Source organism: Rhinoderma darwinii, chromosome 1 (assembly GCF_050947455.1).
Source record: "Rhinoderma darwinii isolate aRhiDar2 chromosome 1, aRhiDar2.hap1, whole genome shotgun sequence".
Classification (NCBI taxonomy): domain Eukaryota; kingdom Metazoa; phylum Chordata; class Amphibia; order Anura; family Rhinodermatidae; genus Rhinoderma; species Rhinoderma darwinii.
In genome coordinates this window covers 652245958-652318046 of record NC_134687.1, presented here as the reverse complement: position 1 = coordinate 652318046, position 72089 = coordinate 652245958, and the positions used below count along the sequence as shown (strand labels likewise).

General features: G+C 42.3%; 1 protein-coding gene and 1 long non-coding RNA gene across 2 annotated transcripts; both read left to right on the top strand.

Annotated features, from left to right (window-relative positions):
- The first annotated feature begins 13692 nt into the window (after positions 1 to 13692).
- LOC142678332 (uncharacterized) lies at positions 13693 to 21206 on the top strand. Its single transcript, XR_012852631.1, has 3 exons — positions 13693 to 13916; positions 14001 to 14128; positions 20593 to 21206. It is a non-coding gene; the product is annotated as an uncharacterized LOC142678332 (long non-coding RNA).
- A 2303-nt stretch (positions 21207 to 23509) lies between these two features.
- LOC142665109 (uncharacterized) lies at positions 23510 to 42607 on the top strand. The gene is made up of 3 exons (XM_075844659.1): positions 23510 to 23551; positions 23998 to 24112; positions 41444 to 42607. The coding sequence occupies exons 1-3, from the start codon at positions 23510 to 23512 to the stop codon at positions 42331 to 42333; spliced, it is 1047 nt and encodes a 348-aa protein (XP_075700774.1). The 3' UTR covers positions 42334 to 42607.
- The last annotated feature ends 29482 nt before the right edge of the window (positions 42608 to 72089 follow it).

The following is a 72089-nucleotide window of genomic DNA, read 5'->3' as shown; positions in this document are numbered from 1 at the left end:
TATAATTGCAGACCTTGTACATTGTTTACACAGACCTCTGGAATGCCAGAGGGTCTAATCTATTAACTCTGTGAGCCCCTGACGACTCACTTCAGAGTTATCTAAGAGTGAAGAAACGCGTAGGGCTAGTTGTTTGTAGATAGGCAGGGAGAGTGTTTTGTTAGCACGAGGGTTACTCAGATATAGCTGCAGCAGCTGCTGACACCACATTCAGTACCTAGTAATCGTGCTTTGAAGTAGCAGCAGCTTCAGTGTATGATACCAGATAAGAAACCTGAGTGCTAGTGTTTTGACAAAGGGGAGTTACCGGTCCCAACTTTGAAATAACAAAACTAAAATATAATAAAAATATCAAAATAATTAAGAGAAAAAAAAGACCTAAAACGCAAAATAAAAATGTTTTGAGTAAAATAAAACTAAAATAAAAATATTAAAGTGTGATCGTATTAACCATGAAAATTTTATAACGCATCCTTGCCCTATCCGAACCTATTACTTTCTTTTACATGTGTCAATGTAAAGTGCACAAGCACTAGTGAATTATCTGTATAGATACAATCGTATCATTATTACAAATTGCTAAGTAGTAAAACTTATAAATTCCCATTGGTCTCAAGATATTGTGTTGCCTTCCTTCTGTAAAAATCCTTCTAACCAGAGAGAGGCAGAGTTTCATTTCCTGGATGTACGGGGAGCGGTTTTAAGATACCTTGAGGCATCCAGTGAATGGAGACTAGATCAAAACTCAATTTCAAGGTCCAAATAAGGGAAAGAAAATATTAAGGAGTACTCTTTCTAATTGGATTAAAAAAGCTATATGTCAATCATACACCAGTCAAGGCTTATTTCCTACAAGCAAAGTTAAAGCTCACTCTACAAGAGCAGGCTCTGTCACTTGGGCTGAGAGGGCTAATGCAACAATCGAGCAGATCTGTAGAGCAGCGACCTAGCCTACACCTCACACTTTCTCCAAACACTACTGTTTGGACATTTTTTCATCTAAATATCTCTCCCTTGGGAGAAAAGTACTTCAAGCAGTGGTCCCTCCGTAAAGGTGATCACTTGGTATTCTCCTGGGGTACTGTCATGGAGGATGACTGGAGAAAATAGAATTAGTTCTTACTGGTAATTCGGTACGTTTCCAGCTATCGGCGTTCTAAACGTTGAACAGCGCATGCCCATAGGTAATTCACCAATCACCAATTGGGCCAAACCAAACGTGATCAATGGTCACCAAGACAACCCAAAACAACAAAGCCAAGAATACATCGCACGAGTCATCTATACAAATAGTCTCAGCAACGTGTGTGTGCGTTAACCATCTACGAATGTGCCATCTTGAAGAAGGGAATGCCTGTATGTTGGTAAGTGAAAATGTAAATTTAATGAATCTACTGTGGAGGATCATTGAATATAAGGACTAGATAGCCTAACCTTCGATAATTTGTGTACTGCCACAACTGAGGGCAAAGACAGTCTGTCCATCCAAAAAAAGCGAACAACGTCACACATGATGTTCACTCAGGGTACAGCTTTAGAGGCTTTCCGTTCCTAGGTACTAGTCATATCTCTCATTATCCATAAGAGAATATCTTGTGCCGAGCATCCACTTCATCACCAAATGGATATATCATCCACAGGAAGACCTATAGTGGATACCGTTCAAGGGATCAAGATTGGCCTTAAAGGACACCAAAGTCACTAATATATATTTTTTTATAAGGTCCGTACCATGTTTCAAGCAAGTGTAGATGTCACCGAGCCCTATTGTGAATGTAAACAGGATTGGATATAATTTAGTTGCAAACCGATCCCCCTCATAGATATAAATAGGTAAATTCAAAATGAAACAACATTTGCATTAATTTGGCATTATTATGTCATGAGTCAAAATGTCCTTTGAAACATCAAGCGTGGTTGAAGATTATCTAATGAAATAATCACCTAATGAAATAATCACCTAAAGAAATAATCAAAGGCTAACACACATAATATTCCATTAACCAATTCTCAACGATATTAGCAGAATTCAAGAGGGAGATCTCAGGCAAGGGGAATGAACTTAGATATACTGTACTGAGTAAAAGACCCAATAATATAATAGAGGAAGAGACAAGGATAGAGTTTAATTCTATTGGTTCTACCTATAGACATTGAGTGACAGTCCAGATTTAGGCCGTATGGGTGTAAGGAGTTGAGTTTGGTAATCCATTGTAATTCGCGTTGTTTTAAAACAAATTCCCTATTACCACCCCATTTCAATCGGGGAACCCCATCAATGATGGTAAATTTAAGGTGCTGGAGCTAATGTCCAGCATCAATGAAATGTCGTGCCACAGGTAGCTCCACTTTTTTCGTCCGTATAATAGATTTATGATTATTTAATCTTAAGCGACACTTTGTCGTTGTTTCGCCCACCTAAATCAAATTACACGGACACTGCATATATCATGTAGTCACTTTTACACGTGTAAAAGGAATTGACGTTAAAGGATATATGTGTCTTCGGATGTATATAAATATCACCTTTAATCATTAGAGGACAGTTGTCGCAGGAAAGGCAAGCAAAATACCCCTTGCGTGTCCTGCAAGACTGTCCACTGTTTACATTACCAACATCTGTTTTTACCAATTTATCTCTTAACACGTTAGTGATTGTCAATACGCCTTTTCACAGTGGCCACTAATGGGCTTTATTCTGATGCATAAGCCTTTTTAAGGCGCTGCATCAGAATGAATAAACAGAGCAGGGAGCCGTTAACTCTCCCTGCTCTAGGCTGCCAGAGGTAGCTGATGGCTGGGGGCATCCCTGCTCGAACGTGTGAGATCAATATCAGTAACGATCTTACACGTTTAACCCATCAGATGCGGCACTCAATAGCGAGCGCCGCATCTGAGTTGTTATGGAGAGAGGGAGGGAGTTCCCTCTCTCTCCCACCGACACCCTGCGTAAGATCGCCGAGTGTCTGGGTCTCCAATGGCAACCAGGGGGCCTAATAAAGTCCCCCAGGTCTGCCTGTAGTGAATGCCTGCTAGGTCATGCCGGACAGGCATTAATACGGACAGGCAGTAATACACTGCAATACAAGAGTATTGCAGTGTATTATAAAAGCGATCGGATGATCGCATATTAAAGTCCCCTAGTGGGACTATTAAAAAAGTTTAATAAAGTTAATTTAAAAAAAATGAAAAACCCTTTCCCCTTACAAACTGCTTTACTATTAAAAAAATAAAGTAAAAAGTTACACATATTTGGTATCGATTCGTCCGCAACGACCCCGACTATAAAGCTATTACATTATTTAACCCGCACGGTGAACGCCATATAAAATAAAAAACAAAGGAAAAATTGCTGTTTTCTGTGAATCCTGACTTAAAAAAATGTGATAAAAAGTGATCAAAAAGTCGCATCTTCTCCAAAATGGTACCAATAAAAACTACAAGTCGTCCAGCAACAGAAAAAAAAAGCCCCCATACAGCTGCATCAGCTGAACAATAAAAAAAAGTTATGGCTCTTCAAATATGGAGATGCAAGAACAGATAACTTGGAAAAAAAAAGCATTTTTACTATGTAAAAGTAGTAAAACATAAAAAATCTATACAAATTTGGTATTGTTGCAATCGTAACAACCCGCTGAATAAAGTTATGTTATTTATACCACACGGTAAACAGCGTAGATTAAGGATGCAAAAAAGGGTGGCGAAATGTCCGGTTTTTTTCTATTCCCCCCCCCCCCCCAAAAAAGTTAATAAAAGTTAATTAATAAGAATATGTACCTCAAAATGGTGCTATTAAAAAATACAACTTGTCCCGCAAAAAACAATACCTTATACAGCTATGTCGACGCAAAAATAAAAAAGTTATAGCTCTTGGAATGCGACGATGGAAAAACTTAAAAAATACCTTGGTCATTAACCCCTTCCCGCTCCTGGACGTACTATTAGGTCATGGTAACTGTGTCGTTCGCGCTCCATAACTTAATAGTACGTCATTTCGGCCGTCTTCCCGACACATACAGGGGCTGTGACAGCTGTTGTCTCGTACAGCAGTTGTCACAGCTCCTGTATCAGGGACCCATCACTGTGTCCCCGCTGATTAACCCCTTAAAAGCCGCGTTCAATAGCCATCGCAGATTTTTAGGGGTTAAACCACCATCGACGGCGAGCTACATGATAGCGGGCAGCGATAGTTGCTATGGCAACTGGACGCCTAATAATGGCGTCCGGCTATGCCATCTACGGATGCCTAGTGGGTCCTGACTTTGTCAGGACCCACTATGCTTGCTGTCAGTGAGTAGCTGACAGCTCTAATACACTGCACTACGCATGTAGTGCAGTGTATTAGAATTGTGATCGGGGCTCCTTGCCCTCAAGTCCCCTAGTGGGACAAAGTAATAAAGTAAAAAAAAAAGTTGTGTAAAAATAAGAAAATAAAAGTTTTGAAAGTAAGAAAAGTAAAAATCCCCCTTTTCCCCTTATCAGTCCTTTATTATTAATACAAATAAATAAACCATACATAATTGATATCGCCGCGTCCGTAACGGCCTGAACTACAAAATTATTTCATTATTTATCCCACGCAGTAAACGCCATGAAATAAAATAACAATAAACCATACCAGAATCACAATTATTTGGTCACTTCACCTTCCAAAAAATGAAATAAAAAGAGATCAAAAAGCCGCATGTACATACAAATGTTTCTGATCGAATATACAGTTCGTTACGCAAAAAACAAGTCCTCGCACGGCTTTCTTGATAGAAAATAAAAAAATTATGGCTCTTAGAATAAGGTAACACAAAAAGAAAATGATTTTTTACAAAAAGTATTTTATTGTGCAAACGCCATAAGACATAAAAAAACTATAAACATATGGTATCGCCGTAATCGTATCGCCCCGCAGAATAAAGTGAATGTCATTTATAGCGCATGGTGAATGCTGTAAAAAAAAATAGAATAAAAAACAATAGTAGAATTGCTGTATTTTAGTCACCACGCCAATTAAAAATAGAATAAAAACTGATAAAAAAGTCGCATGTACCCCATGAAAACTGCAATGAATTCCTTAAGGGGTCTAGTTTCCAAAATAGGGTCACTTTTGGGGGGTTTCAACTGTTTTTGCACCACAAGACCTCTTCAAACCGGACATGGTGCCTAATAAAAAGGAGGCCTCAAAATCCACTAGGTGCTCCTTTGCTTCGGAGGCCGGTGTTTCAGTCCATTACCGCACTAGGGCCACATGTGGGATAATTCTCAAACCTGCAGAATCTGGGAAATAAGTATTGAGTTGCGTTTCTCTGGTAAAACCTTCTGTTTTACAGGAAAAAAATGGAATAAAAAGGATTTTATGACAAAAAAAAATAGAAATATGTCAATTTCACGTCTACTTTGCTTTAAATTCCTGTGAAACACCTAAAGGATTAATAAACTTTCTAAATGCTGTTGTGAATACAGGGTCTAGTTTCTAAAATGGGGTGTTTGATAGGGGTTTCTAATATATAGGCGCTTCAAAGCAACTTCAGAAATGAACTGGAACCTACAAAAAAAAAATGTAGCCAATACTTTGCTTCTTGCATTATACTGTATTACTGATAATAAACAGTGCCCACCCCGAGATGACCCCAGTTTTGACAGTTTGTATAAACGGAGACCCCTATTAGACCATTTCAGTGCCCGGCTTTCCCAAATATACCCCCCTTGTATTGACAATAATACATTTGCCACACCAGTACCCATGTACCTGTACAAGGTACCAGTACAGAGAACCCCAAACCAGACTGCATCCTGGACTACAATAGGTACATGGGAGGGGTGGACTTGTCAGATCAAGTCCTGAATACAGCGCCATGCGGTGTGGTATAAGAAGCTGGCCGTGCACATCATACAGATGGCATTGTACAATGTGTATGTGCTACATCGATGTGCAGGCCAGACGGGAACTGTCCTGGAATTTCAAGTGGTGGTTATCAAGAACCTAATCTTTAGGGACCAAGAAAGGGGGGCATCCAATACTTCTGGAAGCGAGGCCACACGAATCGTACCAGGGCAACACTTTCTAGGAGAAGTTCCCCAAACTGGCAAGAAGGGAAAAGTCAAAAGAGGTGCAAAGTCTGCTCAAAGAGGGGGATAAGCGAGGACACAATATATCAATGTGACACGTGTCCTGAAAAACCAGGGCTCTGTATGAAAGAGTGTTTTAAAATTTATCATACATCCCTTAGATTTTTAATTACCCTGATGCACTCCGCACAGCTTATCCCCCTCATCTTTCCCTTCTGAGCCCTGCTGTGTGCCCAGGCAACTGAAAACAGACACTTGTAGGGTATTGCCGTACCCAGGAGAACCCATATTACAGTTTATGGGGTGTATATCTCCGGTGGCCCATGCTGGGCACAATATATTGGACACTGAAATGGCATAGATATATAGAAAATTGCAAATCTCACACTGCACCATCTGCTGTGCATTACCTTTCAGACAATACCTGTGGGGTCAAAATGCTCACTACACCTCTAGATTAATGCCTTAAGTGGTGTCGATTTTAAAACAGGGTCACTTCTTGCGGGTTTCAACTGTATTGGTACCTCAAGGGCTTCTGCATTCATGACTTAGCACCAGAGAAGCTCCAGTAGGCCAAATGGTGGTCCTTCACTTCTAAGCCCTGCCGTGTGCCCAGGCAGCAGATTGCCACATTTAGGGTATTGCCATACCCAGGAGAACCCACATTACAATTTATAGGGTCTATATCTCTGGTGGCGCATGCTGGGCACAATATATTGGATACTGAAATTGCATAAATATATAGAAAATTGCAAATCTCACACTGCACCATTTGCTGCGCATTACCTTTTAGACAATACCTGTGGGATCAAAATGCTCACTACACCTCTAGATGAATGCCTTAAGGGGTGTAAATTTTAAAATGGGGTCTCTTCTTGGGGGTTTCCAATGCTTGGATACCTCTGGTTTTCCGCAAATGCAACATGGCACCCGAAAACCAATCCAGCGAAATCTGGACTACCATGAACACATAGCGCTCCTTTCCTTCTGAGCTTTCCCATGTGCCCAAACGGCAGTTTATCACCAACAGTATTGCCGCACTCAGGACAAATTGGGCAACAAAATTAGGTATTTTATTACTTGTGAAAATAAGACCTTTTGAGCCAAAACGACATATTATTGGGAAAAATTTTATTTTTTTAATCCACAGCCCAATTCAAATAAGTTCTGTGAAAAACTGTGGGGTCTAAATGGTCACAACACCCATAAATTAATTCCTTTAGGGGTGTAGTTTCCAAAATGGGGTCACTTCTGCTGGGTTTCCATTGCTTTGATACCTCTGGGGCTCTGCAAATGCGACATGGCACCCGATAAGTAATCCAGAAAAATCTGGACTCCAAATAACACATGCTTGTAGCGCTTGTAATGCCAGAGTAGGGAGACAGACAGGTGAGTCCTAATCTACCCGCCACTCAGTTCCTGCCTACTTGCACGACCCGTCCTAGGCCACCGCGTAAAACTGGGCGACGGTCCCTACGCTCAATATGTGCACGACAGACAAATAGACAAGGGTACACAATAGCTATGGGAAATGGGGCAGTTGCCCACGGCAACACCGTGAGCAACAAGAGTAGTGAATGAGCCAAATCAAACCAGGAGTGTACGAGGTACCAAACGCAGAGCAGGAGCGTAGTCAGTAAAGCCAGGGTCGATATGAAGCAGAGGTCAATAGTACTAGCAGGAGCACCAGAGCCAGGAAACCAGACTGAATCACAGACAAAGGAGGAGCAGGAAATGAAGGTATAAATAGACAGAGGGCGGGAGCTAGCTCCGTCTGGCCAGGCTGTGATAGGTTCTCCCACTCCTCAGCCTCCCAGCCTGAGTGGTAGCAGATCGAGTCACTCTAACAGACCTAGGCACAGATGCAGGCTGATTAACCACGGGCGTCGACAAAGAAGCTGTGTCAGGCAAATCCATTACACACTATCAGAATTTGCATGCGTTTCCCTATGTCCCTTCTGGGATCCAGAGTCATCCTTCTGTAAACATATACATCCCCAAGTTGTCTGTAAACCTCCTGCAAATATGTGGATCGGTCCATAACGACCACACGTCCTTTATCATCAGGTCTAATAACTAGTTCATAGTTATGGACCAAATCGTCAAGGGCCCTTTTCTCACCAAGCGTTAAATTGTGTTGTGTCCGCATTCTTAAACCGGTTAGACATTAATTTATATATATTTCTCAACATTTACGGGTACAGGAACAGGAAACAGGGCACGGGTAACAACTGTAACGGGAAACACTAAGGGACCATTTGCAAGACAGACTGGGATATACGAACAATGCTCAGGCAAGGATCAGAAGGTCTGGGGCCTTCTTATAGGCCAGGAAATCATGGCAGTTGATGATGATGACGATTTCCTTTGTGCGATGATGACGATTTCCTTTTAAGACCGGGAACGAGCGTGCGCGCGCACCCTACGGGACACAGGAGAATGGAGCGGAAGTGAGCGCTGGCATCTCCTAGGAAGGAGATGGGGACCAGCGCTCACGGATCCATGGTTGCGGGCCTCGGGAGGTGAGTAAACCCGACAGCCCGCGGCCATGGATGCTACAGTAGTCCCCCTCTTCTTGGGGCCAGAGTGAGAGTGGAACTTTTTAATAAGAGCAGGAGCACTGAGGTTCTCTTCTGGCTCCCAGGACCTCTCCTCAGGACCAAACCCTCTCCAGTCCACCAAATAGAAAGTCCTTCCTCCTACCCTTTTGCAGTCCAGGATGTCCTTTATCTCGAATACATCAGAAGGACCGCTGGGAGCAACTGTGGAACTAGAAGTCTTGCTGTAGCGGTTCAGGACCACTGGTTTCAGGAGGGACACATGGAAGGAGTTGGGGATTCTGAGGGTAGGAGGCAGCCGCAGCTTATAGGAGAGAGGGTTGATTTGTTGCCTTGATTTGTTGCCTTTCGCTTCATGCGATCTACTGCCAGCAAAATAGAGGACCGGGTCTGTTGCCAGATTTGCAGGAAGTCCCCATATGCAGAGTCAGCAGCGGGTACTTGAGATGTGGTCGACACTGGAAGAGGGACTCTAGCATGTTAACAGTATACAATGTGAAATGGAGTGGAAGTGGTGGACTCACTTGTGTGGTTGTTGTATGAGAACTCGGCCCAGGGAAGAAGTTGTACCCAGTTATCGTGCTGTGAAGAGATGAAGTGGCGGAGATAATTCTCCATGATCTGGTTGATCCTCTCAACTTTCCCATTTGACTGGGGGTGATAGGCTGAGAAAAAGTCCAAACTCACATCCAGGAGTTTACAGAGGGCTCTCCAGAATTTTGAGGTAAACTGAACCCCCCGGTCGGACACAATGTGAAGAGGCAAGCCATGCAAGCGAAAGATGTGTTGAATAAAAAGACTCGCCAGTCTGGGAGCAGAAGGTAGACCGGTCAGCGGGATAAAATGTGCCATCTTAGAGAACCGGTCCACCACCACCCAGACGGTGTTGCATCCTGCTGAGGGAGGAAGGTCTGACAAAGTCCATCGCAATGTGCTGCCAGGGGGCCGGCTTGGAGTGAGTAACTTTGTTAGAAGCACACACCGTGCAAGAAGAGACAAAGTCCAGAACATCTTTAGGTAGCGTGGGCCACCAGAAGTGACGAGCAATCAGGTCTCGGGTTTCACGGTACACCAGCGTGCCCAGCTAGTTTAAGTACTGTGTCCCCAGCGGAGAATTATTCTCCTGTCTGCCAACCGAACAAATGTCCTCCCCGGAGGGATGTCTCTAATCTGCAGAGGATTAGCAGTGACAATGCAGGACGGGTCTATGATAGTCTGAAGGGACTCCACCGTGTCTTCCATCTCAAACGATCTGGACAGGGCATCAGCCCTCATATTCTTGTCAGCGGGACGGTAGTGGAGCAGAAATTGGAAACGGGTGAAAAAACAGCAACCACCTGGCTTGACGAGGATTCAGTCTTTGAGCGGACTGAAGGTAGGTAAGGTTCTTGTGGTCGGTGTAGATCAAGATGGGGTGAGCTGCAGCTTCTAGAAGATGTCTCCACTCTTCCAGAGCCAATTTGATGGCCAGTAGCCCCCGATCTCCAATAGAGTAATTGCGCTCAGCAGAAGAAAAGAGTCTTTGAGTAGTAGCCACATACTACTGCCTTTCCTTTGGAGCTCCTCTGGAACAGAAATGCACCTGCACCAACAGAGGAAGCGTCAACCTCCAATGAGAACTGTCGAGATACGTCAGGGTGATGGAGGAACAAAGCTGAAGTGAAGGCTTTCTTGAGGCTAATGATTGCGGACTTTGCCTCTGGAGTCCATACCTTGGCGTTGACACCCTTCTTGGTAAGGGTAGATATGGGAGCGATCAGAGATGAAAACTCTGGTAAACTGCTGGTAGAAATTGGCGAATCCCAGGAACCGTTGCATGGCCCTTAGGCCCTGAGGACGTGGCCACTCCAGGACAGACTTTAGTTTCTCAGGGTCCATCTTAAGACCTTGACTCGAGATGACGTAGCCCAGGAAGGGCAAAGACTTCTTTTCAAAGACGCACTTCTCCAACTTGGCATATAAGCGATTCTCTCTTAGTCGCACAAGAACTTGACAGACATGCCTCCAATGGGTCATCGAATCTGGGGAGAAAATCAAAATATCATCGAGATAAACTACAAACACACAAATATAGAGGAGATCTCGGAAAATATAATTGAAGAATTCCTGAAATACTGCGGGAGCGTTACACAGTCTGAAGGGCATCACTAGCTATTCGTAGTGCCCATCACGGGTGTTAAATGCCATCTTCCATTCGTCACCCCGGCGAATCCGGATTAGGTCATAAGCCCCCCGCAGATCAAGCTTAGAAATTTTTTGTGCTCCACGTATGTGATCAAACAGCTCGGATATAAGTGGCAACGGGTATTTGTTGTTGACAGTGATCTGGTTGAGACCACGGTAGTCAATGCAGGGTTGAAGAGATCCATCTCTCTTCTTAACAAAGAAGAAGCCGGCCCCAGTCGAGGAGGAAGATTTTCGAATAAAACCCCTCTCCAAATTCTCCTTGATATAGGCTGACATAGATAAAGTCTCTGGCAATGAGAGAGGATATACTCGTCCACGGGGAAGAGAACCATTAGGAACCAGTTCAATGGGACAGTCATAATTCCGATGTGGAGGCAACGTCTCAGCCTCTCGTTTGCAGAAGACATCCGCAAAACTGGCATACTGAGATGGTAGAGTGGAGAGTGACTGAGGCAGAGGGGGCATAACAGGACGGACTTGGGTGAGGCAATGGCTATGGCATCTGGAACCCCATTGAAGAACTTCTTCAGAACTCCAATCAAGAGCCGGAGTGTGTAAGCGGAGCCATGGCAGACCCAGCAGGATAGGATTTATAGCCTTAGGTAGTACCAGGAAGGTGATCTGTTCTGAGTGAAGAGCTCCGACCCATAGTGTCAATGGCTCCGTGAGGAGCATAATCGGATCGGGCAATGGTAGACCATTCACAGAGGCAACAGCCAGAGGTCTCTCCAGACGGACTGTGGGTAGACGTAAACGATCCACTAGATCCTGCTGGATGAAATTAGCAGCCGCTCCAGAGTCAAGATAGGTGAAGGAAGGATGTGACATCTCTCCGGAGACGATGGCTACAGGAATCGATAATCGGGAAGAGGTTTTAACGTTTGGAGATGTTCCACCTAGTGTTGCCTCTCCAACCAACCCTAGGTACTGTAGTTTCCCGGTTTCTGTTGGCATTGGCGCACAAAATGACCCCTAAGGCCACAATACATACATAGTACAGAGAAGCGTCTTCACTGCTTCTCCTGTTAAGATAACCGGACTCTGTCTACCTCCATGGGTTCTTCAGGTAGCACACTAGGGAAGGCAATAGTGGTCTCTGGATCGAGGGTGCTGGTCTGTGGACCCGGCTCTCCTGTCGAACCTCTTGAGTGCGCTCTCGGATTCTCATATCAACCCGGGTGGCTCTCCAGCCTGTGATTGCCTGCAGGGGTCACATGACACCTTCTTTTTTATATATGTGTAATCTGCAGCGTTGCTGTCAACACGCAGTGGAGCCACAGAGTATTCTGGGAACAATGGCGTTTGTTGCGGAACTTGACTTTACCATTGAACTTAATGGTGAAATTCTGCAACAAATGCGCAGCGAATCGGCTGTATAAATCCGATATCCTGCATGTTTATAATCCGCACCGCAGTTTAACCCCATAATGACCAGGCCAGGTTCTGTTTTCGTTTTTCCCTCTCCGTCTTCTCGGATCTATAACTTTTGTGTTTTTCTGTCAGTGCCGTGGTGTGAGGATTAGACTCTGCGGGACGAGTTGTAGATTTTCAGGGTGTCATATAAAGTATCACATAATGTCACTGCAACTGCAAAACTTCTATGTGGGGGAAATGGGGAGAATCTGTGATTCCTCCAATGTTTTGTTTTTTTTTGTGGTAAAAACGTCCTGATAACTTTATTCTGCGGTCAATGCGGTTACGGATATACCAAGTTATTCATGATGTGCAACATTTACAGAGAAAACACAAATCATTAAAAAAAATTGTTTTTGTGTTGCCAAATTCTCAGAGCCAGAACTTTTTTTATTTTCCCATTTATGGAGTGATGTCTCCCCAGTATCCGCCATTTGTCAGGTTGTCAGGAATCAGGTCTTCATTGTCTGGAGGGGGAAGTGTCTTCATTTTACTCTTCTCACCTGAGGGATATGCCATAAATGTCTGATATATGGGGGTCCCACCTCTATGTGGAGAACGCGGGTCCTCCTGACCCGCCTGGTGAGGTGATGACTACATCCAGGTGGAGAATGAATGGAGAGGTGACCACACATGTGCACGACTCTCTCCATTCACTTGTATAGGAGGTCCAGAAACAGCTGAGCACGGCCAGAGGTGGAGCCGCATCTATCAGACATTTCTGGCATATCCTGGGGATAAATGTGCGTGTTGGGAATACCCGTTTATTCCATGTGGTGACGGCTCTGAGAAGATGTTTCTCTCAATGATCAATAAGTAAAGTACTGTATGTCACACATGTTGTTGTCCCCTGTATGGTCTCCATCGTCTCCTTCATAAAGACGTCTGTAGTACTAGATCCTCCAGTTCCTCCAGTTTTCTCATCTTCTCCTCCACAACGTTCCTTCTCCTGAATGACCCACCAAGGATGGACAGGAATGAGATGAACAGAAGAATATTAGACTTCACCTTGGAGATCATCTACCTGTTGAGCGGAGAGGTAAACTTTTCTACATTATAGAACAAGTCACACATAGGGAAGGGACAACACATAATAGGAAGTAATAGGAAGAATCCAGTTTCCTGTATAACAGCGTCCAGACCTTCCAAGTGACGTCAAGAAGCCAACAGCAGAAAAGCTGAAGATCAGCCACCAATATGGTCCGTTATGTTTCATGTCACCAATGCAGCAATAGTAATGTTGTAGAGCAATGAGAATGACAAGGAACCAGGAGGATCAGGATTACATCTATATAGAAACATAGGAGATGACGCCAGGAGGAGAGCACATGGTCCATCTAGTCCCCCCAATATTATTTCCTTTTTAGTTTTGCCCTCGTTCTATTTTCTCAATGTCTTTTTGTAGGTGAGGTCTCCAGTGTTACAGATGTGGGGTCACTAGAGCTCTATACAGCGGGGTCACAATCTCCCTCTTTCTACTGAGGGGGGAATACTGTGTTCAGTTCTCTAAGTGTCTCTCTCCATACACAGGAGTACACAATAATGAAGAAGACATCGGGTGACTGTACAACTCCTATCATCCATGAGTCAGGAGGATGGAGCAGTAGTCCCATCACAGAACCTCCCCCTCACTCCCGGATACATGAGAGGAAGATCTTAGAACTGATCTACAAGATGACTGAGCTGCTGACTGGAGAGGTGACACTGCTGGGAATGCTGGGAAATTCTACAGTAACAGCACTGGAGGTGTCTGGGTGATGACCGTATCATTGTGTGTGTCAGGTTCCTATGAGGTGTCAGGATGTCACTGTCTGTCTATTTCTCCATGGAGTAGTGGGAGTATCTAGAAGGGCACAAGGATCTGTATGAGGAGGTCATGATGGAGGACTATCGGCCGCGCACATCACAAGGTGAGAAGAGACATATATATATATATATATGTGTACAGAAATATACCAAGTCCAGCAGCACCGGTAGCGTGTGGGTGCAGGCTCTGAGGGTCTGAGAGACAGATCAAGTCCCAGATACACAGAAGTCAAAAAAGTGAGCGGCAACTCCAATAGTAAGGGTGAAAAAAGTGGGTACTTTTACTGCCCGTGCAACGTTTCAGCTCCGTTCACTGGAGCCTTTCTCAAGCAAATGACAGTGTAGGATCACACAATATAACAGGAAGCTAATCAAGCAGTGTTACAACATAATCAGTGAATCAGTCATACAGAGAAATCAATATATGACCGCATATAACATTGGTGTGTGGTAGAGAAACACAACAGTATATAAAATGACTGTATTAATAAATACTGACAAGTGTATGTACGAAAACACATAAATAGGATATGTGCAAACAGGTGTAGCGTGAGTTAAAATGATTACATCACCTCTCATTATCTCACAAGTGTTGATCGCCGAAAACGGCGTCCGGGCAGCGCAACTGCGCATGTCCGGAAGTAAGTCTATTTGGGAGTAACAGGATATAGACGGCGCATACGCCGTAGAGAAAATGAAGCCGCGGCGGCCATGATGATGAGGGGAATATATTATAGAAACCAGGAAGCGTATTGCAGGACGAAATATAAATACAAAATCGTAGTACACCTCTCGGTCATCCTGATAATAAGATGGAGGAAGTATAGATAGAAATAAGGGCGCTAGGGAAAAACGATAATGCGGATATTGGAGTTCACGGATCTTAAGCGCTTTTGACCTATTACCCCCTCTTCTCAGAGGAGGGATATGGTCCAGGATCCAAAACCTCAAATGGTTTTCTTGGTGTCCCATGTCAGTGAAATGTTTAGATACGGGTAGGTCCAACCTCTTTTTTTCTAATGGTGTATCTGTGTTGGTTAAGTCTAGTCTTGAGATCAAGTGTTGTCTCACCCACATAGAGCAATTTACAAGGGCATTGGAGACCGTAAATGACGTGGCCACTGTCACATGTAAGAAAATGTCGTATGTCGTATGTTTTGTTGGTAGTAGGGTGTGTCAAGTGAGATCCCTTGTGAATGAATTTACAGTTGACACAACTGAGGCAAGGGAAACAACCCAATTTAGGGGATGTGAAGTATGTCTGTCTACTCACCCTCTGTGGCCCCATATCGGCTTTCACAAGTTTATCTTTCAGATTGGCTGACCTACAATAGGAGAACAGAGGAGGTGTAAAGGATCTGCCAGGCACAACTTCTGTGTATACGCCCATAGGTAATCAGTCTGCACCTGAGTCTATGTCTCTGAGACTGACTCCAGCTTCCACCACTCAGGCTGGCAGGCTTAGGAGTGGGAAAGCCTATCGCAGCCTGGCCAGACAGAGCTAGCTCCCGCCCTCTGTCTATTTATACCTGCCTTTCCTGTTACTCCTTTGCTTGTGATTCTTCTCGTGTGGTTTCCTGGCCCAGCTACAGCTTCTAACTATTTGATCCTGCTCCATACTGACCCTGGCTTACTGACTACTCTCCTGCTCTGCGTTTGGTACCTCGTACACTCCTGGTTTGACTCGGCTCGTTCACCACTCTTGTTGCTCACGGTGTTGCCGTGGGCAACTGCCCCATTTCCCTTAGCTTTGTGTACCCTTGTCTGTTTGTCTCGTGCACTTACTGAGCGTAGGGACCGCCGCCCAGTTGTACCCCGTCGCCTAGGGCGGGTCGTTGCAAGTAGGCAGGGACAGAGTGGCGGGTAGATTAGGGCTCACTTGTCCGTTTCCCTACCCCTATCATTACTGGAGGTTTGGAAAATTCAGGAATATGTTGAAGACAATTGCCTAGCATGGGCCAGTGACGGCGGATAATATCGGATATCTGTCCACTCTCCTCACTGTATGTGGAGACGAATGGTATACGTTCGAGTCTAGGCTTAGGTGTTTTGGGTATAAGGAGTGTATCCTATCAAGGTGTTGTACCGTGTGGCGATGTTCATTTAGCAGACGTTGCGGATAGCCTCGTCTCTTAAATTTGTGCACCATATTGTCAATGGAGTCTTTGGCATTGTCAGTGTTACTTACAATTCTCTTCACACTCATGAGTTGGCTAGTGGGCAAACTTCTGACCATTTTCCTGGGGTGATTACTGTGGAAGTCAAGCAAGTTATTGCAGTCAGTGGGTTTCACGTATAGTGTGGTTGAAAATGTGTCCCCCTCTAGTGTGACAAGGACGTCAAGGAACTGTATCTGTATGTCAGAGTGTACCATAGTGAATTTGACAGTCTCGTCTATCTGATTCAAAAAAGCGTTAAAATCATGTAGTTCTGTCAGGTCACCTGTCCAAATTAAAAAAATGTCGTCAATGTAACGCCACCATCTGATGACATGTGTGAACAAGGTGGAGGTCTAGATCAGTGATTCCTCAAGTAAACGCATATACATATTGGCATAGGTGGGTGCCATGTTCGAGCCCATCGCAGTGCCTTGTAATTGATAAAATAAATTATTGCCAAAGAGAAAATAGTTACGTCTTAAGATCACATTCAGAAGTTGTATCAGAAATCGACGACAATCACTTGTGTATTCAGAGTTACTTAAGAAATGTTTAAAGAGGCTCTGTCACCAGAATAAAAATGCTCTATCTCCTACATCGGTTTATCGGCGCTGGAATGTAGTTACTAGCAATGTGTTTTTATCTTAAAAACAATATTTTTTTAACAAAGTTATGGCGTTTCGAACATTTATGCAAATGAGGTCCTTAATGCCCAACTGGGCGTTTTTAATTTTCAACCACGTGGGCGTATGACAAAGAGGTGTATGACGCTGGCCAATCCGCATCATACACCTCTCTGTACACCCAAGCTAGATTCACTGAGCAGCGCAGTCTCGCGCTGTGACGTCACTTCCGCCCACAGGTCCTTCATCCCTGCGTCTGAAGACAACATCTTAAAAAACGCCCAGTTGGGCATTAAGGACCTCATTTGCATAAATGTTCTAAACGCCATAACTTTGTTAAAAAAATATTGTTTTTAAGATAAAAACACATTGCTAGTAACTACATTCCAGCGCCGATAAACCGATGTAGGAGATAGAGCATTTTTATTCTGGTGACAGAGCCTCTTTAACAGTAGAAATACCTCTAGTATGATCGATGACCTTGTATAGACTGGTTACATCGAAAGACACAAGTCTCAACTGGGTACCTGAAGGAAATGTAACATCATTTAGTTTACACAGAAAGTCAGAAGTATCTCTAATGTAAGAACTGGCTTCTAATGCATATTTCCTCAGGATTTTATCCAAGAAAACAGCAATATGCCGGACACAATTGGTCTGCCAGGTGGGTTGGTCAATGATTTGTGGATCTTAGGGAGTACATAAATGACCGGGGTTCTTGGCTGGTCAATCATCAGGTATTGAGCCAAATCATCATCAATAATGCCACCTAGTAATGCCTCATTAACAATGCATTTGATTTCCTTGGAAATCTCAAACTTGGGATCATAATTGATCTGTTTATACACTTTGGGATAACTAAGCTGCCTATTGATCTCACTAAGGTACATGGGGGTGACCATAACTACCACCGCCCCACCCTTGTCAGCAGGCTTAATAGTGATGGTTGTGTCACAGGAGAGTTCTTCAAGAGCCATAAATTCACTCCTATTTAGATTAGAATGAGAAAAACCAATATCTCTAGGGGTAGATTTAAGTACCCCTAAGTCAGTTTTGACGGCCGTGATAAAGGGTATGCTAGAGGGTGGCATAGGGATATAATGGGTATGCTAGAGGGTGGCATAAAAGAACTACCTTTTGATAGGCCATATTTTTTAAGATACATCTCAGAATAAATATGTGTCTTACTTGTAGTTTGTCCAGAGAACCACCACTTCAGTTTGATGGACCTGAAAAAGCGAAACATGTCAGCCTCAATCTTAAACCAATCAACATGGGATGAAGGACAGAAAGATAAGCCTTTGTTCAAAAGGGACAGTTGAGATTCAGTAAGGGTCTTGGACGAAATGTTTACCACTATCGTTTCCTGAGGGACATCGCTCCTCTCATCACGGTCGGTTTGGATCTGTCCGTTCTTTGTGTCTGCGTGCCAACAATGTCGTCTTCCCCCTCTTCTAGTCCGCTTCCGGTTGGTGTAGGAAGGCCCGGGGTAACCCCTAAAAAAGAGGATGAATCACCGGTCTTGTTCCTATTGGCAGGACCGATTCTTTTCTTTCTTTTGTTATCTCTAGTCGTAACGCCATCTCTGTAGTCATCGTTGTTGTGCCAATTGTAAACTTGACCTTTGAGGTAATCATTGGCATCCCTGTTCCACTTATTCCTTTTGATCTCCTCCTGTTCATTTTTAATCCTAATGGTCAAGGATGTGAGATTGCAAGAAAATTTGTCATATTCATCACTAGAGATAGTGGATCTTAAAGCTGTGTCAGTGTCCCGTATATTGGTCTCAACCAAAACAATCTCCTGTTGTAAAAACTCAAGATTTAGAAGTATAATATCCAAGGCATATTTGTTAGACAATTGTCTAAACCGATTGTAGAAAAAAACATTTTGTGAAAAAAGGTTGGGTCTCAAGTTGGAACGCATACTTGGAGAATACTACAAACACAAACGGATTCCCAGAGGTATGCGTTCCAATTTGAGACCCAACCTTTTTTCAGAAAATGTTTTTTTCTACAATCGGTTTAAGAGACGAGGCTATCCGCAACGTCTGCTAAATGAACATCGCCACACGGTAAAACACCTTGATAGGGATACCCAAAACACCTAAGCCTAGACTCGAACGTATACCATTCGTCTCCACATACAGTGAGGAGAGTGGACAGATATCCGATATTATCCGCCGTCACTGGCCCATGCTAGGCAATTGTCTTCAACATATTCCTGAATTTTCCAAACCTCCTCTGTTCTCCTATTGTAGGTCAGCCAATCTGAAAGATAAACTTGTGAAAGCCGATATTTGGCCACAGAGGGTGAGTAGACAGACATACCTCACATCCCCTAAATTGGGTTGTTTCCCTTGCCTCAGTTGTGTCAACTGTAAATTCATTCACAAGGGATCTCACTTGACACACCCTACTACCAACAAGACATATGACATTTCCTTACCTGTGACAGTGACCACGTCATTTACGTTCTCCAATGCCCTTGTAAATTTCTCTATGTGGGTGAGACAACACTTGATCTCAAGACTAGACTTAACCAACACAGATACACCATTAGAAAAAAAGAGTTTGGACCTACCCGTATCTAAACATTTCACTGAGATGGGACACCAAGAAAACCATTTGAGGTTTTGGATCCTGGACCATATCCCTCCTCTGAGAAGAGGGGGTAATAGGTCAAAAGCGCTTAAAGGGAATGTGTTGCCAGAAAAACATGTTTTTTTTTAAAAAATTAAACATTTAGTGTGTGGGTGATTAAACATTGTTCAAATTTTTTTTATTTTTTTCGCGAGTCAGGAAATATTATAAATTTTTTCTAATTTATAATACTACCCATTTTTGGTCACTAGATGGAGCTAGTTCCCAAAATTGCAGCATTGCAACATTGGGTTAAAAGCCCTCGCTCTAGTGAGCTCTCAGCATCCCCCCCTCCTTTATCCTGGCTAGTGCCGGGATAAACGAGGGGTTTGAAAGGTTTAACCTCCTACACTGTGTGTCGCCATTTTTTGAGGTAACCCACAGTGTAGTAGGTTTACATACAGTAGTAAACACACACAAACACTAACATACATTGAAATCTCTTACCTGCTCCTGCCGCCGCGGCTCCCTCCGGCCCGTCCGCTCCGTTTGCTGCCGCTGTTCCATGTGCACAAGTCCGGAAGCCGCGACCGGAAGTAGTAATATTACTGTCCGGCCGCGACTTCCGGTCCACAGTAAAATGGCGCCGGACGGCGCCAATTTAGAATAGGACTGTGTGGGAACGGCGCATGCGCAGTTCCCACACAGACGCCGTACACGGCAGTCAATGGGACGGGAGCCGTTCACAGTCCCTATGGGACTGTGGCTGCCGTATTCCATGTCTGTGTGTGTCGTTAATCGACACACACAGAAATGGAACAAAAAATGGCAGCCCCCATAGGGAAGAAAAAGTGTAAAAATAAGAAACAGTAAAACACAAACACACAAATGAATATAAACGTTTTTATTAAAGCACTAACATCTTTAACATATAAAAAATTTATTTGTGATGACACTGTTCCTTTAAGATCCGCGAACTCCAATGGATCAGTAGACTTAATTCTCTCAAACTTCATGGGCTCAATGTAGACTTTGCTCTAGGTGGTTTGGTCTGAGTCCACTTCCCCTGTGATGCCTTCTGGACCCTGCTTTTGACATTTGCCTTCAGTTTTATGATTTTATGACCTCCTTTTCCCCCTTTTTTCTCCTTGTTATAATATGTTACAATGTTGACATTTATTAACACTTGTTTCTTTATTTTCAGATTAACCACATCTGTACTTTCGTCACCTCTACGATGTCTCATCGGTGTTCTTTTATTATCCTTCTCATATCTACTTTAGAGTAACTTGATGTATTTACTGTTATGTATACCTCTCTGATAAATTGGTCTCCCGATTGGAAACTCTACTGGATGCCCATTTATGTTGCATGTAGTCTCATGTCTGCCATGCCCTGGTTCCCCCTCTCTTCACAAAGATGTGTGGTCTCCCCCTTTAGGGTGCTATGTGGAGTTCCTTAAGCTGTAGAGCATGCTAACGCATGTTCTCGTCGCTGGTACCCCACATTTTTGGGGGGTGTACTGTGGTCGTCCGACGATGACCATCGGGTTCACTCCCCTCCCTTTCTAACATGTATTTGAGGCTTCCTTGGCGTTGTGCCACATGGGTTTAACGCACCCATGATACATGACTACAAATGCATACAATTTATGGGCATATCCGCATTATCGTTTTTCCCTAGCGCACTTATTTCTATCTATACTTCCTCCATCTTATTATCAGGATGACCGAGAGGTGTACTACGATTTTGTATTTATTATATGCAAAAAAATGGGACATAGAATGTAATTAAAACCACAGAAAAGGCCATACTCACAGATTACGAGGAGGGTAAAAAAAAAACCTGTTCGAAACAGGACGCAACCAGGTCAGAGAATGCTGTTGAAGGGAAGTGCCCAGGTGTGTTTAAATAATGATAGCCACTCCCACTAACCTTGAGGGGAGTGGTGTGTTGGGCATGGAAGTAAATGTGTAATAATAATAAATAAATAATAAAGTACTGTGTATAGTGCACATGTGAGGTATAGGGGACATGACTAAGTGTAGTGTGTAGAAATCAGGGCTGTGAGTGAAACAAAAAAGTGAGTGTAGTGTGTAAAACATGGAGGCATAGTGTTTGGATAGTGAGGCACAGCATATATCGCCGAATAGCAGCCTATTTATAACGCCCATACTGTAAGAGAGCGGGCTGCCCTGCATGCAGTGCCAAACATCCGCACACCAGGCTATCCCAGCATCATAAGACAGCATTCTCTGACCTGGTTGCGTCCTGTTTGGAACGGGTTTTTTTACCCACCACCTAGTCTGTGAGTATGGCCTTTTCTGTGGTTTTGATTTTGTATTTATATTTCGTCCTGCAATACGCTTCCTGGCGTCTATAATATATTCCCCTCATCATCATGGCCGTCGCGGCTTCGTTTTCTCTACGGCGCATGCGCCGTCTATATCCTGTTACTTACTTCCGGACATGCGCAGTTGCGCTACCCGGACGCCGTTTTCGGCGATCAACACTTGTGAGATAATGAGAGGTGATGTAATCATTTTAACTCATGCTACACCTGTTTGCACATATCCTATTTATGTGTTTTTGTACATACACTTGTCAGTATTTATTAATACAGTCATTTTATATACTGTTGTGTTTCTCTACCACACACCAATGTTATATGCGATGTCATATACTGATTCACTGTTTCACTGATTATGTTGTAACACTGCTTGATTAGCTTCCTGTTATATTGTGTGATCCTACACTGTGTCATTTGCTTGAGAAAGGCTCCAGTGAACAGAGCTGAAACGTTGCACGGGCAATAAAAGTACCCACTTTTTTCACCCTTACTATTGAAGTTGCTGCTAATTTTTTTGACTACTACATATATATGTGTGTGTGTGTATGTGTGTATATATATATATATATATATATACGAAAGAAATCCCACAGCACTCCGATGGTTCCAAAAAGTATGTGATTTATTCAGTCAACAGCTGCAGCTGTTGACTGAATAAATCACATACTTTTTGGAACCATCGGAGTGCTGTGGGATTTCTTTCGTTTATGTCTTATAATCCACGGATCTGGATTACCTGCATGCACCCATTACCATGTTGGAATCTGTCGCAGAGTGCTGCTTATCTCTACCTATTTATATATATATATATATATATATATATATATGTATATATATATATATATATATATATATATATGTATATATATTGGCATTACTGTGGGCACAGGCTGTACTGGCGGCCGTGTTGAAGTCTTAATATCACCTTAGATGCCTTCGTGCTGTCAGCTGCTCATAACTCTGCATTAGTGGTCACATTACATTGTACAGCGCTGGCGGCCGTTCTGGATACGGGAGCCATGGCGATCAGCAGGAAGCTCTGTCTCCTAATGCAGAGTTATGGGCAGCCGGCAGCGTGGACTATGGGCAGTCCGTGCTGTAGTTAGAAGTAAACTTGATAATACAAGTCATTTAGAAAGACAATTATCGGCACACTCTGGCAGTATAATAGTTTTCTATATAATGTCAATATAATCGGAGGTTCTCTTTAATATTACAAGTTATGGGTACTAGATTCTGGAGATGGGACGATGATCCGGGGATTTATTTTGATTTCCAGATTTGGAGTTGGGGAGGAATTTTCCCCTAATGAGACAATTGTCATCCACCTCATGGGGGGTTTTATCTTCCTCTGGATCAACACGGTCGGATTATAGGATGCACTTGATGGACTTGTGTCTTTTTTCATCCTTATTAACTATGTAACACAGAATGTATGGAGCAAAATTTACCACTAATATAAAATTCCCAAAAAACAATCTCACAATGACTTGGATAAGTAAAATCTTATTCCCACTTGTGCTATGTTCAACTTCTGTAGGCAATTATTTACTTTTTCATGAAATATTTGAATTTGTTTTTCTCATTTGACTTTAATTTTTTTTAAAAATTGGCGTTTTTTACGATACAGCTGTTCTATACACGATACAGCTGTTCTCCTCTATACACAGGAGCTGGATCATTCGCGATCAGTCAAATCCGTAGGGGCGCCCTCTGTCCAGCTGTTTTCATGTGTATCCACGACCACAGAACGTAGATACAGTTAAATACAATGGCGGAGCAGGGAGCCGTTGGCGTCCCGCCATTCACTCTGGTAAACCACAGTCTACTTTAGGCCTGCGGCTTACAAGGTGCAGGAACATCGGCACAGGTAGTGAGGACCTCAACATTGTCATTTCGGCTCTGATCAGTAAACATAGAAGTGTAGAGAGAAGTGTCTGATATATAGACAGACATACAGTAGTCATGTATTCAGTCACTGTGTATTTCCTACAGATGGATCCAGTAGGAGAAATCCACCAGAGAGATGTCCCAGTCCTCTGTATTCCCAGGACTGTCCAGAGGAAAATCACAATGTCCCAGAGAATCATCAGGTAAATGAAGCTGAGCCCTATACCAGATCTATATAGGGGGGTGTGGAGCTTTTTTGTCCTGCGGTCATAGATGTGGTCATAGATTTTGGGGGTTTCTTATGTTGATCTGTTAGATTCTTCTCACTCTCTGCTGTTTTGTACTGAATTGTTACATATGTGAAATCAGGGGGACGATCTGACTAATAATAAAGCGGAGGATGAAGAAGAAGAAGAGCGGGTGAGGGGCGATCAACCATGTAAGAGTGAAGTGGACCAGGAAATTCCAGGAGGTGTTACCACAGGTAAGTAATAATGAATTTAGAAAGTGAATTGGGAGATTTGTGAAGGTGGGGTTCCTCCTTAGTTCTACATTACAGTAACACTTCAGACAATGTGTTCTACATGTGTGTGTGTGTGTGTGTGTGTGTGTGTGTGTGTGTGTGTGTGTGTGTGTGTGTATGTATGTATATGTATATGTATGTGTGTGTATATATATATATATATATGTGTATATATGTATATGAGAGAGAGAGAGACGCAGTACTCCAGGAGTAATTTCACAAATAGATAGTGGTTTATTTAACCCATGTATAAAAATAGCTACGTTTCAGTCCTCTCAGCAGGTCCTTTGTCAAGCAATGGTGATATGTGTTAGTCAGGGTTTTATACACTCCTCTTGTGATTACATCATTAGTGATCATTACAGCAAAAACATTGAAAACATACAAGGCAATGCATTTTAAAAAACAATCAAATTGTGCATAAGTTATATACATATATTATACATATATCAATTAAAGTGCACAGTGAAAATACATCATATAAACCTTTAAAAATCGTCAATTGTCAAAGAGCTCATGAATATTCATAGGAAGGAGGAAACAGGAGCCACTTACCAATCCCGTAAGGCTGGACACATATTGGGAATAATATCCCTATCTAAAATCTAATTTGAATGCGTCTATCAGAGGCAGCAGCGCTAGCCAATAAAACCAAAGCATCGTCCGTTGTCATGGCATTCATGCTCATCAGCCAATCCTCACTTAGCGTGAACCGGTGCCTAGACAACGCTGTCCAAACATTCTATATTGTGCAAACCTCCAATAGAGACGAAAACCACGGTTTTACTTTGTTTTTTGTTTATTAAAGCCCAACGATAATTGTGACCGGGTCATTGCCATCTTGTCCACATATATCATGGCATATCAGGCAAACTCTATGAGAGCTACAGGTATATAATCCCAACCTCCGTGCGGAAACAACCATGAGCAAACATAACGGTCTACTGTATATCATATAAAGGGCATATATCAGTATATTTATAACCAAATGGGATGTCAATATGGGAGTCACAACAAATAAACAATATTATATTAACCCCTTGAGTACCCAGCTCATTTTGGCCTTGAGGACCAGACCCATTTTTTCAAATCTGACATGTTTCACATTATGTGGTAATAACTCTGGAATGCTTTTACCTTTCCAATTGATTCTGAGATTGTTTTCTCGTGACATATTGTACTTTAGGTTAGTGCAAAAATTTGGTCGATAAATTCATTGCTTATTTGTGAAAAACACCAAAATTTAGAGAAAATATGAAGAAATTATGATTTTTCCAATTTTAAATGTATCTGCTTGTAAAACAGATAGTAATACCACACAAAATAGTTACTAATTAACATTTCCCATATGTCTACTTTATGTTTGCATCGTTTTTTGAACATCCTTTTATTTTTCTAGGACGTTACAAGGCTTAGAACTTTAGCAGCAATTTCTCATATTTTTAAGAAAATTTCAAAAAGCTATTTTTTCAACGACGAGTTCAGTTCTGAAGTGGTTTTGAGTGCCCTATATATTAGAAACCCCATAAAACACCCCATTTTGAAAACTGCACCCCTCAAAGTATCCAAAACAGCATTCAGAAAGTGTTTCAACCCTTTAGGCGTTTTACAAGAATTGAAGGAAAGTAGAGCTGAAATTTTCACATTTCATTTTTTTTTTACAAAATTCATATGTAATAAAAAAAATTCTATACCACAGGAGGTTTTACCTGAGAAACACTGCTCAATATTTATTGCCCAGATTCTGCAGTTTTTAGAAATATCCCACATGTGGCCCTAGTGCGCTAATGGACTGAAACACAGGCCTCAGAAGCAAAGGAGCACCTCTTGGATTTTGGGGCCTCCTTTTTTTAGAATATATTTTAGGCACCATGTCAGGTTTGAAGAGGTCTTGTGGTGCCAAAACAGTGGAAACTCCCAAAAGTGACCCCCATTTTTTAAACTACACCCCTCATGGAATTTATCTAGGGGTATAGTTAGCATTTTGACCCCACAGGTATTTTGCTATATTTTCTGGAGTTAGTCTGTGAAAATGAAAATCTACTTTTTTTCTGGAAAAACTTAAAAATTTCTAATTTTTGCAAGAAATAAAGGAGAGAAAGCACCCCAACATTTGTAAGCAATTTCTCCCGATTACGGAAATACCCCATATGTGGTAATAAACTGCTGTTTGGACCCACAGCAGGGCTCAGAAGGGAAGGACCCCTATTTGGATTTTGGAGCTCAGATTTTACTGGAATGGTTTTCGGTGCCGTGTCACGTTTGCAACGCCCTGGAGGGACCTAAACAGTGGAATCCCCCCAAAAGTGACCCCATTTTGGAAACTATACCCCTCAAGGAATTTTTCTAGTTGTATAGTTAGCATTTTGACCCCACAGGTTTTTTGCTGAATTTATTGGAATTAGTCTGTGAAGATGAAAAGAGACCTTTTTTGGGGAAAAAAAACAATTTTCGAATTTTTATAAGGAATAAAGGAGAAAAAGCACTGAAACATTTGTAAAGCAATTTCTCCTGATTACGGTAATACCCCATATGTGGTAATAAACTGCTGTTTGGACCCACGGCAGGGCTCAGAAGGGACGGAGCACCATTTGGATTTTGCAGCTCAGATTTTGCTGAATTGGTTTCTGGGAGCCATGTCGCATTTGCAGAGTCCCTGAAGTACCAGTACAGTAGAAATTCCCCAGATGTGATCCCAATTTGGAGACTATACCCCTGAAAGAATTAAATTAGAGGTGTAGTGAGCATTTTGAGCCCTCAGGTGTTTTATATATTTTCTTAGAATTGGTCCGTGAAAATGAAAAACATTTTTTTTCCAATAACCTGTAGATTTAGCTCAGAATTTTTCATTTCCACAAGGAATACAGGAGAAAAGACACCCCAAAATGTGTTACACAATTTCTCCTGAGTACGGAAATACCCCATATGTGGTTGTAAACGGCTATTTGGACATACGGCAAGGGTCTAAACGGAAAAAGTGCAATTTCGTTTTTGGAGTGGAGATTTTACAAAATTTGTTTTTGACACCATGTTGCATTGCGCTGAGGTACCAGTACAGTGAAAACTCCCGAGAAGTGATCCCATTTAGGAAACTACACCCCTCAAGGAATTCATCTAGAAGTGTAGGGAGCATTTTGACCCCCAAAGGTTTTGCAGAAATTAGTGCACAGTGGATGTTGCAGATTGAAAATTGACATTTTCCACAGATATGCTATTTCAGTGCCCAATGTGTTGGGCCCAGCTTGTACCACTGGAGACATACGCCCCATAAATTGTTAAGCGGTTGAGGTGAGGAGACCAAAAAACAGAAATTCTTTCGCTATTTTTTTTATAATTTTTTACCGGCGTTCTCTGTGCAGTATAAACAACATGTTTACTTTATTCTGCGGTTTGATACGATTATGGCAATACCAAATTTATATAGTTTTTATGTTTTACTACTTTTACAAAATAAAAACACTTTTTTCTAAATAAAATGTCACCATGTCCTGAGAGCCATAACTTTTTTATTTTTTTGTCGACGAAGCTTTGTGAGGGCTTGTTTTTTGCATGACACGCTGTAGTTTTTATTGGTACCATGTTTAGCTACGCGCAACTTTTTGATCACTTTTTATTCCATTTTTTTTTAAACAACGTGACCAAAAAAGGAAATTCTGCCATTGTTTTTTATGGTATTTTTTTTACGGTGTTCACCGTGCGGGATAAATAATATACTTTTTTAGGTCAGGCCAATACGAACGCGGCGATACCTATAACTTTTATTTATTTATCTAAAACTTTTTTTTTACTTTTTTTCACATTTTCTTTTACACATACTAGGGGACTGGAAGATCTGATCTTCTGATCCCCTGTACAAAACACTGCACTACTTCTGTATATACTTGTGTAGTGCAGTGTATTGTAACTGTCACTTTACAACTGACAGTTGAGCCTATTACGTCCTGCCTTGGGCAGGACCTAATAGGCTCCCGTACCTGGCAACCAGGAACCCGTTGCTAGGCTTCCTGGTTGCCATTGCAACCATCAGAACTCCGCGATTTTTCGCGGGGGGGGGGCAATGGGGTGCAGAGGGAGCCCCCTCCCTCTGTATCAATCACTTAAATGCCGCTGTCGCTCTTGACAGCGGCATTTAAGTGGTTAAACTACAGCGATCGGAGAGGACAGTGATCGCTGTAGTTGCAGTGATATGTCGGCTGTATATTACAGCCGACATCCGATGAAGATGGAGCGAGCACAGCTCCTGTGCCCGCTTCATCCTCAGGGCGTTACTATACGCCCATTTTCGGGAAGGGGTTAATAAAAATAGTGTTTTGTTCTTTTTTACATCGCTTTCTCTGATCTCCTCACGGATCTCACAGAAATGAGGAGATCAGAGAAAGTGACAGGAGCTTTCTCCTGTAGACGACGTCACAGACGGCTTTAATTGGTCAGTCTTCAGAAACTGACCAATCACAGCAATCGCCGGCATTGGGGACTGCTAATTGGTCCCCAGGCCGGTAGCAGAGACGGTTAGCTGTCAATGACAGCTGCCGCCGCTGTTATATCACTATGTGATTTCACATAGTGACAGTTTATTCCTTCTCCGCAATAGTACGGCGAAGGTACGCTGTAATAAGCTGCCAGCGACGTACTATTGCGGCGAAGGTATGCAAGGGGTTAAAGAGCAAAGCCGCTGCTGTCAACGGTAGACACCCCAAAAAAATTTTGGAATTCAAAGACAGTTGTTATTATATATAAGAAAAGTGTATTGTCCAATTATCTTGAATGGTGGGTGGCTCATCCTGTATTCACTCATATTCAGATTCTATATCAAGAGATGATAAAGTATTAAAAGTGATTATCAATCATATCACATCCTATACAAGAGAAAGAAGTATCAGAATTCAGAGGAGAATACTTGCAAGCTAACCCAATTTCAATGTATAAATCCTAAAGTATATAATTTAAACATATGTCTGGATATTTGGAAATCCACATTGAGTCCCTTGGTTCTCAATGTGTCCAAATTAAAAATCCATTGTAGCTCGCGTTTTTTCAACACCATGAGTCGATCACCACCTTGTTTCGGTATTGGAACATGGTCTAAGATCATAAATCGTAAATCACGTTCATTATGACCTTTTTCCACAAAATGTTTTGAGACAGGCAAGTCAAGTCTGCCCTTTCGAATTGTATACCTATGATTATTGAGGCGTGCTTTCATATCACACATGGTTTCACCCATGTATAATAAATTGCATAGGCACCAAATGACATAAACTACCCAATCAGTATTACAAGTTAAAAAATGTCTAATTTTATATTTTTGTTTGGTATGGGAATGTATAAACTCCTCTCCTTTCTTCATTAAAGAGCAATTGATACATCCCAAACATGGGAAACTGCCCATCTTAGGAGGCTATAAGAATGTCTGTCGATTTTTTACAATGGTAGATTTCATGTCAGTTTTTACCAGTCTATCTTTCAGATTGGTTGGATGTCTATATGACATGAGGGGACTTACAAAAAACCCAGGAACCGTGTAGTTTCTGGCAATAGTTTTCAACTTCAGATGAGCCCACCAGACTCAGCACTTCACCTTCATGCATCTGACTGTCACAATGCGGGGTGTGGACCCACTGGGCAGTACCGCGGAGCGGAGCAGCAGCTGGCCAAACAGGTAAAGTACAGAGTCAATAGTTCAGAGAGGATACCTGAGGCAACGTAGACAGTAGAAAGGCAGGCATAATTGGGACCAGGCAGCAGGTAGTCGTCAGCTGTGGTTTAGCGAAACGGGCATGGAACGTAGTCCAATCAGCAACAACTCCGCACTAGAACAGGGTAGCACGGAAACAGGATACAGGAACAGGGTACACTGGGAAACTGGAAGACAATAGGAGACCATTTAGCACAACAAACTTCGGGTAACAAACAACGCTCTGGCAAAGAGCAAGAGGGCAATGCCCCTTTTATAGCCCAGAGCATCCTGGGCTAGATTGCAGACTTCCTACAATATGCGCGCATTGGCCCTTTAAGAGCGGGCGCGCCCTCCGGAGACAGTCTCGTAATCCGGAAGTGAGTGCCGGCGCCTCATGGGAGGACGGCGCTGCATACAAGTCAGGAGTCCGTGGCCACGGCCGTCGATGGGTAAGTCAAAACGACGGGCCTTGGCCATAAACGTTACAGTATTCCCCCCTCTTACGCCCCCTCTTCTTGGGACCAGAGCGGGAGAGAAACCTTCTCATGAGGACAGGGGCATCGATCTTCTCCTCTGGCTCCCAAGACCTCTCTTCTGGGCCGAACCCCTTCCAATCCACTAAATAAAATGTCCTTCCTCCCACCTTCTTGGTTGCCAAAATCTCCCTCACTTCAAAATTCCCAGATGAGCCGCCAGGGACCACTGCGGAACTAGGAGTCCTGGAGTAGCGGTTCAGGATCACAGGCTTCAGAAAGGAAACATGGAAAGAACTAGGGATCTTGAGGGTAGGAGACAGCCGCAGCTTGTAAGATACCGGGTTGATCTGTCGGAGGATTTCGAAGGGTCCGAGGAACCTAGGAGCAAACTTGCACGACGGCACCCTCAGACGGATATTCCTTGAAGACAACCAGACTTTAGTCCCTGGAAGAAACTGCGGAGGATCCCGTCTTCTTGTATCTGCTTTTCTCTTTATGCGGGCCACCGCCAGCAGGATAGAAGATCGGGTTTGTTGCCATATCTGTAGGAATCCCTGAAAGTCGAGTCAGCCGCAGGCACCTGGGACATAGAGACAAGAAGAGGTATACGAGCATGTTGGCCGTAGACGATGAAGAACGGGCTGGAGGTGATGGACTCACTAGTGTGGTTATTATAAGAGAACTCTGCCCACAGAAGCAACTGCACTCAGTCATCATGTTATCTGGAAACAAAGTGACGCAGATAGTTCTCCATAATCTGGTTAATCCTCTCGACTTGCCCATTGGACTGTGGATGATAGGCCAAAGAGAAGTCCAACTTTACACCGAGGAGATCGCAGAGTGCTCTCCAAAACTTCGAGGTGAACTGGACCCCTCGGTCCGAGACAATATGCAGAGGCAAGCCGTGCAGACGGAAAATGTGTTGTATGAAGAGGTCAGCCAGTCGAGCAGCAGAAGGCAGGCCAGTCAAGGGAACTAAATGAGCCATCTTAGAAAATCGGTCCACCACCACCCAGATTACACTGCAACCCGCAGAAGGAGGAAGGTCTGTGACAAAGTCCATTGCGACATGGTGCCAGGGAGCAACGGGCACAGGCAGTGCTTGGAGCAGACCAGCAGGTCTGGAGTGGGCGACTTTATTTGCTGCGCACACCGTGCATGAGGAGACAAAGTCCATAATGTCTTTGGGTAGTGTGGGCCACCAGAACTGACGGGTGATTAGATATTGGGTCTTACGAGCACCTGTGTGTCCAGCCAGCTTAGAACAGTGACCCCAGCGAAGAATTCTTCCTCTGTCTGGCAGACGCACAAAAGTTCTTCCCGGAGGAATGTCTTTAACTTGCAGGGGATTCACAGAGAAGATGCAGGACGGATCAATAATATTCTGTGGGGACTCCACAGTGTCTTCAGTTTCAAAAGACCTAGACAAGGCGTCCGCCCTCACATTCTTGTCGGCAGGTCGGTAGTGGAGTTCGAACCGGAACCGAGCAAAGAACAATGACCACCTGGCTTGACGAGGATTCAACCGGTGGGCCGTCTGTAAGTTCTTGTGATCCGTGAAGACCAGGATAGGATGAACAGCGCCCTCCAGAAGATGTCTCCGCTCCTGCAGAGCTAGTTTGATGGCCAGTAACTTCCGATCCCCAATCGAGTAGTTGCGCTCTGCGGAGGAAAACAGCTTGGAATAGTAGCCACATACCACAGCCTTGCCTTTCAAACCTCTCTGGAACAGGAGTGCACCAGCACCGACAGAGGAAGCGTCCACCTCTAATGAAAACTGTGGGGATATATCAGGGTGGTGAAGAATAGAGGCTGACGTGAAGTCTTTCTTTAAGGATTCAAATGCGGCTTCAGCCTCCGGAGTCCACATTTTGGCATTCATACCTTTCTTAGTGAGGGTGGAGATAGGAGCAGTCAAAGTTGAGAAGTTGGGAATGAACATCCGGTAGAAGTTGGCGAATCCCAGAAAGCGTTGTATGGCCCTTAAGCCTTGGGGGCGTGGCCCCTCCAGGATCGCCTTTACCTTCTGGGGGTCCATCTTGAGGCCCTGATAGATGATATAGCCCAGGAAGGATAGAGACTACTTCTTCTCAAACACACACTACTCCAGCTTGGCATAAAGGCGATTCTCCCTTAGGCGAAGCAACACCTGGCGGACATGACTTTGATGAGTTACTGGATCTGGGGGAAAAATCAAAATGTCATCGAGATACACCACAACACAAACATAAAGGAGATCATGAAAACTGTCATTGACAAATTCTTGAAACACTGCGGGGGCATTACACAGGCCGAAGGGCATAACTAGATATTCATAGTGACCATCACGCGTAATAAAAGCAGTCTTCTACTCGTCACCTCGACGAATCTGAATCAAATTGTAGGCCCCCCGCAGGTCAAGTTTAGAAAAAAAAATTGCCCCCCCCCCCCCGTATGCGATCAAACAGTTCAGAGATCAAAGGCAAAGGATACCTGTTCTTCACAGTGATCTGATTCAGACCTCGGTAGTCAATGCAAGGTCGTAGCGATCCATCTTTCTTCTTGACAAACAAGAACCCCGTTCCGGCCGGGGATGAGGATTTACGAATGAAGCCCTCTCTAGATTCTCCTCAATGTAGGCCGACATAGACTAGGTCTCTGGCAAGGAGAGAGGGTACACTCTACCGCGAGGAGGGGAAGACTCAGGAACCGGGTCGATCGGACAATCATATGCCCGGTGTGGCGGCAAGGTCTCAGCCTCCTTTTTATTGAAGACATCGGAGAACATGGTGAAACAAGAAGGCAAGGCTGCTAGTGACTGAGGTGGAGAAGGCTGTGGTGACTGGAAATGGCCCAGACAGCGGTCTTGGCACTTCGGACCCCACTGGAGAGCCTCTCCAGTGTTCCAATCCAGGACTGGGGCGTGCAGACGTAGCCAAGGCAAATCCAGCAGTATGGGATTGACGGCCTTGGACAGAACAAACAGGGAGATGAGCTCAGCATGAAGAACTCCTACTTGAAGTCTCAACGGCTTGGTTACAGACACAACTGGGTCAGGCAATGGCAGTCCATCCACCGAGGCAACGATCAATGGCCTTTCTAGCAGGACCGTAGGCAACTGAAGAAGGTCCACCAGGTCCTTGCAGATGAAATTGGCAGCAGAGCCAGAGTCCAGGTAGGCAAAAACCGGATGGTACCTCTCGCCAGCAATGATGATTACGGGAATGAATAGTTTGGAAGAGAGTTCGCGATTAGATGCAGTGACGCCCAGGGTTGTCTCTCCAACTAAACCTAGGCGCTGGGGTTTTTTGGCTTCTGCGGGCACAGACGTACGACCTGGCCATTGAGGCCGCAATATAAGCAGAGTCCAGAGGTGTGCCTGCGCTGTTTCTCCTGAACCAACAATTTTAGCCGGTCCACTTGCATCGGAACCTCGGGCAAAGCAATAAACGCCGGCAAGAGGGGTTGCTGGAAGTTGGGCGCCAGTCTAGGAAACCTTCTTTCCTGACGAACTTCATGAGATCTCTCCCTCAGCCTTATGTATACCCGAGTGGCGAGCAGAATCAAGTCATCCAAGGCAGGTGGCAGATCACGAGCGGCCAGTTCGTCCTTAATCTCGGATGACAGACCATGCCAATAGGATGCCACCAAGGCCTCATTGTACCAGGATAGCTCTCCTGCCAGGGTCCGGAACTGGATGGCATATTCGCCCACAGAGGTGTCCTCTTGGCGAAGGTTGAAGATGGCTGAGGCTGCCGATGAGACTCGCCCTGTTTCCTCTAAAACAGTGCGAAATAACCGCACAAATCCTTGAAAGTCTTGGGTCTCGGAACCATGACATTCCCAGATAGGGTTAGCGCACACCAGGGCCTTACCGGCAAGTAGAGACATGATGAATGCGATCTTGGTTCCATCTGACGGAAATGCTCGGGCGTGCAGGGTAAAATGAATATAGAATTGGTTCAGGAACCCCTGACACGTACTGGCGGCTCCATAGAATCGAGAGGGCAATGGCAGCGAGAACCGAGGATCCAAGCCAGAACTGCCGGGAGGTGTAGCAGGAGGATCGACCTGAGGATTTTGCATAGGGACAGGAAGAGAAGCAACTAGCGTCCCTAGTTGCTGTGCCATAGCTGTAACTGCCACAAGGAGTTGATCTTGTCTAGATCGGAGATCCAGCAGGTCCGCCTGCATAGCTTGGGAGGGTGCCAAGAATTTTGAATTGACCAGCGGAGTCTATGGCCAGAGCGTACTGTCACGATGCGGGGTGTCGACTGGGCCGTAACGCGTAGCGGACCGGCAGCTGGCCAAACAGTTAAAGTACAGAGTCAATAGTTCAGAGAGGATACCTGAGGCAACGTAGACAGTAGAAAGGCAGGCACAATTGGGACCAGGCAGAGGGTAGACGTCAGCTGTGGTGTAGAGAAACAGGCGTGGAACGTAGTCCAATCTGGCAACAACTCAGCACGGCACTAAAACAGGGTAGCCCGGAAACCGGATACAGGAACAGGGTACACTGGGAGACTGGAAGACACTAGGAGACCATTTAGCACGACAAACTACGGGTAACAAACAACGCTCTGGCAAAGAGCAAGAGGGCCCGGAGCATCCTGGCTTAGATTGCAGACTTCCTGCAATATGCGTGCACTAGCCCTTTAAGAACGTGCGCGCTCCCTCCGGAGACAGTCTCGTCATCCGGAAGTGAGTGCCGGCGCCTCACGGGAGGACGACGCTGCACACAAGTCATGAGTCCATGGCCACGGCCATCAAGGGGTAAGTCAGAACGACGGGCCGTGGCCATAGACGTTACATTGACACATAACACGCTCCCCTGCCCAAGTCAGTTAGTCTTTTAATTAGACCAGGAGCCCCACCTGGACTCTGCCAGACAGGGAGAAATCCTGGAGTGACCATTTTTCTTACACTACATCCACTCCAAAATCCAGGTTATTTTTAAACAATCTGTTTGGTAATCTACAGTGCCATTTGCTCTGGGGTTTATACCACTGAGAGTAGCAGTCTTAGTGGCACGTACCTGCAACTTGCCCATTAACGGCTTACGATAGATAGATAGATAGATAGATAGATAGATAGATAGATAGATAGATAGATAGATAGATATACACAGGATCCAGCATTGACAATTGGTGATGGACACAGCTTCCCTCCTCCCCCTTACTGCACAATGACCTCTGCAGAGAAAAAAAAATAAAAAAAATCTACAATCAAAAAATAAAACCGATTACAAAAAAGAATTTCTTTCATTATCTGATTTTAACCCCTTCCTGACATCCGCCGTGTATATATATATATATATATATATATATATACGACGTACGCCGGGTTGGGGAGTATAGAGCGGGCTCACGGGCAAAGCCCGCTCCATAGACCGAGTGTGTCGGCTGTGTGTTACAGCCGAAACTTCCGGGTAACGAGCGGTATGCCACTCGTTTAACCCATTAAATGCTGCAGTGAATAGCGACTGCAGCATTTAAATGATTAAAAACCGGTGGGGCAGCCCCCTTCAACATTGCAACGTGCCCCTGCGGCGATATTGAGGGGTGCCGTTGGTTGGCATGGCAGCCTGGGAGCCTCATGAAGGCCCCCAGGTCCGCCATCTTTGTACTCCTATGAAGCCCTGCCTCCAGCAGGGCTTCATATTAGACTGTCAGAATCACGATATGCTGCAATACATTAGTATTGCAGTATATCGTGCAAACGATCACTGGTTAAAGTCCCCTAGGGGGACAAGTAAAAAACAGTAAAATAAAAAATTAAAGATTCAAAAAACCCCACTTCTCCCATTTTCCCTCAAGCTCAATGTAAAAAAAAAATAAAAAGCTAACATAACTGGTATCGACACGTCCGTAAAAGTCTGAACTATTACAATATATCATTATGTAGTCCGCACGGTCAATGCCGTAAAAATTAAAAACATCAGAATTGCTGTTTTTTGGTCACTTCATCTCCCACAAAAAATGAAATAAAAAGTGATTAAAAAGTCTCATGTTTCCCAAAATGGACCAATATAAACTTCAGCTCACCCCGCAAAAAATAAGCCCTCATGCCGCTGAATATGACGACAAAGCTTAAATTTGATTTATAACAGTTTTTTCCTTGTAAAAGTAGTAAAACATAAAAAAACTATATCAATTTGGTATCGCTGTAATCGTATTGACCCGCAGATTAAAGTTAACTGCCGTTTTTATTGCACGTTGAACGGCGAAAAAACAAAACCACCCAAAAGATTGAGGAATCAGTTCTTTTCCTATTCCGCCCCACATATAGTTTTTTTTCCTCGTTTCCCACTACATTATATGGTACAAATAATGGTGCTGTGAAAATCTACTCCCGCAAAAAACAAGCCTTCATATGGTAATATTGATGGAAAAATAAAAAAGTTACGACTTTTACAAGTGAAAAATGACTGCGGCGGGAAGGGGTTAATTAATTAGTAAAAAAAAAAAAAAAAGCTATTTAGCTGTGTTTGTTGTGTTCATCATGCGGTTTAAATAACGTGTTCGGGTCATTACGATCGTGGCAAGAGATAGATATATATATATATATATATATATATATATATAAACTACCATTCAAAAGTTTGGGGTCACCCAGACAATTTTGTGTTTTCCATGAAAACTCAGACTTGTATTTATCAAATGAGTTGCAAAATGACTAGAAAATATAGTCAAGACATTGACAAGGTTAGAAATAATGATTTTTATTTCAAATAATAATTTTCTCCTTCAAACTTTGCTTTCGTCAAAGAATGCTCCATTTGCAGCAATTGCAGCATTGCAGACCTTTGGCATTCTAGTTGTTAATTTGCTGAGGTAATCGGGAGAAATTTTACCCCATGCTTCCAGATGCCCCTCCCACAAGTTGGATTGGCTTGATGGGCACTTCTTGCGGTCAAGCTGCTCCCACAACAGCTCTATGGGGTTGAGATCTGATGACTGCGCTGGCCACTCCATTATAGATAGAATACCAGCTGCCTGCTTCTTCCATAAATAGTTCTTGCATAATTTGGAGGTGTGCTTTGGGTCATTGTCCTGTTGTAGGATGAAATTGGCTCCAATCAACCGCTGTCCACATTTGGCGTTGCAAAATGGAGTGATAGCCTTCCTTATTCAAAATCCCTTTTGCCTTGTACAGATCTCCCACTTTACCAGCACCAAAGCAACCCCAGACCATCACATTACCTCCACCATGCTTGACAGATGGCGTCAGGCACTCTTCCAGCATCTTTTTAGTTGTTCTGCGTCTCACAAATGTTCTTCTGTGTGATCCAAACACCTCAAACTTCGATGCATCTGTCCATAACACTTTTTTCCAATCTTCCTCTGTCCAATGTCTGTGTGCTTTTGCCCATATTAATCTTTTCCTTTTATTAGCCAGTCTCAGATATGGCTTTTTCTTTGCCACTCTGCCCTGAAGGCCAGCATCCCAGAGTCGCCTCTTCACTATAGACGTTGACACTGGCGTTTTGCGGGTACTATTTAATGAAGCTGCCAGTTGAGGACCTGTGAGGCGTCTATTTCTCAAACTAGAGACTCTAATGTACTTGTCTTGTTGCTCAGTTGTGCAGCAGGGCCTCCCACTTCTCTTTCTACTCTGGTTAAAGCCTGTTTGTGCTGTCCTCTGAAGGGAGTAGTACATACCGTTGTAGGAAATCTTCAGTTTCTTGGCAATTTCTCGCATGGAATAGCCTTCATTTCTAAGAACAAGAATAGACTGTCGAGTTTCACATGAAAGCTCTCTTTTTCTAGCCATTTTGAGAGTTTAATCGAACCCACAAATGTAATGCTTCAGATTCTCAACTAGCTCAAAGGAAGGTCAGTTTTATATCTCCTCTAAACACCAAAACTGTTTACAGCGGTGCTAACATAATTGCACAAGGGTTTTCAAGTTTTTTCTAATCATCCATTAGCCTTCTAACACAGTTAGCAAACACAATGTACCATTAGAACACTGGAGTCATGGTTGCTGGAAATGGGCCTCTATACACCTATGTAGATATTGCATTAAAAACCAGACGTTTGCAGCTAGAATAGTCATTTAGCACATTAACAATGTATAGAGTGTATTTCTGATTAATTTAATGTTATCTTCATTGAAAAAAACTGTTCTTTTCTTTTAAAAATAAGGAAATTTCTAAGTGACCCTAAACTTTTGAACGGTAGTATATATGTGTGTATTTTTTTCAACTTGTACAAAATAAAACCTATTTTTATCTGAAAAATTGTTTTATTTTATTCTTACTCTGATTTTTTTAATGTTTTTAATAAACTTTAACTTTATATTTTTTTAGTCCCAGTAGGGGACTTCACGATCCGATCTGCTGATCGCTGTTATAATGCTTTGTAATACTGAGTATTCACGGCCTAATAGGAATATAGTCATGGCAGGCCTGTGGGCTTTTCTTAGGCCATCTGCTGCTATGGTCACCCATCGACGGCCCTTTTACTCATTTCCAGATCATTGAATGCTGACGGAGGGAGCCATCTCATGTCACACCACTTAAGTGCTGCAGTCGCTAATGACCGTTACAGCCAAGGTCCCGCAGTGATCGCACGGGCACATCTTCTTCATTGGACATTCGTCTTCTAGCCCTGACACTGTAAGGCTGATGGTTTTAGACTGACAACTCATGGCCTATGAAATGTCCCATGTAGTAATGCCTGTCATACCTTCGGTTTGTCTTAACCCCTTCCCTATGCAATTATTTCTCCATTTTTCATTTTCGTTTTTGCCTCTCTACCTTCCAAAAGCCATAACCTTTTTTTTATTTTTCCACCGATCTAGACAGATGAGGGCTTGTTTATTGCGGAACGAGTTGTAGTTTTCATGGCACCATGTATTGTTACAAATAATGAACTGGGGAAAAAATTATATTTTTTCGTATGTTTTACCACTTTTATAAAGAAATTGGCCTCTATTCTATGCACATCACTCATTGAGCGATGTGTACGTGAGTACAGAGAAGTGGTGAAAACCACTTTTGTCTTCTCTCCAGGGTCCCTGTCTCTGGCGGCCGGGCAATTGACATTCAGCTGCCCAATCGCTCAGGCAGCGAGCTCAAACCTGCACTGTATATATACAGTGGGCAGTCCTCCACCGGTTGAGCATCATTTCGGGAGTCGATCGAAATGAAAAACACATACATTTTGGTGATTGCCTTTGTACTTTGTCATTTATTTGGTTCTACCATTACAAATCCCCTAATATTAACAGCTGAGAAGAAGTCTATGGAGAGGTGAGGGGGAAGCAGAGAGAGGAGACATAGGCTGCTGGTAAGTGTTATATGTCAAACCAGAGCTGGATTTTACACTGCACTGCTCCTTACAGCTTTATGATGTGCTCCATGCTGCTGCAGCCTTTAAGGGTGTGCTACAGCGAGATAGTGGACCAGAATGGCTTTCTGCTCTGTGTGTGATGTGTATAGAAGACATGATAGCAGTTCGGCTCCACCCACTACCTCAGGGAAAACTGAGAATTAAACGGGTTGTCCAGGAATACATTTTATTTCTACTTCAACTTAATGTGACATATATAATTAACTTCCTAATATAATGTCTGTTTATAGCTTGTAGCGTTACTTCTAATATGCGGTCATGTGACCGCACTCAGAATAAATTTTTCACTTCCTCTGATGTTCCCTGTCTTTGCTCAGCCAGCACTTCCAGCAGAGCAGAGGCACAGCGCATCATCAACTAGGTTTACAGGGAGTGGGACCAGAGGCAGAGCTCTGAAGAGATCCTAAAACATCCGTCCAGCCCACTGCCTGTAAAACCTAGTTGATGACGCGACGTGGCTCTGCTTTGCCGGAAGTGCTGGCTGAGCAAAGACAGGGAATGTCGTCTCTGCTAGTACACGCCCTCTCCTACTCTCTGTCGGAGTTCCTGCACTGCCTACCCGTCTCCTCTCATCGCCCATGCCCCCTCCTCCTTTCGTCTTCCGCTTCTGATACCGGTCCCTTTCACTTTATGTAATGACTGGGTCACGCGTTGCCCGAACCCCACAGCCCCAATGAAATATGCAGTTATTACAGGGTTTATATAAATACAGGGATGAAGGGGGTAATATAAATACAGTGATGTTGGGGTTTATTCACAGGGATGATGGGGTTATATACAGGCATGTTGGGACTCATCATCCCGGTGTATAACCCTCATCAACGCTGTATAGTACCCCAATTATCCCTGTATATAACCGCCTTCATCCCTGTATAGGATGTTGGGGGTAATACACAGGGATAATGGGGTAATACGCAGGGATGATGGGGGTTCTATACAGGGATGATGAGGTAATACACAGGGATGATGGGGGTTATATACAGGGATAATGGGGTAATACACAGGGAGTGGCACTGTCTATTGCGGGAATCTCAAAGCACCTAATGTCACTGTCCATATATGGACAGTGACGTCAAGAGCTTTCCCAAGACAGGAGTCCACCTGCCAGAGCTTTTGCCGGAGACTCCATTGGGGAGAGAGCCGGCAGACAGTAAAGTGCAGCACTGCTTCAGTGTGTGCAGCGCTGTACTTCTATTCCCCCTAACAGTGATCAAACACATGGTTGTTTGATGAAGGGGGAGAGGTGACGGCACTTGTGGAGAGAGCCGGTAGACAGGAAAGGGCAGCGCTACTCACACTGAAGCAACACTGCACATATTAAACCCCGTTCCAGGCTGTCAACGTTTATAGACGACACAACTGCGTGGGGCTTTGGCAGTTGGAAAGTATGTAGCCGCATGGCTGTCGTAAAGAAGTTGTATGTCTAATTAGTATGAAAGGACCAAATTTGTTGGTAGAGGGCAGACAAGGTTCTTCTTTTTTAATTCTATTAATTTAAGCATTATGTAATAAAAGTAGAGGACTGGGTGTAGACCAGAATCCTGGACTTTGTCATCAATATATTTTAAGGTTTTATACAAAGCGTTTTAAGACTTGAATCACACACACAGTTTTTAGGGCAGGTTTTTGAGCTGAAACCAGCAGTAGATTTAAAAGGTATGACTTAACTTCTCCTTCCTGCTTGATCCACTTCTGGCTTTGGTTTAAAACACTGCACGTGTGTTTCCAGCCTAATATGAATGGGATAAATTTGTCAACTTTTGTTTTGAAACAAAATCACAAAATAAATTTTTAATCCTAACAGAAAATCCCAGTAAGAAGTCTGAGGGAAACTTCATGGTATCGATAAATTATAAAATAGAAGATGAAGAAATCTTGCAGCAGTCTTCAGGACAAAACCTCATTACCCTTAATGTACATCCAGGACTTCACAGTAAAGATCTATCATATTCCTCTAATCATGAGGAACCTTCTCCTGACCAATCACAGATTGTTACCACAAGTGTAGCTCAGAAAGGGGGTAAAAGGTTTCATTGTGGTCAACAGTTCACAAAAATCCCAGGTATTTTTACAAACAGAAGAATTCATACAGAGGAGAAGCCGTATTCATGTTCAGAATGTGGAAAATATTTTTTGGCAAACTCATATCTTGTTAGACACAAGATAATTCACACAGGAGAAAAGACATATTCATGTTCAGAATGTGGGAAATGTTTCACACAAAAATCAAATCTTGTTAAACATGAGAGAATACACACAGGAGAGAAGTCATATTCATGTTCAGAATGTGGGAAATGTTTTGCAGCTAAATCAAGTCTTGTTATACATGAGAGAAGTCACACAGGAGAGAAGCCCTATTCATGTTCAGAATGTGGGAAATGTTTTACAGATAATTCAAGTCTTGTTAGACATGAGAGCATTCACAGAGGAGAGAAACTATATTCATGTTCAGAATGTGGGAAATGTTTTACAGATAAATCAAATCTTGTTACACATGAGAGAATTCACACAGGTGAGAAGCCATATTCATGTTCAGAATGTGGAAAATGTTTTAAAACTAAATCAAATCTTGTTATACATGAGAGAAGTCACACAGGAGAGAAGCCATATTCATGTTCAGAATGTGGGAAATGTTACACAGATTATTCAAGTGTTGTTAGACATGAGAGAATTCACACAGGAGATAAACCATAATTATGTTCAGAATGTGGGAAATGTTTTACACAAAAATCAGATCTTGTTACACATGAGAGAAATCACACAGGAGAGAAACCGTATTCATGTTCAGAATGTGGGAAATGTTTAACTACTAAAGGAGAGCTTAGGGCTCATTAGAGAAGTCACACAGGGGAGAAGCTATTTTGATGTTTTTTATATGGAAGATGTTTTACAGAGATATCAAAATTTGGAACTCAGAAAATTCACATATGGAAGAAACCATATTCTCGTATAGAATATGGGAAATGTTATAATAGCAAAATAAAAAAAATTAAGTAAGTTACTTATTTTTATTGTTTTTTTTGGGAGTTTTTTTGTGTATTTTTTTTTTCTTCCACAATGTGGGAAATATTAAAAATTAAATAATAATTTGACATGTCTTCCTATGTGTCTTCAAATTGCTAAGCATTGTCCAGCTTCCATTTTTGAAGAGATTGTAAAAATGGTAGCGGGCAGAAGCTATAGGACACCCCAAATAGCTAAGTACTTGTCCACACATAACGGAATTGCTGCAGAAAATTTCTGTAGCAATTCCGTTGAAAGCATTCTGCTGCCAAAAAAATGCACCATTTCCTGCGTTTTTTACTGCAGAAAATGCTGCATATTTTTCTACGTTTTTCACAATGGTGAGAGATGGTGACATCACCTCTGAAAAACACAGCAATTCAGTTCGAAAAATACGCCCTGCAGGTCAAGTTCTGCTCTGAATTTTTACGCAGCGTGCGGATGAGATTTTTTAAATCTCACCCACTTTGGTGCTATTGAAATCTGCTGCGTTTTTTTCCGTCTGCAGTTCCGGATGGAAAATACGCAGCTATTCTGCTACATGTGGACAAACCCTAGGAATGATGAAAATGAAGAGGGAGAACCTGTGGTGCATGACTTTTCTGATGACAGTTTTTACGCAAGCGTTTTTAAAAAAACATGTGTAACTAAAGAAGTGTTGAGTCAATTCTTTGGTACGTAAAACACGCCAAATGTTGCCATAGTCAATGTGAGTCCTAATTATGTGCAAAACAACTTGCAAAAAGCGTACACAAAATGTGTAAAAAAAACACGTGAAAAAAGCGTCAAACACTTGATTAAGCTTCCCATTTACATCAATAGACTCTGGGGAAAAAAGAAAAAAAACACGGCGCCACATAGTGCAAAGTAAATGTTGGTAGAAAATGTGGTTAATGAGGAGTATTGAAAAATAAAATAACATTTTTTTATTAATGTACTTGATTAAAAATCCAATGTTAAATAACCGTGAAGTGCAGATGTCCCCTATTTGTGCACTACGGACTATTAGGTCCAAGTATGTCAAGAGCCTGTTACGTGAGGAAACCTATACTACTGGTGAGCAATGTAAAGGTGCCCTAGTCCCTTATTGACTGTGCAGAAATCTGGAGACTATCTATTCAACTCCTATCTATTAATTAGACTTCATAGGTGCTAAGTTAAACCCTGTTGTGCTAATGTATTCACTGAATCTAGAAATCGATGCTCTGACACTAGTAATATAAAGTAAGAAATGAACGTGCAACTGGTGCCTAGTATGCAGCCAAGTCTCTTTACTGGGCTGTATATCAAAGCCCAGCAGTGGAGAGGCCCCACTTGGTAGTGGTGGAATGCATTTTATGCAGCAGTGTTGTCCGTGTTCAGACACACAGGGAACCTCGCGACAAACACCAACGAGCTCACCGCTCACACTGCGAGCCAATATGTTATGTAGTGAATACAGAGGACAGGAAACAGAGTGGTAAGTATTATTCTGGATGCCGTCAACCATGCTCCACGGAACCAGGGTCTGCGGTGATCATGGAGAACGGTGAGTGCATTCGCCAGTGAGTTTAAGTAACTCACATACACGGCTGTAAGGTAAAGTTGCTGTGAATGATATAAGCACAAAAGTGTGTCACGGACAAATTAGAAGTGTTTCCTCTCTTTGATATGACCTGTGAATTTTTCTATTGCTTTTTGCAATGTGGTCTCTTTCCTCTCATAATCAGAGTTGCTGGAGAATTTTTGTGCAGATGTAATGCCCTCCTTTAATTTCTGTGTACTCCTAGCCAGACAATTTTTTTCTTCCTCTAGTAATATTCCCATGAGACTTAGAGAAGATTCCATGGACTCTTTTTCCCACTTTTTTAGAAGTTCAACTGATCTAACCCTTAATGCCGGGATCAGGGATATTCTCAGGCCTCGGAACAATTTTGTTTTTAATATAGGTTTCTAAAGTCTGTATTTCCCACCATAATCTGATATGATCTTTATATATTTTAGTAAGTTGACGAAAAAAAGCAGTGATGCTTCAATTCTGAGTTTGAGATGCAAACTCATTTTCAGAGAACACCTTCATTCCATCTATCTGTGTTGATATCCCCTGTGATAAATCCTGCCATCCCCAATTTTGAAAATTAATTTGAAAATAGTCACTGTACACACTGATAATATATTCCATTCAGTTAAATTCTAAAGTCACCGCCTGAAAAGAACGATTAAACATATTTTTATTGTTTCAATTCTAAAATTGGCTCTTGAAGCCCAAAGTAACAAATACAGGCACAAGCAAGTGGTCAGAGATTTGAGAAATGTCTATGGGTGATAGGATGTGAATCCACTCAGACCACCATCTTTCCTTACGTAATAACAAAAACACTGAAACCACTTGCTGCAGAGGAATCCTACACGTTTCAGTATCACAAATTTTAGTGATACGTCATCAGGGATTATGTATTGATGCCGGTTAGCACTATTTTCGTGCTGATTCAACCTCCCGGCGTGTGCACGACTCTAGTATAATAGCCGCACACGCGCTGGCGAGATGCCGGCCATATAAAGGTTTCAGCCCTCCTCTGTTCACGTCATCTTGGCCAATCCGAAATCGACACGTCACTTCTGACTTCCCGGATGGCGGCAAGCCTCAGTTTTATCAGCCAATAGAAAGAAACCATACAACGAAGCGTTCCTAGTAACCCTGGGGATCTCAAAGCGGCTTTGTAGACATGATGCAATAAACACAGTAGATAAGTATTGCAGAAACTCAGCAGAATCCATATCACTGCAGTTTCATGATCCCATAAGTTAACAAATAATGGGGACAGCTGAGTGGAGCATAATTCGTTCCAAATAGAGCATACAGAACATGTATCATATCCTATGAGGTACATATATTAATTATAATCCCCTGCATCTAAGATGAGTGACGTCACTCTAAAGTGGACTGACATTGGATGTCTTAGTCCCCCATTAGGAGAACATATCTGTTAGAAGAATTTTCCATACTTATCAAAAACGATTCAAGTTTTCACCTCAATAAGAGCTTCATTTTATTCCTGCGGCAAGGAGACAAGATCAGCAGTTGTCTGTCTTCATTACAGAAACTCTGGCTTATATAGGCTTTAACCACAACCAGGTGACATTTTGCACATGACAGTGAATATCTTACACAAAATACTAGTCTAATGCAGTTTTGCTTCATATAGCATATTTTGACACTTACAACTGAAACTGGGATAAAGTTGAACTTCCCTAAATTCTATCTGACTTTATTGAGAAATTTCAACTGTCCCAAATTTGTGAGCAAAACATATTTAACACTTTAACAGCTAAAACATTTCCTGAGAAGCTCTGCATAGCTCAGTGTATATTTCATGAAGTAAGAATAAATTTATAATAAAACTTTCCTAACATTCCCCCCTGTTATAGATATATCAAGAAATGTTCTGTTAGATATCCAGGACAGGTACTCTTCTTTTGAATCTCTTGGCACATTGTCTTTGTCACTGAGGTCTCAATTTAACCTTTGGATCAATCCTCTTATGCAGGGTATCGCACAACATCCACAAACAGTTAATATACTGGCAAAGGTCATGAGTACAGAAGTTACCAGGCAAGCCCATTTTACAAACTACCCCTCGATCCATGAGGTGAAGATGTCATTTATTCTGGAGTTTTGCGCAAGCCCTTGGGACAGGGAATTGAGTCCTTCCAATGCCTTGGTAATACTGCCATCAGGAGCTGTATTATTGGGAATAAAAGTACAACAGAAGATAGAAACATTTTGCAGACACCCCCTTTTTCTGCTAGTAACATCCAGGGCCATTCTATTTCACCACGTCATTAAAGATATAGGTCCCAACTGATCTGCAATGCCCTTTATTGCATCTCTGGTATAATTAACAAATCTCTGTTGATTGTGATAAATATAATTAATCCAGTCGACCTTCTTATTTATCGTAGACCACCAGAAAAGTACAGACTTGAAGCCTGATGCAATCAGATTTTGGGCTTAAGCTCAATTGGCACCCCACAGGGTACTCCTATTTCATCTATGTATATTCTATGGTCAAAGGAACCTCCAGGGATAGATCACGTATAGCGATTCAGATAGTCTCCAGTGCTTTTTCTCATTCTCTGAAACTCAGGGACTGAAAACAAGTGGAATGGCACCAGAAGCTGAACCAGAGTACAGACTCCCTGCCACTTGGCCTTCCTGTCTCCACATAGCCATCAGAGATCAGTCCTTGCCCTTGTCTGGTTGGTAAACTAATTAGAGGAGTAATTACCATTATCGGTCACAAAACTCTTCAGTGAGGTTCCCTACTTTCTTACCTTGCCCATACCTCAGAAAGCAGGTGTATTTGCCTTGGTAATCAACTACTAAGGGAGGGGTTTCATCTCTCCCCACAGGTGGGTACAATAAAAAGAATGTCTTATATAATTTATCACCTGGATTATATGATGCATTATATAAAGATAGCACTCATTGCAGACCTTGTGGGTTCTCCTTATCTGATAGCCTGAAAGGTATAGTAGCCAGATGTGGCCTAGCTTTTGCACAAGCGATACAGTTAATTCTATGATTTTTGATTGCAGTGTATCTCATCCAGGCTAACCATTCATGTTTATCACTGTAACCTGTTTCTAATGTCAATTTATCTTCATAAATTAAGTTGGCCAGATAGACTATAGAGGGTAGGTCTATCTTCGGAACTAAAAAAATTTAAATTGCATCCTTTTTCTTAACTTCAATTTTAAAAAAATGCCCTATAGGTCAGTACCTGAAACAACAGTTCCTATAGCATATAGTCCCTTATCCTTTATATTAAGATATTTACATAGATAGTACAAATCTATTTATCTGAATATGCTAGTTTATAAGCTATGTTTCTATCCTTGCATTGATCTATAACACAGAGCAGAAATCTATTTCATATGTTGCAGTCTTACCTTCAGTGAAATTAAAATATTTAACTCTCCAAGCGAAGTCTTTAAAGAATCATCCGACCCTTTTTCCCAGGGAACCCATACCTTAGGTTGACACACCTTGGACCCCCATAGGATGCCTAGAATAACTAATAACATTTTTCCCTGTCTCCTCCCAGGCTCTGGATGTTTTCTTCATTGAAGTTTGAGACCAGTCACTTTTAATAAATGACCAGCCTTTGTAATCCGTATTTTGTGGCCTAGAAGGATAGTTGCAATTCCCTAACTATCTTACAGTGTGATAAGTGTATCCAAGAGGTACGTTCGACTATCTGTACGGCCGTAGGTGTGGTAAGCAGTACCTGATATGGTCTTTATCAATGAAAACAACATCCAATTTCCTGGCTTCACAGGTTCAGGTACAGGGTCACCTGGAATACAATTAGAGATAGAAACGTCCTTGTTGTTAGCATTTTTGCCATATACTCAGCAAGTGTAAAATCAAACCCTTCATCCATCCTAGAGAATGGATTTAACTGTGATGACCTCCTATTTATCTGGGAGGGGGATGTATCTGCCATACCTAAATTTCTTGCGTTTCTAAATGATAATGACCTCAATCTCAGATTTACTCACTCTTATAACAACACTACCATCAATTTTCTTGATATAAAATTTACATCTACTGCAGGTTCCTATATTGACTCAGAAATTTTTCACAAACCCATTTCGGGAAACACTATACTGCATGCCACTAGTTGTCATCCAAAACATACCATCATGGCAATACCAGTAGGTGAATTAACACATGCCAAAAGGAACTGCAGCACAGAGATTGGTTATCTTAAAGAAGAATCTGAGGCATGTCATAGACTAAAAGCCAGAGGATATAAAAACTGGACATTAGATAGGGCTAAAAAAAATAGTCAGTACCAAAACTAGAGATTCCCTCCTGGTTACCGACAAAAATACGACATTTTCTAAGTTGGATACAATGAATTCCAACATGCCAACTTTAGTATTACAATTCAGTAATCAGTTCAATTTAATAAAAAACATGGTTCTAAAATATATCCCCCTTTTGTTTGAAGATTCTAAACTAGAACAGGTTTTGCAAAATGGTTGTAGAGTTGTATCTCGGAGGGCAACCACCCTAGGCAACATGCTGTCTCCTTCACTTCTAGTATGTAACAATCCCAAACCTACTTGGTTAACACAGAAGGGTTATTTTAAATGTGGAACACATCCTTGCAAAACATGCAACATATCCAAAATTACAAAACAATTTTCTAATTCTATGGAGAATATTAACTTCCCAATCAAATAATACTTTAATTGCAATAGTACTAACGTGGTCTATATCATCGAATGCACCACATGCAATTTAATATATGTGGGATGCACGACAAGAAAATTTAAAATACGCATCCTAGAACACTTAGGTTATATAAGAAATCCCAACATAACCAATATCTCCAATGCCGCCAGACATTTCTTATCTTGCCATAACAGATGTATAAATTCCTTCCGTACATATGCAATAGAAAAAACTAGAGGAACAATGAGAGGAGGGCATCTTAAACACCTTCTCCTGACCCGAGAGGCTTTCTGGATATATAATCTTCAGACACGTTTTCCTGCAGGTTTAAACCTCAAAAAAGAGCTTATGTTTCATTATTAAACACATTATATTATCATTAAACGCTGCATAGCCCAAGTAGTTTCCAACCAAAGATATCCAAAACTACAAAGTTCCAAACATCAAGCTAGACAAAACAACAACTTTTTTCTACACTTGACCATGCGTATAATAACCATAAGCATGTATAAAACAAATTGAATGGACATTCTATATTTTTCCTAGTTACTATGTATACTAATAACGGTTATAAATATGTATAAATAACAATTATCGGATGTACATATTTCCAGTTACAATGGTTAAAGCATAGAATATGAAATATATTACGGTCTAGAGAATTGATAGAAGAACCACACAATTACAGGACATAATTAATATATTATTGGGTCCATATTCCCTTTGGGGCATTTCATTATCAATCTTCAAACACAACCAGATGGTTAATGGCGCTCATCTATACTTTTCGGTGCATACTTATAGTTATCCTTGCATTTTATCATCTGTTTATATTTACACTTGCAAATACTTAATTTCTTATTTTTTTACATTGTCAAAATACCCGGGATATCCAGTTTAAGTGAAACCTTAATAAATCAAAAAATTAAAGACAAATAAAATAGCAGATTTCTACTCACCGTTCACACTGAGCGTTTCTTAGACTGTTTTTTTTTTTTGTTTTTTTTTGCCAATTGAGGTCCAGCTGTGTCCTCTGGTGTTCCCAAGAGTGGAGTCTCCTGGTATAAGTGTTGACAACATTCAATTAAAAATTATAATAAGAGAGAAAATTTCTATATGGACAGTTATTGCAAGTATTATATTTATACACTTAAATACCCCTTCAGTTTTTATACATATAGTATCAGCACCAAAACCATGGGGATTCTTGGGTGTTGTATTCACCTATATCCGGAGTTTGTTCCACCATACTATCCCCCCCCAAAAAATTTTTTGGGGCTTTTAAACCATATTTACAAAAAGGGAGATACATTGGCCAGATATTCCAACTCAAGTAGAATCGTGCATGTCCCGACTTTCCAAATAGAATACAAGTATATTAAGGCTGGGTTCACATGTGGCGGAATTGCACTTGAATTCCGCTGCGGACACTCCGCAGCGTTAATCCGCAGCGGAGCCGTTTCTCCATTGACTTCCACTTTAATTTAGAAGTGTTCGTTTAGACGTTGAGTAAAATTCCGCTGCGGAGCATAGGCTGCGGAGCGGAATTTGGTGTCCGCAGCATGCTCTGTCTGTTGCGGAGCAGTGGCGGACTCATGGCGGAATTTCTCCATTGACTTCAATGGAGATTCTAAATTCCGCAATGAAGTCCGCAGCTGTCATGCACATGTTATGTGTGCTGCGGATGCGTCTTGCTTTTTTGCCATGACATTTCTTCATTCTGGCTGGACCCATGTATTTCTAGGTCTACAGCCAGACTGAGGAAGTCAATGGGGCTCCCGTAATTACGGGAGCGTTGCTAGGAGACGTCAGTAAATAGTCACTGTCCAGGGTGCTGAAAGAGTTAAGCGATCGGCAGTAACTGTTTCTGCACCCTGGACAGTGACTACGATCTCAATATACAGCAACCTGTAAAAAAAATTGAAGTTCATACTTACCGAGAACTCCCTGCTTCTGTCTCCAGTCCGGCCTCCCAGGATGACGTTTCAGTCTAAGTGACGGCTGCAGCCAATCACAGGCCAATAACAGGCTGCAGCGGTCACATGGACTGCCGCGTCATCCAGGGAGGTCGGGCTGGATGCCGAAGGAGGGACGCGTCACCAAGACAACGGCCGGTAAGTATGAATTTCTTTGACTTTCACAAGGGAAAGTGCTGTCCCTTCTCTCTATCCTGCACTGATAGGGAGAAGGGAAGTACTTTTACCGCAGTCCGCAGCAGGTAGTCCGCATCAATTTACTGCACATTTTGTGCAGATCCGCAGCAGAATCTGCAACGCAGATTCTGTGCGGCATTGATGCGGACAGTTGCGGAGGAAATCCGCCACGTGTGGTCATGCCCTAATGGAAGAAATATAATTCCCATATCTCATATATATGTTTGAGAATTCTTGGTTTTAAGTACGTTCGTTCATACTAGTAGGGAGTTTTTCTCCCCCTTTTTTTATTTTAAACACTCGCCAATGCAATTCTGTGTCTAAATACTACTTACATACAGATTTTCCGCTGTATTTATCTTTATCTACATTTGTTTCAGATTTATTTGGATTTATATTATGAGATCATGATTTGCATACATTTTTTTATCTTTATTTTGTCTGTTGTATATCTTGAATGTTTTACTTGTGTCTGCCCTTATATGCTGTGTCTTTGCTTTGCCGGATGATTGCTTCTATATGCAGCATTAGGTATTAATTGCAAATACAATTATTATCGTATTAAACATGGCCCAATAAGCACGGTTCAATAACTAAAAATATACTAATAAGGTTTTATCCCTGTATCAACTAATAAGTGGATTATCAATAACCTGAGCCGATTCACTGTGCAGCCAAAGGTGGTTGCACAGTGTAACGAAAACACTCTCCGCCCATACTTACCACATCAGCTAATGATTCCACCTGCAGAATTAATTACCAATTAATGCTAGCCAATTCCGATCCTTGTTCAATCACCACCTTTGCATATTAAGCAGACACAGCACTAGGGACATTCACATTTTTTTGCCATGACTAAGAGCAACATGTTTGCTCGAAACGCGTATGCTAAGGCTATACAGCCCACTACCACATACACTTTGAGACTGCGTCTCCATGTGTTTTTTAAATTGTTTTTGCAATAAAATTGGGAATATATTTCCTTTTTAAAATCAACACAGCGCTGGATTTTTCTCTCCTTTTCCTAACTGTGGTATTACATATGGTCTACCCATTTGGTGAATACATCAATAATCACTAAGCAATAATTCTTCCCTTTGAGTTTCGCATGAGAACTAAGGTAAAAAATAACTATTTTTAATAACATACGAAATCAGCATTAATATACTTGTCTTAAAGGAACAATGTCTTTCTTATTCACTACATAAGAACAAGATGGGGTCTCCAGACAAGATGGCTGCTACACAAAATTAATTAATTGAAACATTATTTTAATCACTTTCATTTTTCCCACCTTTTGTTTATTTGAGGACATTTTGTACCCAAGCCAGGTACTTAAAATAGGGCTTATCGCACTTACAGACTTTATTTTCTTAGCTTGATCTACGGTCATACTTGTCCTGCATAATGCCAAAAAGGTCTATACAGTGGCAACAAGTTGGGCCGACTACTTATCAAATGCCCCCTTGGGCAGCATTCAAAACATCAAACACATAATTTGTAACAGTGTCCAATCTGTGGACACTTTCTCTATATTATGAGCATTCTTTACTGCTAAACCTACTAATATTGTCAATAATCCAAACTTATCCTACATATTGGTCATAATTGTCGCACTGTCACTTACTGTCCTAATGGGACTTTTACCCCTGCAGATATAACAGGTCGTGGGCAGCATCTTTCTCAAACCTAAAGACACCCAGGTAACATAACCTCCGGGCTCTCATTGCTGCCATGTGCTTCTTACTTATGCGTGACAACAACCAGTGACCTTCACCTCATAACTCCACATAAAATACCTCAAGTTTTTATTCACATTACCGTGGCATGTTTACATACATTATAATTATAAACCTCAGACAATATAAACAATAGGGTCTCAACTAATAAAATAATACTATCACCAATCTCATGCTATCACCCTCAGGTTTGGGTCTCATCAGTTCATTGACAAGTCCTGTACATCAAACAAACACCTTTATATAAGAAAAACGTCTCTCTGGACAGGGCAGATAGAAATGTGTAGTTACTGGGTACATTTTATTTGCACTTGGTACACTTTTCAGCAGGATTTGTACCTTGATCTGAGCTGCTTATCTGTAACATCTTCTACTCACAAAAATATTCACAGATACCATATTTTTATCTGACTAGTGTCTCAAACCAAATGTTTTCTTACCTACTCTGAGATTCAAATTAACACCCTTATACATGTTCCAAATATCTTAGGAAGCTAAAAACAACTTCAATTAAATCCTTACAAATGTGTTAGTATGGATATTGTGGACTTGGAAACCGTCCTCTTTTTGGTCTTACATTCCCCTGTGGATTATGTTTGGCGCATGTTAAAGAAGTTAAACAATTTTTTTTAGAGTAGTTGGTAAAATCATATGCCGTGAACACTTTAGATATGATTTCTACCATCCCCCCTGTTGAGACATGGCTTGTCCGATGGCTCAATATAACTGCACATCTGAATAAGTTGCTGGGTAGAATGTATTTGTTCTTACAAGATCCATCTACAAACAGTATGAGATCACTATTTGGTAGTGGAGTATATTTAAGATCTGATCTTGGTAATACTTTCTGCTATGAAGGATATGCGATCATGTGGTTCACCATCCTCAGCAGTAGGCATCAAGGTCGGAAAATGTAAAGTGGTATATCTTTCTATCATAAATAACACTAATGTAACGGAAGCTCTCATAGCTTATGTGGTGGCTACAACTGATTCAACACAGGGAGGTAAGGCTCAAGCTACTGGGTTGAGTTTTGATGAGTAGTAAGCTAGAGGTCTATCCTTTCCTCCATACTCCTGTGTTAGCACTGAAGTCATGTATCCATTTATACAATCTACAGTTTGGATAAAGTTTTTTTATTTTCAATAATCAAGTAGTCCAAGCACTGAAGATCCTACAAGAACCTGTTTTATCTGAAAAAAAAAATGCCTCTTTATTAATCAAAGACATCAATGGTCCCGTAATAGCTGCATAATTGGCTATCCAACTTCTGCAGAAGTTAGTCATACCCAAAAAGGACATAATTTGTCTTTTTGTCAGAGGTTTCAGTTCTTGGAGTATTGCTGACTTTTTTCCTTCATACAGATGTTTACCTTCTTGGGTAATATGGTGTATGGAATGCCTGTGTGATGCCGAGGCTAGTAAGTATATGCCCTATTACTTTTCCTATAAAGTGGGTTCCTCTGTCACTCTCAATTACTTCAGGACCCCATATCGACACAATACTTTTAGCTAGGTTTTTGGTTACTGGCCATGCCACAGGCCAATTTGAAAACATGTCAGTACATACGAGGACATATTCATATACACTTACCTGGGAAGCTGTATGTAGTCCACCTGCAGTCACTGGAAGGGGTAATCATGGCGAGGCATGTGCTTACTGGGTGTTTTTGTCATTTTACCGGGGTTGTGTCTGACGCATGTCATGCAACCCTCTACATGTCGAGCAGCTGTGTTCTGAAATCCAGGGGAAAACCAGTGTTGTATTGGTTTTCCTGCTGCAGTCAGAAAGCCTCTTGCTTGCCATATTGTGTCATAATCGTGTGCGACTCCAAAGGCGTACCTTGAGTCTGTATAGATGTTCACCCTTTTACCTGTGCCCAACTTACATGCTTCTGCGAGTACCAGGAGTTCTGCCTCTTGGGCAGAGCTGCTGGAGGGCAGTGACTTTTTCAGCACTGTCTTACCTTCCTGGACTACTGCATACCCGGTGGTGAAATGTCCCGTCTGCTCATTCCAGTATCTGGATCCGTCTACAAAATACTGAACATCTTAGTTAGTCAAAGGTACATCAGTGACACCTGGTAACCCTTGGGCTTCAAGTTGCATTAAACTGTGACAATCATGTTCCATATCAAACAAGTCATTGTCATTTGCAAATTCGTACATTAAGGAAACTGCTATATTTATAACTTTAAAACCTGATTTTACTCAGCTAACTTTAATTACTTAAAAAGTCAGTCTATTTACACAATCTTGTACTTTAGTTCAATGTTCTAGGACTTTTTACACTAATTTTACATATAATAACAATAATTTGAAATTCAATTAATTCAGTATCAACATATATTGACACATTCTTCTATAGTTCCGCTTTTCCGTTCATTTTAACATTCTGTCAGAACCTTCTACCTTGTTCCCTTTTCTGAAATTCTTCCAACCGTTGTCTTACACAATCAAAACCACACTTTTAAATTTCCTTCACTAAATTATAACATTCAATTACACTCAAATTCCCTTTAAATCCAAATTTGCCACACCCTTATCATCATCATTTTACATTCACCACATCTAATTTGTGCATATACTTAACATCCCCTTCTAAAGGAATTTTTATTTACTTTTTAACACAAACCACATCCTGAAACTTTTCCTTTTGAAAGGAAATCTAATTTAGCAATTTCAGTATATGTCTCAGGTTCCTCTCTATTTAATGGACACCTAAATTAAGCATCTTCTAGGGATATATATGGTTTGCCTACTTCTAGGTCCATTAATAATGTACCAATAATTTTTTCTCTAGAGTAGGATTCTTATGTATATTTAATCTAAACACTTTTAATGTGGAAAAATTTGATTAACTTCGTATCCTTTATCAATTATTTTGACTATTCCCCAACCCTCAGTGTAAATAGCCAACATTAATCCAAACATAGACTCAGGATAAGACATTCAAAACAGTCTAGTGGGCCTTTGTCCTTTTCTAATATTTTTAAATATCTTAATCATCACAAATATAGTACATAATAAAAGACCAACCAAAATTAATGAGAAGCCTTCGGGACAATAGACGTTAATCCACCTTTTTTGCTACGTGACAATTTGGCTTACTAATGTTCATTTATCCCTTTATTCTATTATTTGATCTTGGTTCTATGATATGACTCTAATCTGATCTCATTCAAGGAGCCTTGTAGAATTTTGATGGTCAGTTGGGAATGTTGAATAACAGTGCTCAATCTACCTTAGAAATAAGGCCGCTTACCAAAACGTTATTCTCCCTGGACTGTAGTACCCGCTGCACTCTAGACGCCTAGAGCCGCTTACTTAAACACAGTCCCAAGACAGTAATGTCGCTCTCCCAATGTGACCACGACGAGAAAATGTGAGACTGTCTCAACTCTCACTTTTGCCACATATAGACAAGACACATGATTAATGATTAACAAACAAACAAATTCGATATGAATAACAAAACCTACTATCATATTCTATATTTCTGTATACCTCGTATATCTTGACCACAAGGTAATTTCACCAAAGTCACAGTGTACATACAAAACAACGCTCACAAGTATTATGCTGATCAGTCATATACTTAATGTTCCTGGGTGTTTTAACAGTATTTTTCCTACTGATTTGTCCTTGTAACAATTTTACAAAGGACCATTCCTAATTGGACTCCCTTATACACATAGGATTTTATTTATTTAACCCTCATACATTCAATCTTCACAGTCAAGGAGTCTCATATATGTTTAATCTATAACAATCATTTCTTTCAACTGCACCAAAGAAATACCATATTTTTCGGACTATAAGACGCACCTGACCATAAGACACACCCTGGTTTTAGACAACAGAAAATAGGAAAAAAATAATTTGTTAAAAAAATAATTTATGTTCTGTTTCACCACATTCTGAGAGCCAAAACTTTTTTTATATTTTTTTTTATCGATTGAGCGGTATGAGGGTTTATTTTGTTGCGGGATAAAATTATTTTATTTTTTACATTGTGCTTGGGGAAAAATGGGAAAATTGTTTGTTTTTTTACACATTTTATTAGTTCCCCTAGGGGACTTGAACCAGCGGCCACTTGGTTGCATGTGGAGTTACTGAAACAGCATAACTACGCTGTTTCCCTAACTCCTATAGTAGTGAATGGCAGTTATAGAAGCAGCGTAGCATGCGAGCTATGCTGTTTCTGTAACTACTGTTCAGTTCTATGGGAGTTACGGAAACAGCGTAGCTCAGCGAGTTATGCTGTTTCAGTAACTCCACATGTAATTAAGTGGCCAGGAGAGCACAGAAAGCTAGAATGGGGTTTAGGGGGCTCTGTTCTAGAGATAGGTGCAGGTACCAGAGATGGGACCTGCATCTATCTGACATTTATGACATATCCTGTGGATGTCACAAATATCCTTCATAGAAAAACCCCTATATATGCCGCGGTCGCTATTGACCAAGGCATTTAACTAGTTAAAGGGGTTTGCCATAAAACACATGTATCCCCTATCCACAGAATAGGGGCTACATGTGAGATCGATGGGGGTCTGACCGCTGGGACGCCTAGTAATAAGGAGAAAAGGAGAGCGAAAGTCACCCAGAGCGCTACATGAGAAGCCTGGACTTCCGGGTTCTGTGTCTGGCTCATCTGTCCCGCAGCTCCATAGAGATCAATTGAGAGCCGCTCGCACATGCGCAGAAGAATCCCATTGATATCTATGAAGCTGCCGGACACAGAACGCGGAAGTCACAGCTTCTCATGCAGCGCTCCTGGTAACTTTCGTTCCCTGTTCTCCTTATCATTCACACATGTATCCCCTATCCTGTGGATAGGGGATACATGTGTTTTATGGCACAAGCCATTTAAACTGCCAGGAACAGCGAAATTGCTGTTCCTGCCCGTTATAGCAGCATGTCAGAAGCTGACACATGCAGTGTATGGAGCGGGCTCAGCGCGTCAACCCGCTCCATACATCATCCCTCCCGCTCCATGATGTGCCGGCACATCATAGGTCGGGAAGGGGTTAAGTAATGAAGCGGTCATGGCGCCCGGTGAGGCCGGGTCCCTTGACTGCAGGCTATAAGACGCAGCGACTTTTTAGCAAGATTTATTCTTGTTAAAAACTGCGTCTTATAGTCCGAAAAATACGGTACTTGATTACCTTAAAATTTCTGGTGTCAGCAGTGTCCAGAGACAATAAGAGGCTGGTCAAACCAGCAGCAGATTTTCTGGATGTATCTTTACACCACAGTTTGAAAGTCTTTATCTTTCTTTAACTTTGGATTTAGTTTATCTCAATCATTCAATACTTTTAGTCACAATCTTAAACTTTATAAAACAAATAATCCTAATACTCTATAAGAGATCCTCCAAATCTCCAAGTACTTTATCTTTTACGTGCTGCACAGAGTTATTTATTACCTGTAGCCTTCTCACATAGGCTATGGACTACTAACCTCGAGAACCGTTATTCCCAGGTTTTTATATTAAGACCTGTGCTTAATATAACTAAGACCCAGTCTTAGTTCCTAAGATCCAACTTAGGTATTTATCACACAACCTTATACATCTAAATATGAAAAATAATAAAAACATATATATACAAAATTATCCAAAAAAGAGAACGTGAAGCAGCACTCAAATAAAGTGAATATATTCTTCCAACATTTTTACCACTGTGGTTCCATGTTGGATGAATAAATTTACTTTATTTGAGTGCTGCTTCACGTTCTCTTTTTTGGATATCTAACCAATAAGGAGATTTCACTCCTTTATTTTTGAAGCTTTGCACCAGCCTAGTCAGGCATTTGTTCACAGTGCTGCTCCAATCCTTTGTTTTTTATATACAAAATTATATTGCCTTTATTCAGATGAAAACTTGAATCCTTAATTACTCTCTATACGTTCTTTTAGAATCCTTCACTCCACCCCGTGCATCCCATCATACTGGCCTCTGTTTAACAGCAATTGAGCCGGAGGTCTTTAGATTTAGTGAGTAATAAGAAATAACTCACCCCGTGCACAGTATGCAGTCCTTGGGTAAAAGAGGGGTCAGGAGGTGTTGGATTTCCCGTTCGAATAACCAATTGTTAGAAGAATTTATGTTCTTATCAAGGAGATTCAAGAAGTCATCTGAATAGAAATGTGTCTTTTATTCTTATCGATAAGGGGACAATATTGACAGGTAGATCAAAAATCCATCAGCAAATGTCTGCTGCTACCTTGCGTATCATTTTTATACATGGGATAAACTTATTTCTTATTCAGCCAATTACAGACATACAATACATTGCAGATACATCATTATAATTCCTCACAAATCAGGTTTGCAGTTGTATTATCTCTCTTGGCAAGAATATTCCTGTAAGATGGGGGAGGCATTCCCACATGCATATTTGCCCCCTTCCAATCTCCCTGTGCTTTCTCCGCAAGCTTCGTATGGGAACCAAGGTCAAAGATAACTAACTAAGAAACATGAAAACCTGTCTTAAAGGAACAATGACTTTCTTATTCATTATAAAATAAACAAGATGGGGACTCCAGACAAGATGGTCGCTGCACGAAATTACACACATCATGTAAAGAATACAAAAAGGACTCTGCCCACCACCCTCACACTTGATAGCATATTCAACACTTTGGTCTCCATCACATCTAAATAAGCATACATTTAAAATAACATTTTCTAACAGGGTATAAGAGAGAAGTACAACTCCCAGCATGTCCAGACTGTGTGAAAGAAATTAACCAATTCCACCATTTTGTCTTCTATTATATACTTCCATTTTAACTTCAATATAAGGCCTTATTCACACGAACGGATAATACGTCCGTGCTACGCGCGTGATTTTCACGAGCGTCGCATGGACCTATGTTAATGAATGGGGCCGCTCAGACTGTCAGTGAATTTCACGCAGCACATGTGCCCTGCGTGAAACTCATGAGTGATTGAAACTGCCTCAAGACGCACCTCTACGGAGAAGGCAAGGTGGGGGCAGTGCAGTGATAAGTAAAAGGACCCTACCGTCCTCAGACATGATTGTTGTTCTAGTTTTCTGTGTTTATTAAGTAAATTGTTATTAACCACTGCCTGAGCATCAGAAGGACAAAAAGTGTGAGTGTCCTGAAGCTACACATGGCTTGTCTCCCTCATGAAAAATCATAGTGCTTAGAAGATACCTTTCTTAGATTGTTTGATATAGATGATATAATGAGCAGATCCTTTGTGGGATTATTGTTTAGTTGGTTGTAATTTGGCTTAGTTGGAATATTTGTTTAGTGTATACAGAGTTTATACGCGTACCTAGGAGATACGTATTGTGGGACTTTCCCTAACAGCCAATAGCCATAGAGTTTGTTAGTGAAAATAAAAACTGAGAGAGAAGGGTATGAGTCCCCTCCATCATAGCAGGGCTATAGGCAGCAGTCACGACAAACAAGGGTCTGGCCGATCACCAGATTACAGAGTAGGGCGTCCGCAGGCTTCTCTGATCCCACCAGAGAAGATTAATTTTGGGGTATGGCATATGGGTGAGCAAGCACCTGTTAAAATGATGTAAGCTTACTAGGGGATTGTAAATCCAGAATGACAGTCAAATGACAAAGCATATTGGAGTAGATGGATTGTAGCATCTTTTAGAAACCAACAAAGAGTCCAAGGTATCTTTATAGTAGTCAGTATAGAATATATACTTTAATAATTTCAGTTATTGTGTATATTCATTATCTTCATAGAACTGTTTAGCATCTTTTAGTGACAAATGTATGTAATGTTAAGACACTGAAGTTAAGCGCAGGAGGTTGTGAGAGAAAATTCATACTTTATAAAGTAAAGTTTAAACCAAAGGAAGTTATAGAAGTAGTAGTTGTTTTAAAGTTGCAAATGACCTTACAGTAAATTCCCATACGGTATAATTTAGAAGCAACTAGTGTGATAAGAGAAGGGGGAGGTGGAGAACAACTGCTAGTGAGATAAGAAATGTAATATTGTTTTTGAAATGAATGGACACAAACATTAAATGTTCATATAGATATTTTGTATAACATTGCAGAACAACTTTGTGTCATTTGTAGATTGCATCAGGAAAAGTGATAAATGTAATAATGTAAAAGCAGTCCTTCACAGCCGAACCACCAGACGCCTCTGTCTTATACTCTGAAACCCTTGATCCTGGCATACATTCTTCCCAGAGTGCAGAGTTGCTTGCCCTCATCAAGGCATGTAAGCTGGCAGAGGGAAAGACTGTAAATATATATACAAACTCCCGTTATGCTTACGGAGTTGTACATGATTTTGGTTTTCTGTGGGAGCACAGAGGTTTCTTAACTTCTTGTGGGAAGGTTGTGAAACATGCAGACCTCATACAGGAGCTGCTGGAAAAGGTAAAGCTACCTTGAGCTATAGCTGTTATCAAATGCCAGCCACATCAGCGAGCAAAAGATCCTATCACTATGGGTAATAACAGGGCAGATGCAGCGGCTAAAAAGGCTGCTCTTCTGATCTTCCAAGGGTCCCCAAAAGACTAACAAAATCTGACAATGGACACTCTCATAACCTTGCAGAAGCAGGCAGGTCCCCATACACACAGTAAATGGAGGAACACAGGTTGTAAGCCAGATAATGGTGTTTGGAAACATGAGGATGTTCGATTGTGTGCCCCTCCAGCTATATATCAGTTTTGAACAAACTTATCTCATCTTACATCTCATGTTTCCAAAGAAAGGAGGAATGGTTGCTGTTGTAAGTAAATTTTGGGTTGCACCAGGCTTTTCACAATTTGCAACACAATGGTGGAAGAAATGAATGATTTGTGCCAAGCACAATCCAGGCAAAATGACTAGGGTACAGATGAAACACCTTGTAAAATCTGACTACCCATTCCAGAGACTGCAGATAGACTACATTCAACTACCCAGATGTGGTGTCTATGAGTATGTGTGGATATGTTCTCCTCTTGGGTAGAAGCATGGCCTGTAGCTAAGGTAACAGCTGTAATGACAGCTAAGAAAACAATATCTGAGGTTGTGTGCTGATATGGCTTACCTGAGACGGTAGAGTCTGACCATGGGACACATTTCACGGGGCAGGTATTTGCAGAAATGTTGAAAGGGTTGCAAATTAATCAACAGCTACACACTCCATATCACCCACAGTCATCAGGGAAGGTTGAGAGAGCATATGGCATCTTAAAAAATAAGATAGCTGAAATCTGTGAGCAAACAAAACTTACTTGGGTACAAGCCCTACCGTTCGCTCTATTTGCAATGAGGCATACACCAAAGGGAATGCATGGACTTTCACCATTTGAAGTACTGTTTGGCAGGCCACCACTGACTGGACTTTTCTTTCCACAGGAATTACATGGACAGTCTGCTTCTCTAACCGACTATGTTGTCCAGCTCCATAAGCAGCTGACTAATTTGCATGGCTTAGTCTTTTCTTCTTTACCAGACCCAGAAGACAAAACTGGAACTCATCACCTACAACCTGGAGATTCGGTCGTGATAAGAAGATACCTGAGGAAACATCTGGAACCCAGATTTGATGGCCCATACTAATTACTCCTGACCACTTCTGCCTCAGTGAAAGTGGAGGGGAAACCCAACTGGATTAACGCTTCTCACTGTAAAAAGGTGAACTTTCAGGTCAGGTGACGCAGATCTGTGTAAAAAGGGTGAGGCCACTCGGAGAAAAGAGGACTGACTATAGGAAATTGTCAAAAATGCATTTGCTATCTTGCCTGTTCCTTTGTATCTTATGCTATTGTACACAGGTGAATGGAGAACGGCGGAAGAACTCTATTTATTTGGCTTCTACATCAACAAACAGCCAAGCAGCTGAACATAACTGTCTGTTGGATCTGTTCTCATGTTCCAGTAAATCATAAAGGAATCCCTTTAATTGGTGACCAATATCAATGAATGAACTCAATCTCACAGACTATAGCTATGATGTTGAAATAGTTGTAAATCACACTGCTCACAATGCTCTCTCAGACCAAGGAACATATTAAAAAAATGCTGGCCTACTAAATACACCCACTATGTGCATAGGGCCTATGTATGCTGATCACATAGCCAGAATTAATGGGCGCAAAGTCAATTTACCTAAGGTAAACGTTGGAGAAACAGATTGTAAAAATGCCACATTACTGTTCAATATGAAGTATGATGTAAAATGTGATGAGGTACATGGTAATTGTAATAACCAATGTTGGTTGTGCAACTATGACAGCGTCTTGTGCCCCGAGGTGTTCCTGTCCTGACCAAGGAGATGATGATGAATGGGACTGTAAGACATGACGCATGACAATATGAGATGGTTTCAAGCTTGGTTGGGGAATCATGGTAAAATAGTTCCTAGGGTGATAACACCAGAGCTATATTATATTTGTGGTAACAGAGCCTATTCGTGGGAGCAAGGGTAATTGCACTATAGGAAAAGTTGTTCCAGCCATCAGACAACGTCCAAACATCTCAATTGCCGACACCTATGAAATGTATTCTAAGGAAACTAGATATAAACGAGAGTTGTTTACAAAAGCAGATAGAGCTTGGATGTGGTTCCCCTCTTGGACAGGCTGGGAAATCGAAATAGCGAATAAGTTAAACAAATATGCTAGTATCATGGATGGAATAATAATAATAATGAGACCTCCAGTTCTATCCATGCTATCAATGAAGAGTTGGCCCTAGTTAGGAAAGTTGCCCTCCAAAATAGAATGGCTCTGGCTTATCTGTTAGCAATAGAAGGTGGAACTTGTGCTGTCATAGGTGAACAATGTTGCACCTGGATTGAAGACTCACACTAACCCATAGAGGCACATGAATAAAGTAAAGGAATTGCAGAAAAGAGCTAGAGATCTAACTAAGAAGGGATGGAATTCCTTTTCCTGGATGGGATCTATTGGTGTTTGGTTTAACAATATGCTTTCTGGATTGCTGAAACCCATAGTGGTAGTGATAGGACTGATTTTAATTCTCTTAATTTCCTGGAAATTATTAATGTGTTGTGTTTCTCATTGCAGTAAAGATGTGGATACATCTATTGTCTAAGAATGATGACAAAACGGCTACAGAGTTCATCGTCTGACAGCCAGCTCAACTACCTGCCTCTTCTGAAGACCCCTCAGCTGTTTAAGAGTAGGGGGAGGACATAATCTCTGAGAATAGGGCCCCACAGATGCACCCCAGCAGTTTCAGCTCCACCCTTAACGAAGAGTTAATGCTCTGAGAGTGATTTCACCGGGGATTTCTCTGGGGTGGTCCTTGTGATGTGATGCATCTCTGGCCAGCTGTGTGTGTGTGTGTTTGCTATCGATACAATGTGTGGATGATTTAGTGGAAATTGCTACCAAGAAACAGACAAGAATAGATGTCTGACATCTCATGGTCTATGCAGCTTATCTGTATACTCTGTGAAGTACGGACTGTCTCGGGGGTGGTTTCTAGGATAGGAAGGATGATAGTTAGTTAGTTAGTGAGAATTATAATATATATGTGTGATAATGATATTATCAAAAGTAAAATGTGAAAGAAATTAACTAATTCCACCATTTTGTCTTCTATTCTATACTTCCATTTTAACTTCAATATAAGGCCAGATTCACACGAGCGTGTGCGTTTTGCGCGCGCAAAAAATACTGTGGCACTTAACAGCTCCGTGTGTCATCACTATATGATGCGCGGCATATAAAGCAAAACAAATGGGTATGTATAAGGCAACGGGTATAACTTTCAAAGAATAACCATATGAGTATACAAAATAACCGTTTATTGAATACCAAAACACTACATAGAAGTTAAAAACATTTAAAATAGCATATGATATGCCATATACAAATCACTGAAGGAGGAATACCACCCTGATAAGTGGCTAGCAAATAGCTACCTCCTTACACTCACCTAAACCCCCAGAGCAGACATGCAATGCATTAATCTTGAAAAGAGTGTGTAAAAATGTTGCATCAGTTAGGCATCAGAGCAGCATGTCCTATATCTCAGGCTATATGGGGGAAAATAGGGGAAAGAAACCCGATTTCCTCTGTCAATGTCTTGAATTCCACATTAGTTACAACCTCCACACTAGTACTAAATATTGACGATAGTTGGCTGTTCCAAATAGCCTCCCTGGCCTCAATGTCCGATGCCATACCGTGCGCCATAGCCAATGCACTAACAATATACGAAAAAAATTATATATAAAATATCAATATGTAAGATTCCTGCGTGCCAAACGCCACAAAAAGGCACATTCACCAAGAAATGGCAAGTATGCTGATAAATACATGTATATCACTGGCAGGCACTGCATATATCATGCCACATACCCTACAAACCACTATATATAAAGCAAAACAAATGGGTATGTATAAGGCAACGGGTATAACTTTCAAAGAATAACCATATGAGTATACAAAATAACCGTTTATTGAATACCAAAACACTACATAGAAGTTAAAAACATGCATTGCATGTCTGCTCTGGGGGTTTAGGTGAGTGTAAGGAGGTAGCTATTTGCTAGCCACTTATCAGGGTGGTATTCCTCCTTCAGTGATTTGTATATGGCATATCATATGCTATTTTAAATGTTTTTAACTTCTATGTAGTGTTTTGGTATTCAATAAACGGTTATTTTGTATACTCATATGGTTATTCTTTGAAAGTTATACCCGTTGCCTTATACATACCCATTTGTTTTGCTTTATATATAGTGGTTTGTAGGGTATGTGGCATGATATATGCAGTCAGGGCCGCCATTAGGAATTTCAGGGCCCCATACAGCTCAATTTTCTGGGCCCCCCTACCGTGGCACCGCCTGTTAACGGTACTCCGTCCAGCACTATATCATGCTACCCCTTCATTTCTACTTGCTCTCTGAGAATCGTCGACACAGATGTAGTGCAATTCAGAGTATTGCAGCCTCCTCACATTCACTTCATTGTGAGAAGGCTGCAATACTGTGAATCGGCGCTACATCCGTGACGACGATTCACAGTGAGCAAGTAGAAATGAAGAGGAAGCAGCGCTCGGACCGACCCATCAGCTATTGATGGCCTAGCCTGAGGATGTAACTACATTGTGCTGCGCCACACGAACGTATTTCGGCCGCAAGTCCCGGACCGAACACAGTGCACGGAGCCGGGCTCCTAGCATCATAGTTATGTACGACGCTAGGAGTCCCTGCCTCACTGCAGGACAACTGTCCCGTACAGTAATCATGTTTTCAGTACGGGACAGTAGTTCCACGGCGAGGCAGGGACTCCTAGCGTCGTACATAACTATGATGCTAGGAGCCCGGCTCCCTGCACTGTGTTCGGTCCGGGACTGGCGGCCGAAATATGTTCCGTCCTTTACGGACCGAACATGCTCGTGTGAATCCAGCAGCCTCAAGTTTTGTATTTTTTTAAGCTGGTTCACAGAAAAAAATAATTGCAAATTCTACTGAACCAACTGCCTATTTAGAGACAGGCAGCAGCTCCCAGGAGCACATCATAAGGGTAGGAACACACTAGGCGGATATGCTGAGTAAAACTACACAGCTTATCCGCCCCGGTAGCCGCAGGGAATTCCGCCAGCAAAACCGCACCAAATAGTGGCGCAGGTTTCGTGAGGCATGTCCGCTGCGGGAATCCTGCAGGGGAAAAAAAAGTTTAGACTTGCCCCGGCCGTAGTTTAGGCGACGCGTCTCTCTCTTCTGAACGAAGCCTTGCCTCCTGGGATGACGCTGTAGACCATGTGACCGCTGCAGCAGTCACATGGGATGAAACATCATGACAGGAGGCCGGGCTGCGCTAAGAATAGAGGATCGCGTCGCCAGGACTACGGCCGGGGCAAGTCTAAACTTTTTTATAAATTAAAAAAAATACCTTTTTTTTTTCTCATTTGTGATTTTTGCGGCAGAACCGCAGCATTTCCGCAACAGAGGAGCAGCGATTCTGCAGCATAAATTGACACGCTGCGGCTTAAAAAAACACACTGCAGGTCAACTTTTTTTGCAGCGTGTGGATGAGATTTGTTCAAATCTCATCCACTCTGCTGCGACTGTAATACGCTGCGGATTTTCCGCAATAAAACGTGTTGCATAAAATCCGCAGTGTTTACACCTAGTATGTTCCTACCCTAATAATAAGGCCCAGTTCACATAGTTTTTGGGCCTTGATATTGACTCGGACACTGCGTCGGAATCAGGGCCAAAAAACATCCAAAACCGCCTCCCATTGATTTAATCTGAAATCAATGGGAGCCAGTCGCGGAAAAAATAAAAAGCAGCACGTCCTTTCTTGCCGCGGTTCCGCCTCTGACCTCCCATTGATTTCGATTTCGAAATCAATGGGAGGCAGAAAATGCATTTTTCGCTGCGTTTTTTTGTCTGCTGTCCTCAATCGCCGCAGGCAAAAAACGCAGCAAGATAGTGTGGGCAGGTCAAAATCTGCCTCAAAATTCTTTAGGGTATGTTCACACGCACTAATTACGGACGTAATTCGGGCGTTTTTGCCCCGAATTACGTCCGAAAATAGCGCCTCGATAGCGTTGACAAACATCTGCCCATTGAAAGCAATGGGCAGACGTTTGTCTGTTCACACGAGGCGTATATTTACGCGCCGCTGTCAAATGATGGCGCGTAAATAGACGCCGCGTCAAAGAAGTGACCTGTCACTTCTTTGGCCGTAATTGGAGCCGTTATTCATTGACTCCAATGAATAGCAGCGCCAATTACGTCCGTAATGGACGCGGCGTTCAAGCGCCTGCACATGCCGTTACGACTGAAATTACGGGGATGTTTTCAGGCGGAAACATCCCCGTAATTTCAGCCGTTACGGACGCCCTCGTGTGAACATACCCTTAGGCTGGGTTCACACGACCTATTTTCAGACGTAAACGAGGCGTATTATGCCTCGTTTTACATCTGAAAATAGGGCTACAATACGTCGGCAAACATCTGCCCATTCATTTGAATGGGTTTGCCGACGTACTGTGCAGACAACCTGTCATTTACGTGTCATCGTTTGACAGCTGTCAAACGACGATGCGTAAAAATACAGCCTCGTCAAAAGAAGTGCAGGACACTTCTTTCAGACGTAATTTGAGCCGTACTTCATTGAACTCAATGAAGCACAGCTCAAAATTTATGGCTGTCAGAGAAGCCTCGCAAAATGTGAGGAGGAGGAATTACGGCTGAAACGAGGCAGCTGTTTTCTCCTGAAAACAGTCTGTCATTTCAGCCGTAAAAGCCTCTCATCGTGTGCACATACCCTAAACGAATATTGAGACAGATTTTTTCTGCCTGCAAAATACATAATCAGCACTTTGAGACACTTTACTCACTGTGTCAGAAGAGCTGCTGGCTCCCACTCCAGTCCTCGTTGTCAGGCGATGTCTTCCAGGCGATGTCTTCGGTCCAGACGTCCAGTCCTTCACTGCCAGCGAGGCTCCCGAAAATGGCGTGGATTGTAGAACGCCTGCCGCCGCGCTACATTTGGACTCCTCCCCCTCTCCTTACACAGCTACGCGGAGGAGGAGGCGGAGGAGGAGGACGACGAGGACGAGGCGGAGGAAGACGAGGCGGAGGAAGACGAGGCGGAGGAGGAGGATGCGGCTTAGGAGGCGGAGGAGGACGAGGCAGAGGAGGACAAGGCGGCGGAGGAGGCTTAGGAGGATGAGGCGGAGGAGGACGAGGCGGAGGAGGACGAGGCGGAGGACGAGGCGGAGGAGGAGGACGAGGCTTAGGAGGCGGAGGAGGACGAGGCTTAGGAGGCGGAGGAGGAGGAGGCGGACGAGGCTTAGGAGGCGGAGGACGAGGCTTAGGAGGCGGAGGAGGACGAGGCGGCGGAGGAGGCCGAGGAGGAGGCCGAGGCTTAGGAGGAGGACGAGGCTTAGGACGAGGCTTAGGAGGAGGAAGACGAGGCTTAGGAGGAGGAGGACGAGGCTTAGGAGGAGGAGGAGGAGGCGGCCCAGGTAAGCTCTCTCTGCGTCGCTGTACTTGTGTGCCCGTTGGTGTCTCGTTCGCGGGTGTGCGCTCCTGCGCTCGCGGTTACGCGCGCGGGCATGCACGAGCGGGCGGGCGCACGCGCAAGCGGGCGGGCGCACGCGCAAGCGGGCGGGCGCACGCGCAAGCGGGCGGTGTTTGACGGCCCCCACGACGAGAGGGGGGCCCGCAGCTCCCGACATTACTTTGGTGAAAAGAACAGACCCCATTGCAGGGGCCTGTTTTTTCTACCAAATGCAAGTCGTGGCAGTGGCCGGGCCCCCCTTTCAATTAGGGTTGGCCGGGCCCCTTACAGAAGTACCCCTAATACCCCCCTGATGGCGGCCCTGTATGCAGTGCCTGCCAGTGATATACATGTATTTATCAGCATACTTGCCATTTCTTGGTGAATGTGCCTTTTTGTGGCGTTTGGCACGCAGGAATCTTACATATTGATATTTTATATATAATTTTTTTCGTATATTGTTAGTGCATTGGCTATGGCGCACGGTATGGCATCGGACATTGAGGCCAGGGAGGCTATTTGGAACAGCCAACTATCGTCAATATTTAGTACTAGTGTGGAGGTTGTAACTAATGTGGAATTCAAGACATTGACAGAGGAAATCGGGTTTCTTTCCCCTATTTTCCCCCATATAGCCTGAGATATAGGACATGCTGCTCTGATGCCTAACTGATGCAACATTTTTACACACTCTTTTCAAGATTAATGCATTGCATGTCTGCTCTGGGGGTTTAGGTGAGTGTAAGGAGGTAGCTATTTGCTAGCCACTTATCAGGGTGGTATTCCTCCTTCAGTGATTTGTATATGGCATATCATATGCTATTTTAAATGTTTTTAACTTCTATGTAGTGTTTTGGTATTCAATAAACGGTTATTTTGTATACTCATATGGTTATTCTTTGAAAGTTATACCCGTTGCCTTATACATACCCATTTGTTTTGCTTTATATATAGTGGTTTGTAGGGTATGTGGCATGATATATGCAGTGCCTGCCAGTGATATACATATATGATGCGCGGCTGCGTGATTTTCGCCGCCATCATTATGACACTCTGTTTGTATGTTTGTAAACAGAAAAGCATGTGGTGCTTTTCTGTTTTCATTCATACATTTCACTGCTGTTGCGCGAATCACGCGCGTCCCACGGAAGTGCTTCCGTGCGGTGCGTGTGATTTTCACGCACCCATTGACACCCAATACGCACAAAGAACGGACATGTCGTGAGTTTTGCGCAGCGGACTCATGCTGCGTAAAAATCACGGAACTGTCGGCACTGCCCCATAGACTAATATAGGTCCGTGCGACGCGTGTGAAAATCACGCGCGTTGCATGGGCGTATATCACGTTCGTCTGAATAAGCCCTAAGGCTGGGTTCACACAACCTATTTTCAGACTTAAACAAGGCGTATTATGCCTCATTTTACGCCTGAAAATAGGGCTACAATACGTTGGCAAACATCTGCCCATTCATTTGAATGGGTTTGCCGACGTACTGTGCAGACAACCTGTCATTTACGCGTCGTCGTTTGACAGCTGTCAAACGACGACGCGTAAAAATACAGCCTCGTCAAAAGAAGTACAGGACACTTCTTTCAGACGTAATTTGAGCCATTCTTCATTGAACTCAATGAAGCACAGCTCAAAATTTACGGCTGTCAGAGAAGCCTCGCAAAATGCGAGGAGGAGCATTTACGTCTGAAACGAGGCAGCTGTTTTCTCCTGAAAACAGTCTGTCTTTTCAGACGTAAAAGCCTGCTACCGTGTGCACATACCCGAAGGGTATGTTCAAATGGCAGCCTCCGTTACGGCTGAAATTACGGAGCTGTTTTCAGGAGAAAACAGCTCTGGAATTTCAGACGTAATGGCATGTGCAGGCACTTTTCACTGCGTCCATTACGGACGTAATCGGAGCTGTTTTTCCATTGTGTCAATGGAAAACGGCTCCAATTACGTCTCAAGAAGTGACATGCACTTCTTTGACGCGGGGGTCTTTTTTACGTAAAAAAAATGACCGTCGGCACAGAACATCGTAAAGCCCATTCAAATGAATGGGCAGATGTTTGCCGACGCTTTAAAGCCGTATTTTCGGACGTAATTCGAAGCTAAAACGCCCGAACTACGTCCGTAAATGGGATGTGTGAACCCAGCCTAAGCGTGTGAACATACCCTAAAGACTGAGGGAAAATTGATGACTCAAGACCCCACCCTCTACGCCCTCCTTACAGAAAACAGAAGATGATAAGGAATTACCATTTACTGACTTGATAGGAAAATATTGTAATGCTAAGAAAATATTGTGAATATAATATGTTTTGTGCAAATCAAGAGAAAATATTATAGCTGAGTTCAGACTAAAAAATTGTATATAAACCCACTCATAATGTATGGAAAGTGCAGTCTGCCATCACTTGCTGAGTGACATCATTATGACACTGCTATGAAACCTCTCGAGGAAATAAATATGAATGAATCTGGAGCAACTGTTTGACTTTGAATTGTCCACAACTGTAATTATGTGATATCAGAGGACATTACAGGGAGGAGGTATAAGAGGAGAGGACTACAACTCCCAGCATGTCCAGACTGTTATTATGGGATATCAGACGATATTACAGGGAGGGGTATAAGAGAACTACAACTCCCAGCATGTCCAGATTGTTATTATGGGATATCGGAGGACATTTCAGGGAGGGGTATAAGAGGAGAGGACTACAACTCCCAGCATGTGCAGGCTGTTATTATTGGATATCAGACGATATTACAGGGAGGGGTATAAGAGAACTACAACTCCCAGCATTTCCAGATGGTTATTATGGGATATCAGAGGACATTTCAGGGAGGGGTATAAGAGGAGAGGACTACAACTCCCAGCATTTCCAGGCTGTTATTATGTGATATCAGAGGACATTACAGGGAGGAGGTATAAGGGGAGAGAATTACAACTCCCAGCATGCCCAGACTTATCTGATATCAGAGGACATTACAGAGAGGGGTATAAGTGGAGAGTACTACAACTCCCAGAATGTCCAGACTGTAATTAGGTGATATCAGAGGTCATTACAGGGAGGGGTATAAGAAGAGAGGACTATAACTCCCAGCATGTCTAGCCTGTTATTATGGGATATAAGGGTACATTACAGGGAGGAGGTATAAGAGGAGAGAACTACAATTCCCAGCATTCCCCTGGCTCCAGCTCTCAAACAATTGCTGACAACCTATAGAGGAAGAAAACACTAAATCCGTCATTTATCCACTCAGCACAGGAGCCCCGCCCTCATGTCACGTGATCATCACTACTTCACCATACAGCAGAGGGACTCCGCCCCCTC

What these genes read in the sequence shown, in the direction of transcription:
- LOC142665109 (XM_075844659.1), top strand. Translation starts at nt 23,510, where the DNA reads ATGGCGGAGCAGGGAGCCGTTGGCGTCCCGCCATTCACTCTG. An exon ending in GCGTCCCGCCATTCACTCTG is followed by an intron (nt 23,552 to 23,997) that starts GTAAACCACAGT and finishes ATGTGAAATCAG; the next exon opens with GGGGACGATCTGACTAATAA. An exon ending in TCCAGGAGGTGTTACCACAG is followed by an intron (nt 24,113 to 41,443) that starts GTAAGTAATAAT and finishes TAATCCTAACAG; the next exon opens with AAAATCCCAGTAAGAAGTCT.